This window comes from Hippopotamus amphibius, chromosome 9 (genome assembly GCF_030028045.1).
Source record: "Hippopotamus amphibius kiboko isolate mHipAmp2 chromosome 9, mHipAmp2.hap2, whole genome shotgun sequence".
In the NCBI taxonomy this organism is placed as follows: Eukaryota; Metazoa; Chordata; class Mammalia; order Artiodactyla; family Hippopotamidae; genus Hippopotamus; species Hippopotamus amphibius.
Genome location: NC_080194.1, coordinates 103853254 through 103923039, shown reverse-complemented (window position 1 = coordinate 103923039; position 69786 = coordinate 103853254). Strand labels below are relative to the sequence as shown.

Genomic DNA, 69786 nt, shown 5'->3' with positions numbered 1-69786 from the left:
GTAGTTTTCAACAGTGGGCTTAAATATTCAGTAAACCATGTTTAAACAGATGTGTTGTCATGCAGGCTTTGTTGTTCCATTTATAGAGCACAGGCAGAGTACATTTAGCCTATTTCTTAAGGGCCCTAGAATTTTTGGAATGGTAAATGAGCATTGGCTTCAACTTAAAGTCCCCAGATGCTTTAGCCCCTAACAAGAGAGTCAGCCTGTCCTTTGAAGCTTTGAAGCCAGGCATTGACTTCTCCTCTCTAGCTAAGAAAGTCCTAGATGGCATCTTCTTCCAATGGAAGGCTGTTTCGTCTACACTGCAAATCTGTTTAGTGTAACCATCTTCGTTCATTCTCTCAGCTAGATCTTCTGGATAACTTGCTGCAGCTTCTACATCAGCACTTGGTGCTTCCCCTTGCACTTTTATGTTATAGAGACAACTTTTTTCCATCAACCTCATGAACCAACCTCTGCTAGCTTCAAGTTTTTCTTCTGCAGCTTCCTCACCTCTCTCAGGCTTCACAAAATTGATGAGAGTTGGGCCTTGCTCTGAATTAGGCTTTGGCTTAAGGGAATGTTGTGGCTGGTTTGATCTTCTATGCAGATCATAGAAGTTTCTCCATATCAGCAATAAGGCTGTTTTGCTTTCTTATCATTTGTGTGCTCACTGAACTAGCACTTTTAATTTCCTTCAAGAACTTTTCCTTTGCATTTACAACCTGGCTAACTGTTTGATGCAAGAAGCTGAGCTTTTGGTCTATCTTGACCTTCAGCATGCCTTCCTTATTAAGCTTAATCATTTCTAGCTTTTGATTTAAAGTGAGAAACATGCGATTCTTCCTTTCCCTTGAACACTCAGAGGCCACTGTAAGGTTATTAATTGGCCTAATTTCAATATTGTTGTCGTAGGGAATAGAGGGGCCCAAAAAGAGGGAGAATGGTGGGGGAACGGCCAGTCAGTGAAGTCAGAACCCACACATTTATTGCTTAAGATTTTTGTCTTATATGAGTAGAGTTTGTGGTGCCCTAAAACAATTACAATAGTAACATCAAAGATCATAGATCACCATAACAAATAGAATAATAATGAAAAAGCTTGAAATATTGTGAGAATTACTAAACTGTGACATAGAGATATGAAGTGAGCAAATGCTGTTAGAAAAATGGTGCAGATAGACTTGCTCAATGCAGGGTTACCACAGACCTTCAATTTGTAAAATAATGCAATATCTGTGAAGTGCAGTAAAATGAGATACGCCTGTATACACCCAAAAGGATTGCAAACAGGTACTCAAATGAATGCTTGTACACAAATGTTTATAGCAGCACCATTCACAATAGCCAAAAGGTGGAAACAACCCAAATGTCCATCAGTGGCAATGGAAAAAGAAATTGTGGTACATACATACGATGGAATATTGTTCAGCCGTAAAAAGGAATGATGTGCCGCCACATGCTACAATGTAGAGGAATCTCAGGAACCCTATGCTAAGTAAAAGAATTCAGATACAAAAGGGCACAAGTTGTATGATTCCATTTATGTGAAATGTCTAGAATAAATAAATCCATAGAGACAGAAAGCATGTTGGTGGTTACCTGGATCTGGGGGAGAGGGGAATGGGGAGTGATTGCTTAAGGTCTATGAGGCTTTCTTGGGGATGGTGAAAATGCTTTAGAACTAGATAGACGCTGTGAGTGTACTAAATGCCCCTGAATTGTATACTTTTAATTAATTAATTTATTGGTTGCTGCTGGGTCTTCATTGCTGCACAGAAGCTTTCTCTAGTTGTGGTGAGCAGGGGCTACTCTTCGTTGCGGTGAGTGGGCGGTTGCTTCTCTGGTTATGGAGCAGGGGCTATAGAGCGCAGGCTCAGTAGTTGTGGCGCCTGGGCTTAGCTGCTCTGCGGCATGTGGGATCTTCCCTGACCAGGGATCAAACCAGTGTTCCCTACATTGGCAGGCAGATTCTTAACCACTATGCCACCAGGGAAGTCCCGTAAATTGTATACTTTATAATGGTTAGTTGTATATTATGTGAATTTCATCTCAATTAAAAAAAAGACATTAGACCACTAGATTCCCTTCCTATTTAGGGCCCACAGGTGGGTGACTGCCCCTTCTGCACCTGGAAAGAACACTGGACGTTTATTGCTAAAGAAGGTAAAACAGAAGGTTTCTGGACTGTGGGACACAAGCCCAGTTGAAGATGAGGGTACCTTATTGAAAATACAGGGATTTAAAGAAATCTAGTGCACCAAATGTTGAGATACCAAACCTACCCCCACCCCCGACCTCAGTTTCCAAAATACTGGTAGCAGCCCTTTATCCTCCTGGCAGAAGCTTAGAAGTATTTTCTGAAATATGACTGGGCCAAGAGAACGGACTTAAAGGCACTGCCTTTGGAGTTTCTCCATGGAAATGGCTGAGCTGGGTCACCGTACAGTGAACCCCACAGGAGAGAGCTCCACCCAGGCACAGAGCTGCCTATCACCTTTAGTACTCACTGTAGTGCCTTGCTAAGGATCGCCAGTATTTTTAAGGGAAACCTCTTGTACAAAAGGCATAGATACAAAAACAAAACCAAACAAAAAAACCAAAGCCCAAAACAAGATTAAGCAACTTGAAAGAAACAGATACAATGCAGAGAGAAGATTTTACCAAAAACCCCACCATAATTAATATCCTGAGAGAGATAAGATACTACTTTCAGGAAACAAAAACAGGATGCTTTTTAAAGAAGAACAAGAAAGAAATGTTGGAAATTAAAAATATGAAAAAATATGAAAAGAGAAAAGAATGGAGGAAAAAGTATAACTGCAAAAATTTAAGAAATTTCCCAGAATAGCAAGGCATGAGTTTCTAGATATAAAGGGCCTATCAAGTGTCCCAACACAATTAAGAAAAACCAAGAACCTTGCCAAAGCACATCTGTGTGAAATTTAAAATAGTGGAGATTAAATAATGTATTTAGTACATATATCTTTCCAAGGATACAAACAAATAGTCCAAATTAGGATTTATAATAGCAACTCTGGAAGCTAGAAGGCAAAGGAGCAATGCATTAAAAATTCTGTCAGAAAATAATTTCCAACCTGCAATTCCGTACACAGCTAACCTGCAATTATGAATTACTCTAGAATAAAGGCATTTTCATTAATTCAAGGTTCAGATGCAAGTGACAGAAAACGCAAAACAATAGTTACAATTTTCTTTCTTTCTCACATAAAAATCCAGGTCACTACAGTGGCTCTGTTCCCTGAAACTCTCAGCAACTCAGGTTCATTCCAGCCCTCACCCTGCCATGCCCAGGATGTGGGCTTCATCCTCATGGTCCTGGATGATAGCATCCAAGTCCCAGCCACTCAATGGAGGAAGGGATGATGAAGAAGGAGCAAGGGGCGTTCGCCAGCAATGTCTTTAGGAAGTTTCTCAGAAGCTGCTAAATAACACTTCTGCTTTCATCCCATTGGTTAGAATTTGGCCTCATCGCCACACATAGCTGCAAGGGAGGCCGGAAATGTAGAAATAAAGACTTGATTTTTGGATGATCTTGTGCCCAGCTAAAAACTTTATTACTATGGAAAAATAGGAGACAGACGTGTGGAAAAAGGAGCAGTCTCTGCTACACAGTCTTGAACATTTCCTGAGAACTATTTTTCAGAAGCTACTAGTATACAGTGGTACCTCAGTATCTGCAGGGGATTTATTCCAGAACCCTCCCTACCAAAAACCCACCATGCTCAAGTTGCTTACATAAAATGGCATAGTATAGGTAGCGCTCCGTGTCCGTGGGTTCTGTGGAGGGTCAACTGACCGAAGTGAAGGGCTGAAGCAAGAACGAGGAAGACTTGGGATCCATGAGTGAGGGTCCAACATCAGAAAGACAAAGGGACTCCCCTGGGTGTTGGTGAAAGGAGATTTCAAGATGACAGCTGAGCTACAGGCCTAGATGGCAGCCAGCCCAGAGTAGAGAAGGTCAGAAGTTTCTGGGAGGGGTTTCTTTAAGATGAAACGGACAGAAGGCCTCAAAATTTACCTTCACCTGGCAGGCACAGCAGCATACCTTTACACCTGCGACAGTCTACTCCATGTGTTTGAATATAATGAGAAGACATTTATATATCAGGGGCTCAATTAGGAATAAATACCTAGAAAACTAGGCAAACAAAAAGACGAGGCATTTATGAACTCCAAGGCAATTATTAACTTCAAGGAATACATGTGGGAAAGTAATAACATTATAACATATGGCTCAGTTATGAATAGCATTTGCATAACTATAAAATATAATCCTAAATATCTTTCTAAATAAAATCACAAACATGTATTTGGAGGATGGTGACATGGGGGTGTGTGTGTGTGTGACGAGGGGTGGGGCAGGGGAGAGAGAGAGAGAGACTGGGTGATGGAAAAGAGCTAGATCTCATTGTCCAATGTGGTAAATCAATAGATAATGGTTAAAACTGGAAAAAAAAAGAATTCAAAAGACAACCATATTATTTGGAAATATGGACATAAACACCAAGTACCAAAATAATCAGCTATAAGAACTGAAAAAGTGTTTGCTTCTGAAGAGCTGAAGGTGAAGAAGGATTGAAGAGATTCTTCTTTTTTCCCTCACAAGCCTTTGAAAGTATCTAACTCTTGAAATTATGTACACGCCAAACTTTATTAAACATAAAACATAAATTTGTAAAAAGAAAAGTTAATCAGATTCTCTTTCTTGGGCTCTTCAGGTGAGAAATGTGGCATCAGTGTCTACCACTAACAGGAGTGGTAGACAGTGGCTGAGCCATGCAAACAATCAGGGATAGAAGAAAACCCACACATTCCTACTCCCAGAGTTCTCCTGGATTCCACACATCCTTGGGTTTCAATTTACATGAAACCTGACCCCACTGGAGCCTCAGATCTAGGAGACTTGGTTTCTCTAATCAATCTGTTTCCCTTATTTAAGCTTTGTGAACTTTTGTTTCTTTCAGTGAAAAAAGCCCTGCTAAAGTAGAGATAAATATGCTGCTTCCAAGACTCCTTAGCAGTTGAAAGGGTATAAATGTAGCAATTTGTCCTTCATGTTCTCCCCCTCCCCTTCATTTTTTTTATTTTTTATTTTTTATTTTTTATTTTTTTATTTTTTTGGGGGTACACCAGGTTCAATCAACTGTTTTTATACACATATCCCCATATTCCCTCCCTTTCTTGACACCCCCCCCTTCCCCTTCATTTTGAAGGAGAAATTCCATCATACTTTGACCTCCTAAGAACTTCACTGATGTGGCAGGTCCTTTTGTTTCTGCAAAGTTTCCCTCTCACCCCTTACATTTATGTATTATCAAGAGAACAAAGATACTTGCTAATTGGGAATTCCCTCGTGGTCCAGTATTTAGGACTCCACACTTTCACTGCTGTGGGCACAGGTTCAATCCCTTCTGGGGGAATTAAGATCCCCGAAAGACACCTGGCCAAAAAAGAAAAAAAAAGATACTTGTTACTTTCCAATGTCCGTGGCAAATCAGCATGATATCATCAATGTAGCAGATTAAGGTGACATTCATGGAGGAGTAAATTAGCGTGACCCTGTTTGCCAGGGACCCAGGGGTTTCCTGGGATGCAGAACTTTCAGACAGTCCTGGGTAAACCCTGTAGTTGGTCATCCTTGGTAAAGTGGAATAGGTCCCTGTGAAGATACACTGTTCTACCTGCCAGTGGAAGAGGAATAGCTTCTGCCAGTATGGGTAAAGAGATCAGAAAAAAAAGGTTTTATCATAGATCAAATACCCACCTAATTGAGTTTGAGGTAACCCTCCATTATTTTTCAAGTCCTGTCAATCGTTGGTACCAACCAGCTTGGAGAATACAATGATGCTTTAGTAGCCTTCCTCCAAGGTTCCCAAGCTCCAGGTCAATAACTGACTCAGGGATGTTTATGGCCAGAGGGCATGTGACTGTATAGTGTGCTGGCATGAGATACATCTTTGTTCATTAAACTAAGGAATTATTTTGCTGTACAAATCAAGCAGAACCCAGACCTGCCCATCTATCCTGTTCCTGCCAACGCCTCAAGCAGAAGCCAAAACCTCAGCTCTGTGTTAGGCCATTTCTTGCACCAAAAGTACCACGCCTACTTGGCTTTTGCTTTTTTGTGGCCACAGCTAGGGGTGATATTCAAAATATTTAGCAGCTGGTTACCACACGGCCACTAGCCAATTAGAATAGACACTGACTTTAGTACAGACAGATTCCCAGAGGCCAAAAGCTGTGCTGGGTGTTAACCCTTTAGTTGCAGGAACAGAGGGAGGTCTTGTGGCCTGGAGGAAGGTAGATGGGGGTGGGGCATTAGAGGACTCTTAGGTGGCAATTTACCAACTGATAGGAAAGCATTTCAGTCCAAAAACCAGTGTGGCCCCAGGCAGAAGGTCAGCCTGGCCTCAGTAAAGAACAGAGACTGGTTGGTCCTTTGCTTTTTTTTTTTTTTAATAAATTTATTTATTTATTTTATTGGCTTTCTTTTTAGTTGCGGTGAGTAGGGGCTACTCTTCGCTGTGGTGCACAGGCTCTTCATTGCGGTGGCTTCTCTTGCTGCGGAGCACGGGCTCTAGGCGCGTGGGCTTCAGTAGTTGCAGCACTTGGGCTCAATAGTTGTGGCTCACGGGCTCTAAAGCGCAGGCTCAATAGTTGTAGCGCACGGGCTTAGTTGCTCCGCGACATGTGGGATCTTCCTGCAGCAGGGATCGAACCCATGTCCCCTGCATTGGCAGGTGGATTCTCAACCACTGCACCACCTAGGAAGCCTGGTCCACTCCCTTTTCTTTCAACACCTGCCTCCCTTTGAGTCTAACCATCTAGGATCCTTCTTTCCCAATGTTATCAGTGCTTTCATTTTGGTGAACCATTCTCCTTCCATGTTCCTGGCTGGGACAGCTCTTCTGGTGCCCCACCTTCTCCCTCCCCTACCCCTCCCCAACCCCCACCCCCCGCCACCCCCAACAAAGAGGGTGTACTAATTAGTGTTTCATCAGTGAAGAATTTTTCTGAAGAAGATAAGATACGTGTGTTGGGGTGGGGGAAGGTAGCCGTCAGCAGGTCATTGGTGACATACTGTCCTTCCTTCTCCTTCAGTCTTGGTACTTTTTTCATCTCAGACGACGTGCCAAGAGTCATCAGGCTCTTCAGTGTCAGCTTGACAAGCTATCATCAGCCAAACTGTGTGCAGGAAGAGAAGGAAAATGGGGGCGGGGTGGAGAGGAGAGAACAGAGACAGATAGAGACAGAGAAGAGTAGAGGGAGGAAGGAGGGAGGAAGGGAATGAAGTCATAGTCTAGCCTCTTTTATTTATTCCATCTTCCTTGATTATGAATCCATGGAATTCAAGTCCACACAGTCACTCCTGCAACAACACCCTAGAAAATTTCTGCAGTTTATTTTGCCTATAATTCCTCTTTTCCCTGCTTAGATTTTGCACACCATCCTTGGTTTCACAGTATTTCCAAACTCCTGTGACCAGATGTTCCTCATTACGAGGTGACTCATCACATTTGCTTGGCAATCGTGGTGAATGCAGTGGAAATTATTTGGAGGGTCCCAGGAGACTGGGGACTTCCATCCCCTCAAGATATTACTATTCCAACTGTCAGGATTCCAGTCTTTGATAATTGAGACCTTAACTGTAACCATAGAAACCCAGCACAGTTGTAAACTTAGCAAATGCTGTAATTTGGCAATTTACAATATCTTTTTTTATTATAAAATATTTGGCAAGAAAATTTCATGACAACATATTTGAAAATAAACAAAAAATACATAATACACATATTATCTATGATGTGTAAAAATAAATGAACGCCGGTCAACCTGCCACTCAAGTTGAAAAATCGAGTATGATAAATACTCACTTTAGGGAGAATATGATCAAAATTAACTGAAATTTAATTTTTAGTGGTTTCCAATAGTAAAATGGTTTCTTATTACAGGGCCACAGAGTAGCCTTGAATAGTGTTATCTGATTCTGTCCAGGTAGCCTGGGAGTGAAATTTGTTCCTTCCTGATTCAAATCACCTAATGCTGTGAAAAATGTCCCTACAGTGTTTATACTCCTTATTCTCTTAGAATGTCTCAAAGTTTGATGTACTTTAGGATCAATTCAGGAGGTCTGGAAAATCCTGATGCCCTGACCCTGTCTCGGAACAATTAAATCAGAATATCTGTGGGTACAGCCCCGGCACCCATGCTTCTTAAAGTACTTCAGGTGAAAAAAAAAAAAAAAAAAAAGTACTTCAGGTGAGCTAATGTGCTCTAAAGGAATGTCAGTAAAGTGCACCAAAGCTTTACTCTCAGTGGACATAATATCTGAATACCAAGACTTCAGTAACTAATTAATCCATGAACTTCTAACTTCCCTTTCAGGAATGTAGAAATCATCTCTGTCTCTTTCTCCACTGTAGTACTACAGAAGATTCCACCCCTCTTCTGAGATTCTGTTGCTTGCAACTCTACTCCTGGAATAAACTTCTATGTTTGTTCGGGCAGTTTGGTATTTTGTTTGCAAAAAAATAGGGCTAACTCTGAAAATTGTAGGGAAAAAAATTGTGTGGGTACACTGTGAGGATATAGGGGGGCTGGAACTGGAAATTTACCCAGAATCTGAGGTTGGGCTGGGGACAGGTTACTGTCTCTTTTGTCTCTCAATAGACCTGTAACAAGAGATAGAATTACAAAACAGAACAAACTGTACACTAAGAAAAGCCCAGGTCCCTATGTCCTCACTGGTGAATTCTACTAATATAGAAAAGTCTCTGACTAATACCAATTAGTCACAGACTTTTCAAAAAAAATAGAATAGGAAGGAATACTTTCCAAGTCATTCCATGAGACCAGTATTACCCTGATATTAAAACCAGGCAAAGACATCAAAGAAAAGAAAACTATAGACCACTATAAAAATGGACACAAAAATCATCAACAAAATATGAGCAAACTGAATCCAGAAACATATAAAAAGAATTATACAGCATGGCCAAGTGGGATTGATCTCTGGAATGCTAGATCAGTTTAACATCCAAAAACCAATTAATGTAATATGCCATATCAGTAGGATAAAAACCAAAAACCATATAATCATCCCAACGGATGCAGAAAAAGCATTTGATAAAATCCAATACTCTATGATAAAAACACTAAATGAAATAGGATTGAAGGGAACTTCTCCAATCTGATAGGGGAAATCTGCAAAAAAACCTAAGATCACACTTAATAGTAATAGACTGAATGCTTTCCCCATAAGATCAGGAGCAAGACAAAGACGTCCTGTCTCACCACTTCTATTAAACGTTATACTGGAGGTCTAGCCAGGGCAACTGGGCAGGAAAATGAAATAAAAGTAATCTATAATAGATTGGAAAGGAAGAAGTAAACCTATCTCTGTTCACAGGTGACATGATCTTGTATATAGACAATCCTTAGGAATTCACTAAAAAACTATTAGAACTATTAAATGAGTTCAGCAAGGTTGCAAGATACAAGACCAATAAACAAAAATCAATTGTGGGGGACTTCCTAGGTGGCGTAGTGTTTAAGAATTCTCCTGCCAACACAGAGAACATGGATTCAATCCCTGCTCCAGGAAGATCCCACATGCCACAGAGCAACTAAGCCCGTGCGCCACAACTACTGCGCCTGCGCTCTAGAGCCTGTGAGCAACAACTATTGAGCCCATGTGCCACAACTACTGAAGCCCACGCGCCTAGAGCCCTGCTCCACAACAAGAGAAGCCACAGCAACGAGGAGCCCGCGCACCACAACGAAGAGTAGACCTCCGCTCTCCGCAACTAGAGAAAGCCTGTGTGCAGCAATGAAAACCCAACACAGCCAATAAATAAATTAATTAATTAATTTAAAAAAATCAATTGTGGGCTTCCCTGGTGGCGCAGTGGTTAAGAATCCACCTGCTAATGCAGGGGACATGGGTTCGAGCTCTAGTCCGGGAAGATCCCACATGCCACGGAGCAACTAAGCCTGTGCGCCACAACTACTGAGCCTGTGCTCTAGAGCCTGCAAGCCACAACTACTGAGCCCACGTACCACAACTACTGAAGCCCGCACACCTAGAGCCCGTGCTCCTTAGCAAGAGAAGCCACCGCAATGAGAAGCCCGTGCACCACAACGAAGAGTAGCCCCCACTCACTGCAACTAGAGAAAGCTCACGCATGTGCAGCAACGAAGACCCAATGCAGCCAAAAAAAAAAAAAAAAAAAGAATTGAAAACATATGTTCACACAAAAACTTGAACAGGAATGTTCACAGCAGCATCATGAGTAACAGTGAAAAAGTGGAAGCGATCCAGATGTCCATCAAGTGGTGAATGGATAAACAAAATGTGGGCCGGCCATACAGTGAAATATTATTTGACAGTAAAAAGGAGTGAAATACTGATCCACGCTACAACACAGATGACCCTTGAAAACATTATGCTGAGTGAAAAGAGTCAGGCACAAAAAAGACCAAGTATTGCATCATTTCATCTATATGACATATCAGAATAGATAAGTCTATAGAGACGGAAAGTAAATAAGTGGTTATGCAGAACTGGGAGGGGTGGAGGCATTAAGGAGTGACAGATAAATGGTATGGGGTTTCTTTGGGGGATTATAAAAATGTTCTAAAACTGACTGTAGTGATGGTTGCACAACTTTGTGAATACACTGAAATGTATACCTACAAAAATAACTAGAGCAAGGCTGCTTTTCTTTAGCAGTTGGGAGCTGCGTAACTGGAAGGTATCATGAAGATGTATAGCCTGACCTAGACAAGAGGCCGAGATGGGGACGGCTGAGCTGAGGCAGTAGCAATGGACGTGCTATGGTCACGTGGTGATTTGATGCACGTGGGGACTGAGAAAAGGGAAAGGTCCAGTAAGGATCTCCTTCACTCTCCATGTTCAATTAGTTACCATGTCCTGCTGGCTTCTGAGAGATCTCCCTGTTGCCTCTCTCTCTCCCTGCAATAGACCGGATGTCATGTCCCCCCAGGACTCATACAGTGAAATCCTAACCCCAGTGGATAGTGCTTGGGGGCCTTTGGAAAGTGGGCCCTTTGGGCAGAACTCTCAGGAACATGATAGCTCCTTTATAAGAGAACTCCCTTGCCCCTTCTGCAGTGTGAGGACACAGTGAGAAGACAGCTGTCTACGAGCCAGGAAGCAGACCCTCACCTGACACTGAATCTGACAGGGCTTTCATCTTGGACTTTCAGTCTCCTGAAGTGTGAGAAATAAATTTCTGTAGTTTGTATGTTCCCCTAGTCTATGGGATTCCATTATAATATAAGGGACAGACTAAAACACCCCCCTCCCTCCCCCATTCAATCCATCTTCTAAACCAGAGTTTCCTTCCTAAAACTCAGATCTAATTGTAATACTTTTTCAAAATCTTTCAAATAATCTGTACCCAGTTTATCTCACACAGCTCTCCCACAACCTCCCCTCCCACATCGCGCACAAGCGTGTACGCACACACGTGTGCATACACACACACACACACCTTTCATTACAACCACAGGGAACCACGTGACTTCTTTGATGTTGCCACATCCCTCCTTCGCCCACCCTATTCCCTCAAAGGATGAATGTTCTTCTGCCTCCACATCTTCAACAAGGGTTGAAATTCTCTCCATTCTTTGAGGCCTGGTTATAATTACACCACCTTCATGTAACCTTTTTTTTTTTTTCTTTTTCTTTTTACTCCCTGCTCTTGGAGCACCCAATCTGGTAGAGGAGATAAAAGGCACAATTGAGTTCTACATTACCAGGCGATAAGACTCTGCTGTGTGCACAGTGTCCTAGGAGGACAGCGGAGGAGGGCAGAAACTGTTCAGCCAGTTGAAAGGCTGAAAATTCCAAACTCAGGTTGACTTCCCAGTCTAAGGGCTGAGAACTCGGTGAGGAGGCATGGACCTAATGCTAATGGATACCTTGCCACTAATCTGCTACTTTCTTAAGAGTAAGGCCTATTTTTTTTTTTCTTTCTTTCTTTTTTTATTGAAGTGTAGTTGATTTATAATGTTGTACCAATCTCTGCTGTACAGCAAAGTGACATAGTTATACACATACATACGTTCTTTTTTTAATATTCTTTTCCATTATGGTGTATCCCAGGAGACTGGATACAGTTCCTTGTGCTCTATAGTAGGACCTTGTTGTTTATCCATGCTGAATGTAACAGTTTGCATCTACCAACCCCAAACTCCCAGTCCATCCCTCCCCCTCCCCGGCTCCTTCTTGGCAACCACAAATCTGATCTCTGTGTCTGTGAGTCTGTTTCTGTTTCATAGATAAGTTCATTTGTGCCATGTTTTAGATTCCACAAATAAGTGATATCATATGGTGTTTGTCTTTCTCTTTATGACTTACTTCACTTAGTATGACAATCTCTATAAGAGCTATGTTTTTAATTTCTGTACCTACTGCGGGTCCTAGCCTAATGGTGATAATAAATGTTTACAGAAGGCTGAATGAATGAGAACAGTTGTCTAACTCACCTTGGAGAGGGGGCAGGAAGTACTTCCTAGAAGAGGTAACACATGAGTTGTATCCTGGAACGTGGGTGGAGACGAGCCCTGGAGGTTAGAGGAGGAAGTGGGGGTCCAAGTAGAGGAAACATGACAAGGCATGGAGGTATGAGAAACCCGGCCCCCTCAGGGAGTTGGAAGGAGGCCAGCAGCCCTGAACCAGAGGTAAACTGGCTTCGGATTATCTGAAAGATTTTGAGAAAGAAAGTGACACAATTAGATCTGAGTTTTAGGAAGAAAGCTATGGTGTTGGTTTAGAAGATGGATTGAATGGGAGGTGTCTTAGTCTGTTTGTGCTGTTATAACAGCATATCCTGCACTGGGGAGACTTATAAACAACAGACATTTATTTCTCACAGTTCTGAAGGAGAGGTTTTGGAAGAGAAGGCAGAGAGAGAGATAGAGAGAGAGGAGATAGCTGAAAAGGGCCAGATCACAAGGACTGTGGATGCCTTGTTGATGAATTTGAAATTGATGCCAAAAGCAGTGAGGAGCTGCTCAAGGATTTTATGAGAGAAGTTTGGATGCGTGTGAGTGACGTTAGGGAGATGGAATCTAAATCCATCGATGCCAACCTATTTGGATGACTCTCCCTTCTTAAAATTTCATTTCAATTTGGTTTTGCACAATAGGCAATATGGTCACATCATTCAAAATACAAAAGGTGCTGAGGGTATATTGTGAAAAATGTCCCTTCCTAGCCCTCATTTCCAGACTCTGTGATCTACAGCTCTGCCTCCAGCTTTCTTCTCTGGGGGAAACCCAGTGTACCAGACTCCCCAGTGCTGTTACGGGCATGTATACAACTTGTAGCCCACTGCTTTTGCAACATGTTTTTTCCAGTTAACAATACATCTTGGAGATCATTCCATATCCGTTCTGAAAGTAAGTCTTCTTTCTTTTTCATGGCTATCTAGTATTCCTTTGTATGGCTATTCCATAATTTATTTACATTTTTCACAGATACAAGTATAACTGTGGCAGCAATTTTAGGGATCTCTCTTTAATACCAAAAAGTTTAATGGATCCCCATGAAGATACCTGTTGATGGGAAAAAAATACATATTACCAAAGAATACTCTGAATTCAGGAATATTTTAAGGTAAATTTGTACTTTAACATGTTATATAAACTTGAAACTATGTGCAAATGAGACGTATCATTTATCCAGTCCATAGACAATACTCAGTGTACATATGGATCCAAACATCCCCCTGCATGAGCTGGGCGTTTCCCCCTGGGTCCCTGCTCCTCATTATAGGACTTAGCATCTGCGTGGTTTGTGGGGGAAAGCAGAGGTGGGGATGCAGGATGGCGCCCACGCTTCTGGTGTCCTTCACTGGAATGATGACACCAGGGGAGCAGCAGGTTTACGAAAGAGACAGGCACACGGTTTGGGCATGTTGACTTGCCTGTGTCTCTAGAACATGTATGTTATATTTTAAGCGCTACAGTGTTGTACTAATATCCCACCCTAAACCCTGAAATGTCCTAACCAAACCTGAGGGATTTGCTAGGAGAGCATTGAGGGCACGTGGAGGACACGTCAGACAGCCTGGACCACTCATCCAAGTTTCTTGAGTCTATTCTCAGAAGCCAGAGAAGGTCCAACTGCTCCGTCGTCAGGGTGATTACATTCTCTGATAGCCAAGCAATCGCTAAATATCTTTCGAGTGTCCCCTTGGTGCCAGGCCCTGTGTCTGAGTCCTGTTATGGAGGTGCCCACAGAGAAACATGTAATTAAATATTATGTACTGCAAAACGGTGGTGATGGTCCTAAAATATGTCCGCATGTTCTATGATGCTCCTCCCTCCAAAAAGTGGAATCTAATTCCCTTCTCCTTGAATGTTTGCTAGGCTTAGGGACTCACTTTCAACAGATAGAATGTGATGGAAAGACAGTGTGACTTCTGAGGCTGGGTAGTAAAAGACTGTGCTTCCACCTAGCTGTCTCTTGCATCACCCATTCTGGGGGAAGCCAGCTGCCCTATCCTGGGGGCCATCCAAGTAGCCTGAGGAGAGGCCTGCACAGGGAGGATATGAGACATCTGCCAGTAGCCAGCACCCACTAGCCTGCCATGCGCGTGACCCATCTGGGAAATGAATTCTCCAGCCTCGGTCAAGCCTGCAGGTGATTTCAGCCCTCCAGGCTTCTAGTCTTCCAGCTGAGGCCCCAAACACTGTGGGGTAGAGACAAGCCATGTCCTGAATTCCTGACCCACAGACACTGGGAGGTAATAAATTATAAGTGTTGTTTCAAGCCACTATGTTTTGGGCTAATTTGTTATGACACATACAATGATGGCAGGTGAACACAGAGCTCTAAGGGAACACAGAGAATGGGGAATTCGCTCAGTAAGAGATCAAGGAGGCTTTTGGAAGAAAAGGAAACTTGCACTGAGTCTTGGAGGGTGAGTAAGAATTGTCCAGAAAGATTGGAAGGGTATTCCAGGCATAGGGGGACAGGACAGGTAAAGGCCAGGGAGGCTTAAAAGGGCATGGAGTGTGGGAATGAGCTACATGTATAATTTACCCCCTTCAAATAGGGTCCCAAATGAATGGACTTGGTACCTAGTTCTGCTCTGGAATATTTGTTACACGTTTCCTATTGGCAAATACACTTAGCATACAATGGTGGGGTGTGGGGGGGTCTGATCTTTTTAATCTGTTGACCTGTCATAAAAAGAATTTCTGAAGTTCAAGAGTTTCAGACTACACATAGTTTGACATAATTTTTTTAAATCATTGGAATACTCCATTTTCTAAAAAGAGGTTTCTGAACCTAGATAAGCATCAGAGTCACATGGGAACTTAAAAAAAATCAGATTTCTGGGCCTCAACCCAGAGCTGCTAAATCTTATCTGGGTAAAGCTCAGGATTTAATCCAAACCTCTCACTTTACAGATAAGAACAAAAGACACAAGGGACAGCGTTGAGACTCAGACTCTGGCTTTTTTATTTGGTTGTGATCTTTTTGCCGTATTCCTCTGCTGCCACCAGACTTTCTTCCTTTCTTAGCATCATGGTCAGTCCCTGCTGTGTGATGGTTAAATATTGTGTGAGCATCAGAGGTTTAGCCCACAAGGTCCATTCGCCTCTCCATAACCCCTGACAAAAAGAGAATTTGAAATACTACTAAATTTTTATATCTCTTACTTTAATTTTCTTTGTCCCTGTAAGTGGTTAGGACTCTGTGCTCTCACTGCCTAGGACATGGGTTCAATCTCTGATCTAGGAACTAAGATCCCACAGGCCACAAAGAGCAGCCAGGAGGAAGAGAAATTGAGGTGTAATTCCTATACAAAAAATTCACCGTCTTGAAGTGTACAGTTCGATGGTTCCCAGTATATTCATATAAATGGACTCACACAATACATTCATCCGTGTTGTGTGTGTGAGTACTGTTTTTTTTTATGGCCAAATAATATTCCACTGTGTAGATAAACCACATTTTGTTTATCCACTCATCTGCTGATGAACATTTGAACTGTTTCCACTTTTCAGCTATTACGAATAATGCTGCGATGAACATTCACGTATATGTTTTGGCGTGGACATATGTTTATTTATTTTTATTTTTTATTGGCTTACGGGATCCTAGTTCCGTGACCAAGGATGGAACCCGGGCCCTCTGCAGTGAAAGTGTGGAGTCCTAACCACTGGATTGCCAGGGAATTGCCTGGACATTCTCTTGGGTATATACCTGGGAATGGTAACTCTGTTTAACTTTTTGAGGAACTGCTAAACTGTTTTTCATAATCACGTATATTTTTACACTAAGGAAACAACACTTTTTAAAAATTGAGATCCACTTACCCACAAGGGGAAAAGTAATCAGAAATTATATCACTCAGAAGTAACATAATTTAAAGACTAAGTATGGAGGAACACTACAGTTACTTCTTCCTCCTGAAACCCCACTGGAATGATAGGTTAAAATTTTCTTTTAAGATATCAACCCTCATGGGTAAAGAAGATGAAAAAGAGAAAATGATAGCAAAATGTTTTGGCGTTGAAAAGCAGATGGACCATGGCAAGTGACTCACAGCAGACCAAAGAAAGCTAGGACCTAAGCTAGCAATGGCGGAGCTCGGTAGAAAGCTGACTCAGTAGAAAGCTGACATGGGTTGCACAACAGTGTGAATGGACTTTTCGCGACTGAACTGTATGCTGGTTAAGATGGTTAAGATGATAAATTTTCTGTTAAGTGTATTTTAACACAATTAAAATACAGTTGATAAAGAAACAGATTCTTAGCTCCCCTTCCTCACCCTGAACAGGATGACGGTCCCACTGCCACTCCAGGCTGAAGATGTGATGCTGACTCTCTGGAGAGGTTGAGCAAGAGGAACTCTGGGCCAGAGGATGTAACATGGCTGAGGGCACAGGGCTTAACAGGGCAAGCGAGACCTCCAGCAGCCCCTTTCCCTTCATTCACATTTCTTAGTGCTGGAAGCTAAGATCATGGCCTCTGTTCCCACCACTACGGCCCCACTGATGATTGGTGGAGTCCTTTCTGGATTAACTGATGGCTCAAGAGAAAGACCTTCGGATACTGACAGGGAGAGCTGAAGTCACACCAGCCTTTGACCATAAAAGACAGAAACCAAAGCAACAAAGGGGAAAAAAAATAACCTTGGGAGAAACAGGAGCAGAAGAAAACCTTAGAGAAAAAATTAATATTGTTATTTGTTGGGTAGATAAGATTGATATTTCATCCTTGAAATAAATGCAAAAGACCATATAAAAGAAACATTCAGAGAACCAAAAAAAAAAAATTTTAACTATGGTACTAACAATGAAAAATTTAGCAGAAGGGTTGGAAAGTAAAGGTGAAAAAACCCTCCTGGAGAGTAGACAAAGACAAAGACACAAATGACAAAGACACAAAAAATAAGAAAATTCAATATGGCACAAATGAACCTATCTACAAGACAGAAACAGACTCAATAGACATAGAAATCAGACCTGTGGTTGCCAAGGGGGAAGGAGGGAGGAGAGGGATGGGCTGGGAGTTTGGGGTTGGTAGATGCAAAGTGTTATATTTAGCATGGGTCAACAATAAGGTCCTACTCCAAGGTCCTAGCACAGGGAACTGTATCCAGTCTCCTGGGATAAACCATAATGGAAAAAAATATTTAAAAAAGAATGTATATATGTGTGTAACTGAGTCACTTTGCTATATAGCGGAGATTGGCACAACATTGTAAATTGACTATACTTCAATTTATTTATTTTATTTTTTTACATGGGAAGAATTATCTACTTTTTTTTTCCTTTTCAAGTTTTTATTTTTATACATTTTTTTGTATTAAAAAGAAAAGCATAATTACCACAAATTACAAATGACTAAAGCAGGACTAGAATAATGAATGAATCACTTCAGCCTGGAAAGCAAATACTCTCAATAATATTAATGTTATAATACAAGCTCATTCAAGTATTTTACATTTTTTTGTCCTTTTAAATGTGATATCCTAGCACATGGTAAAGATAATGTACTATGAGCATAAGGTGGAACCTTCTCCGCAAAGCCAGATGACAAGTTTTCCTCTCCAGTCGGAAATGGGCTGTATGTTCTCATCTTCTCTGCCTCTGCCATCAACACGGCTGGGGCAAATCCAGGGAAGAATTATCTACTTTAAAAATGACAAACACTCAGGTAAACATACCTGGAAATCACTTGCAATGAGAAAATTCCAATCCATGAACTTTTTTTTTTATCATTTTCTTTGTGTGTGGCAGTACAGTTCTAATGAATAGAAATATAAGAGAACATCAAGTAAGAGAGTGAATCATATATAAATTCAGTAATTGCTAAATTAATTGGTAACTTTCACTTAGGGATTGGTTCAAAGAGGATATCTGAGAGAATAAATAAAATAATCTTAATGGAATTTGCCTTGGACCAGAAGGCCACATTTCATAGACAATAAATAAAAGAAGAAATAAGGGAGCAGGAGATAGGAAAAAAATTCCATGGACTGAAAAATTTGAACAAGTTAGAAGAGAAGAAAGAAGAACTGAGATGGTAATAATTCAAACTTTGTGGTTTGAAAACTAGCTCGACTATACTTCAATTTAAAAAAAAGAAAAAAAGAAAAAGAAAATTCAATGAGCCACTTAGGAGACTGAGCCAACATCAAAAAACTCGACAGGAAGAAATTATCAAAATAAAATAAAACAAGCCTCTAGAAAAATCACCAGAATTGAAGAAACTAGATTTCTAAGTGGGGAGGCCCCATGTGTGGTTTAATACATTGAATGAAAATAAACCCTTATGAAGACAGATAATCTTGAAATCTCAGAATGCAGAAGCCAAAGCAAAGATCCTGCAAGTTTATAGAAAGAAAGAACAGGAAATCAGAATGACTTCAGTCTTTTCAACAACATTATTGAAAACTAGCAGGTAATAAAGCAATGCCTTCACAATTCTGAGGAAATATGCTTATAGCAAATCCTTATATTGTACACCTAAAACTAATACAATGTTATATGTCAATTACAGCATAATTTTTACAAAAGCAAGCCCACCATGGAAAAGCACGGTATTAGTTTTATTACAGTTTTGTTGGAAAACTATTATTGAAAGAGACTGATAATGAAGTTTAAAAAAAATTCTGAGGAAAGGTGATTGCAAACCTAGAATTCCTTACCAAGCTATCAGTCCAGTTAGGGTAAAAGACATTTTCAGGTATGTGAAGTCCCCCCAAAAAATGATCTCCCTGGCACACTTTCCCAGGAAGCTTTTGGAAGAGAGGCTCCAATAAGATGAAGGAATAATCCAAGAAAGAGGAAACACGGGACTCAGGAACAGCAGTAGGGGAAAGAGGTGAAAATGGTCCCAGGGCGACAGCTGTGTTGCAGCCTACAGCAAACCACCTAGAGCCACCTAACAGGGGATGAAGGGCTACAGGACAAGTGTCTCCAAGAAGATTAGGCTAATTGATCACCCTTGTGATAGGTACCTGGAAAACTAGACAAACAAAAACTTGTTAATTTGATAATTAACTCCAGGGAAAGAAAACTCCAAGGAAGAAAATAAGAATATAGTCTGTCACATGGTTCAGCTGTAAATAATATTTATATAATAATAATGTTATAAACACTGAACTCTGTCTGACCAAAAATTAGTGTATACTTTTTTTTAGGGAGGATGAGGGAAGGGGAAGATTTGTGTATGTGTGTGGATTGAGGTGTCAGAGTTAAGTTCTCATTTTGTGTTTTAAGAAATCACATGTAAAACTGAACAAAATAGAGAAATAGCAGCACAAGCATGCTGTTTAGAAACAGGGAGGTACATACTAGAAGGAACAGCTGGAAGACTTGAAAATGATTGAATCTGAGAAGCAGGTGAAGAGTTAATGAGGTGAGGTTGCCTTTATTTATTTATTTACTTTTGGCTGTGTCACTCGGCTTGTGGGATCTTAGTTTCCCGACCAGGGATTGAACCCAGGCCCTCCGCAGTAAAAGAGCAGAGTCCTAACCACTGGACTGCCAGCGAATTCCTTGGAGTTTTTTCCTTCAGGATTAGTCTTCGAGTATTTGACTTTTAAAATGATGTACGTGTCTAACGATAAAAATCAAAACAAATTAATTAAATCAAAGGCCAGGGGAAGGAGCAATGAAATGAAAGAGATTTAGGTGGAGTCATGGAACATTCTGTCCCTTTGCGTTTTAAATTAGGGGCAGGGCATATCCAACTATTTAATATGAGCAACGCATAATAAAAGATATACTTAGGATTTATATGGGACCAATTATAGAGCAAAGATGGGGAGAGAGAGATGATAAGAGAGAGCGACTGATAGAGAAATAAGGAAAGGAACGAAAGGGAGGGAAAGAGAGAAACAAATGCTAAGATGCAGAAAGAAAGAGACACAGAAAGATATACTCAGATGCACATACACAAGTGCGCTACTGGAGTGTATACCCTGTGTGTGCACACACAACCAAGTAAGGACAGAAACCCAAGTTTTCATAGGTAGCATCTCAAACTTTTGTTAATGGCACGTAATTAAATTATTACCACTAAATATCACTTCCACCACCACCATGAAACCAACACTCCTCTGTTTTCAAGACTCGGCTGAAGACTCTCCTTGGGAGGCTTCCTGGCCACACCAGTCTGGAGCCACTGATCTGTCTCCTCAAATTCTAGAGAAAGAATGTCTTGTCTTATCACTCATTTGGGGGAAAAATCATAGATGGCCTTGTGACATTCTAACACAGCTATGTTAAGCTGTTGCTATTTAGCTTTCCAGTGGTCATATGTTGCTCTTCAACTTGGTTATAAGCATACGGCAGACAGAGGAACAAAACCTTACTCACTGAAGAATCTGCTACAGGCCCAGCTCCAAGGGAGGCTTTGAATTTGAAATCCTTCTCTGCCATTCAATTGCTGTGTTACTTTGGGCAAGTCACTTGACTTCTCTGTGCGTCAGGGTCCTAATCTGTATAGTAAAGCTATATGGGGTTGAATTATATGAAAGTGCCAATATTGTACCATGTTTGACCAACAAAAATGGCAATTTCATGTGGTTCAACCCAATAAAACCGTGGCTTCTCAGGTGGTATGTGGATTAAATGCAGTGTCTGTTGAATTGTAAGCAATTTCATCCCGCTGCATGAAAAGTGGACCTGGTAGCAAGCCACTCAGACCTTATGGAACAAAAGCAACACCTTGGAATGCTGAGCAACCAAGTAAAAAGAGCAAGAGGCTGGCCGCGCTTACCCCAGAGCCTCCAGATCTGCTATGGACTGCTTACGTCTAGAAATAACCCATTTAGGTTAAACCATTGTGTTTGGGTCTGTTTTGAAGCAGTTATATTGATATCCTAATGAATAAAGAGAAAGTGTGTGAGAGAAAGGATGCAAGTATCTCTGCCTTGGGATACTGGATGTGATGCTGTTAAGCTGGGCAGCCTAAGACACGGCAAGTGGTTTAGGGGGAAGATAACAAGGGCAGGAAACTGACCTGTTCTCTTGGAGCCCAGGAGAAAGGTTAGAAATACTAGTTTGGGAATCACACGTGTGTATATGATTATTGTAACCTTCAAAAAGGTGCCATCATTCTGGGAAGACATGTAGGTACAGAAAAAAAGGACTCTATCAGCCAAACGTATCATGAAACGGTGAGGACGCCAGTGGTCACGGTTATTCTGACCACTGCTGAAGCACCTCGCCACGAGCCAGGCAGGCTCTGAGCTAAATGCGTCAAGTGTGTCAGTTTAATCCTTAGGATAACCCCTTTGGTGGAGATCATTAATCCGATTTTACTGACGAGAAAAACAAGCTTAGTGGGTGGCAGAGCTGGGATTTGAACGGAGTTCTGATCCACTTTAAAGTCCACATTTCTAATCTTTACTCCATAAATCTAAACACAGTTTTGTTTTTCTTTTTTAAACTTGTGAATGCAGGCATATAGAGTTGTCCAAACTCATCAAACTATAGACTGGAAATGGGTACATTTTATTATACGTAAATTATACCTCGATAAAACTGATCTAGAAAAATAGAAATGTGATTTCAGAGCTTTCATTGTGTGTGCCCCGGGGGCGGGGGGGGGGGGGCAGGTCAATAACCAGTTGTTAACAGGACATAATATAAACAAAGTGTTAGCAAGTGACAAAGGTTAGAACTGAAGGAAGATTTTGTGTAATTCCCCACCCCACCCCAACTGAGTTAGAAAGTCTTACTGGCACACTCAAAAACATACAAAAACTGGTGGATGGAATAAAGTCATTAGGTTTTACCACCGGAATCTCAAAGTACCATATTCTAAAGGTTAAGATCCTCTAACTCAGGGCTTTTTAACCACAAGACGCAAGGTTTCTTGACCTCAACGCTATTGACATTTCAGACCAGAAACTTCTTTCAGAAAAGGTGCTGGTGTGGGGGCTGTGCTGTGCATTGTCGGATTTTTAGGCAGCGCCTCTGGCCTCTGCCTGCTAGATGCCAGGAGCAACTTCATTCTCAGTTGTGACAACCAATAATATTGCCAGATGTCCCCGGGGGGGGGGGGGCAAAATCGCCCAGTTGAGAACCATGCAATTAGCACATCACCTGGGTGGTAGCGTCACCGCTTGGGCTGCAGTACCACTAGGGTTAGGGACTCTTGTGCACTGGGCCCACCCAGGGTGCCGAGTGTCCCTAGGTCACTTTCTGGCCACTTGAGCTCATCCCATTCACGCTTCTGGGAGGGAGAGCTGTTGCTTGCCTCCTTGGCAGAATGCCTCTACTGCTGCATCCTGTCCATCCCCTTCCTGCACCAATCTGGTGGTTCGATGCTGCTCCTTCATCTGCACCTCTAGGAGCGATGGCTGTCCTCTCTGCTGTCCTCGTGTACCCTCCGCCACTGCACACACCATAAAGCCCAAGTGGTTTCCCCTTCCAAGGTGTAAAGAGCAGTGGCCTGTTGGTGAACAGAGGCAATGCCCCTTCTTCCAAAGAGCCCCCTCCCCCCGCCCACAGAATGGCAACCAAAGGGCAATCCTCCATCCATCACGGAAAGGGTACGCTTGGGGAAGGCCTCCTTCAACGCAATGTTTGAGGGCAGCAAGGTTAGGTGGGCAGCTTTCTACCCTCCTCTTGGGGGCGGGAGGTAGATAATCCCCACCCCCGCCGTAGGAGGGAATTCTAGAAGCTGTCTCTCCTCAGGTCTGTTCTGTGGTCAGGGGCCCTTCCCACCCAACGTGTATGGCTTTGCCTCTGTTAGAAATTCCTAGTAGGAGCTGTCTTCTTTCTCTTGCCTTAGGACCTGCTAGGTGGGAAAAGAAGAAAGAAAAACAAAGGACAGGAGGGGGACTTTTCCCCATAGACTTTTCCACTCACCCAGCCCCAACCTCCAAATGGAGGGTGGAGGTGTCCTCCATTTTTTAGATTTCCTTATCTCTACATAGACCAACCATGACAGTTTTATGACCCAATTGCAAGGATGCATTTTATGTTACTAAATGAGCAAAGTGACTTCAGATCTGAATGGGCAGTGAAATAAGTAATATATATATTTTAAAATTTCCCTCTGGTTTCTACAATAACTTTTCCAGAAAGTGTCCCCTCATGACTCTGAAATTTCTGGAATGTGTACATCTCACTGTTCCACCCATCCCTGGGCTTTAAGGCAGGAATGCCAAACACAATCAGCATAAGGTCACCACATGGTCAGTGGAAATTTTTTGAAATGGTGGTGACACCACCTCTGGTGCTTCCAGCCTGCAGTTTCTGGCTTCCAGCCACTTTTGGTGGCAAAAGATTGCCCTGGGGTGGTGGCAGAGGCCAGTGAGTGGCCTGGATGTGTCCCCAGCAAACATTCTCCTCACTTCATCCTAGGGGCAGTTTGGAGGTGGCAGAGGAGCGAGCAGTGGAAGCTGGACCCTCAAAACAGGCTGCCCCTCTGAAGGTACATCTATTGGGGGCACCTGAGTCTGAATAGCAACAGGCTCTAACTCTTTGTGCCTATAAACCATAGAGGTACCTTGAGGAAACTACCAAGCATGGGCAGGGAGTGTGAGTTATGGAAACAAAGGAAGCAAAGATAATGTGTTAAACTGGAAGAGACAAAGAAACATAACCACCAGTTGGAATGCCTGGTTCTGGGTAGAATCTTGGTCTGAAAATCATATGTTGAAGCCCTAACCTCCAATGCGATAGCATTTGGGAGTGAGATCTTTGAGAGATGATTAGATTTAGATGAGGTCATGGGGGTAGGGCCCTAATTCTGAAAAGGATTAGTGTCTCTTAAGAGAAAGAGAGACTAGAGCAACTCTCCCTCCACCATGTGAAGACACAGTAAGAAGGTGGCTGGCTGGCTGCAAACCAGGAAGAGGCCTCTCACTAGGAATGGAATTGGCCGGCACCTTGATCTTGGACTTCCCAGCCTCCAAAACTGTGAGAAATAAATGTCTGTTGTTTAAATGGTGCAGATGAATTTATTGGCAAAGCAGAAATAGAGTCACAGATGTAGAGAACAAACTTATGGTTACCAAAGGGGGAAGGGAAGGGTGGGATGAATTGGGAGATAGGGATTGACATATATACACTACTATGTATAAAATAGATAACTAATGAGAACCTATTGTTTAGCACAGGGAACTCTGCTTAATGATCTTTGGTGACCTGAATGGGAAGGAACTCTATAAAAGAGTGGATATATGTATACATGTATAACTGATGAATATATATATATGTATATATATGTGTGTGTGTGTATATATATATATCTGATTCATTCTACTATACAGCAGAAAGTAACAGAACATTGTAAAGCAACTATAATAAAAATTACTTGTAAAAAATGTCTGTTGTGTAAGCCACCCAGTCTATGGTATTTTGTTATGGCAGTCCATGCTGACTAAGACACTGGAACCCTTTGGGACACAATTAGGGAAATGTATATATAGCTTGGATATTAGATAAGATGAAAATCTATTGACATGAGGAAGTGGAGACCATTAACGGAGAAGAGCAGCTTTCAAAACAGCATGTGCAAGATAATCTCATCTTGTTTAAAAACATATATATGCATAGGAAAAGTCCTGTAATGTTATACCATAAGCTGTGAAATGGTAACCTCTGAGTGGTGGAAATATGGTGTTTATTTCTTCTTTTCAGTATTTGATAACTTTCTACAATGCATATATATTGCTTCGTAAAAATAAAAGGTTATTTTTAATAAGAGAGAGAGTGTGATCTGGGAGGGGCTTCCTAGCTTGTTTGCTCCCAACCCTCTTTTTTTTTCAAAGGAGGAGAATTTTGGACTCATCACACTGACTTTTAAAAAAACAGCAACACTTTTTATTGTGGAAAATTTCAAACAGACCTAAGCATAGACAAAACACTCTACCGGCCTCAACAATGATCAACTCATGGCCATTCTGTTTCATCTCCCCCCACCCCTGTGCACTTTCTCCCTTTCCTTTTCACTTTGAAGCAAATTCCAGGCCTCACATAATTTATCCTATTAGTATTTCAGTACTATCTCTTTAAGGACTCCAAAACACACAACCACAATGCATTATCATGCCTAAAAAAATTAATAATAATTCCTTAATATAATCAAATATCCAGCCAGTGGTCATAATCCCAATTATCTCACAAATGCAAGAAATCAGGTTTTTTTTTAAGTTTACTTGGTTGAATCAGGATCTAAATAATGTCCACAAGTCGCAATGGATGCTATGTCTTTTTCAAACTCTTTTAATCTACGGGTTCTTGCTCCTCTCTTTATTTCCCCTGGTGATATATTTGTGGAGGAATCCAGGTGGTTTGCCCTGAGGTTTTTCTCACAGTCCCACTTTTGCTGATTGCATTCCCTGGTGTTCAAGGCGTTCCCCTCTCCTCTGTATTTCCTGTAATTGGTAGTAGCACCTAGAGGCTTGATCATATTCCTAGGCTCGATTCTGGGGGGCAGGAACACTTCACAGGTGGTGGTGCATTCTTCTATCAGGTTGTCTTTTATAATGTGATATGTGATTGTTAGCTGCTGTCGGAACTCAGTATCTGGATCTATTCCTTCAGAGTGATGCCCCAATTCTAAAATTCTATCTCCATTCATTAGCTGGAATAGTTCTATAAAGAAAAATTTCCCTTCACTGGTGATCTGATAAAGGCAGATAGATGCTTGATTTTTCCCTTTACTTACGAGTTTTCAAAATAATGAAGTGATTCTCTGGCATCCTCTAAAGATGAGCGATTTTTTGGCCATTATGAACTCATGAATTTAACCATATTCGTCTCTCAGTCGATTGCAGTTCTTACCCTTCTTGATGCTCCAATTGTCCCATCCTTTGGCCACTGGGAGCCTCTTCAGGTTTGCTCCTGAGTCTTTTTGATGTGATCCTAGTAATCTTTGCTAGAAATCTCTCATCAGAGCTGAAATATGATCTCAATGGGTAAAATGGGCCATGAAAGGTAAGGCAGTGTATTATTTCCGGGGTCTTTTTTTTCCTCTCTCCTTTGATTTGAAAAGCATTCCCTCCCCAGTGAAGGTCTCCCCCACCCAGCTCTTGTCTCCTTCTTGACTTGAATATTCCAGGGCCCTCTCACCTCTGGCTGCACTGCCCTAGAGTTCCCTGCTTTGCTGGGTTTTCAGAAAGTGGAAAGTCAGCGTTGGAAGAGACTTGGTGACCCCAGGAAGAGATATGGAGTCCCAGGTGAGTTTTACCAGGTGTCAGGCAAGCAGGGCTGGGTCCAGGCTGACTTCCCAGGAGATGCTTATCCCTCCAGCCACTGTGTAAGGTTTATAATTCCAGCACACCCTGTTCTTTCAACTTCTAACTATTCACAGGCCTTTGATCTTGTACACCTGGCACAAGGGCTGCGTCTCCCTGACTCATGGCAGCCTCAACTGCCTGCCTTTGCCAGAGCCCCTCCTACCCTGACTCCTCTGTCCACTCCTGCCTCTCACTCCAGCCTTGCTGAGGTTCTGGTCTCTTTCTCATCTCTCCCATCTCTGTCTCTATCCCTACCGTCTCTCTTCAGTCTCAAAGGAGGTACTGAGCTATCTTATTCAATCTCTTCAGCAACCCTCTAATCATTCCCATTTTATAGATAAGGAAAGTGAGAAACTTAGCTGTTGGTGCTGATCTGGGATTTGAACCCACACATGCTAGCTCCACAGTCTCTGATACCTCATGCCTGCCTCTGCTTCTTGTCACTGAGCACTGCTAATTTTCTTTTTTTTTAAATATCTATTTTCTGATTTCAGAATGAAGACATACACATAAAAATTCAAGCAATATACAGTTTACTATTTTTTAAAAATAAAATTAAGTCCCCTCTCTTCTCAGACCTGAAAATCATCACCATCAACTATTTGGTGTATTTCCTTCCAGACCTACGTAAGCATTTATGAATAAATAATTGTTCTAAAAATGTGCTTTCTCTGTATGTACGTTTCTGCACATTGCTTTATGCACTTATTAATTTATAGGGAATTGCTTCTTGTGTTTAGAACATCTATATTTCCTGCATTCTATCTAAGAGTTTTAGTTTTCCATTGTTACTATCAATTATTTAGTCAGTGCCATACTGGTGAACTTTGGGGTTCTTTCCAATTTTTCATTATTTCAAACAATGCTGCAATTAGCACCCTTGTGCATTTAGCCTGCACACCTGTGTAACTATTTCCGTAGGATAAATTCCTGGAAATGGAATTTCTGAGTCAAAACCATGCACATTTAAGACTTTCATAAATATTTTTAAACTGACCTCCAGAGAGACTGTATTAATTTACATTTACACAATAAACGCCTGTTTTCTGCACATACTTGCCAGACTGATGTTACCAATTTTTTTCAGTTTTGTCTGATAGGTGAAAAGTGTTTTTATTATTTTTATTTTGCATTACTTATTGTTACGGTTGAACACATTTGTTGGTAATTTCTCTTTCTTTGGTGAATTGCCTGTTCACGTCCTTTGTTCACGTTTGTTGGGATTGTTTTTTCTTTTTCTTATCAACTCACAAATCTTTCTTATATATTGTATCAATCTTTTTCATATGTATTAGAAATGGTTTCCTAGTTTAATGTTTGTAGTTTGACTTTGCCATAAGGAAGTTTTACCTGTGAATGAGATCAAACTTAAAAGACTTTTGGTTTACTTGTTACTTTAAGAAAAATTTTTAGTGGACTATAGTTGATTTACATGTTCCTAGTTTTCATGTCCCTCCCAAGGTTATAAGAATGTTCACCCACTTTTCTCTTTTAACGTTTTCTTTTTACATTTAAATGAATGAAACAGAAATCCAGCTTTCCACACTCTCCCTTGACTAGCTAATTGTATAAGAAACAATTATCGAATAATCTTTTCCCCATCATCCAAGTGCCACCTTTATCACATACATGCTAAATTCCCATGTGCATTTGCTGCTGTTTCTGGACTCTGTTCTGATAGATTGTGCCAATCCCAGCTCACTGTGCTTTCAATATTTGATAGGCCAGGTCCTCCCATTACTCATCTGTTTCAGAATGCTCTGGTTTTTCTCATTATCATTCTGGATGAACTTTTGAATTGTTTTGTCAAGTTTCCTAAATGATCCTTTTGAGATTTAGAGACTGCATTGAATTTACTGGTTTAGGGAGAACTTACCTCTTTTTACATTTTGGTCTTCTTATCTAAGAACTAGTTATTACTCTGCTTATTCAAGTCTTCCTTGGTTGAGTAACTCAAAGAACTTAAGTTTTATTGATTAATAGAATAGAGGTCCTGTACATTTCTTCTTAAAGTCACTCTTAGATATTTTATGATTCTCGTTGCTCTTATAAATGAGATATTTCCTTCCATTCATTTCCTAACTAATTATTAAAAGGCTATTGGAAATCCTGCCATTTTCGACAACATGGATGGACCTTGAAAACATGATGCTAAGTGAAATGTCAGACAAAGGCAAATACTGTGTGATCTCACTTATATGTAGAATCTGAGAAAAAAGAAAAGAAAACCAAACTTATAGATACAGAGAACAGATTGGTGGTTTCCAGAGGTGGTGGGGTGGGAGGCGAGGGAAAATGGGTGAAGGAAGTCAAAAGGTACAAACTTTCAGTTATAAGATAAGTCCTGGGGAGGTCATGTATGGCATGGTAACTGTAGTTAACAATACTATATTCTGTTTGAAAGTTGCTAAGAGAGTAGATCTTAAAAGTTCTCATCACAAGAAAAAAGATTGTAACTATTTGTGGTGTTGGAGGTCAACTAAACTTATCAGGGTGATCATTTTACAATATATACATATATCCAATCATTATGTTGTATACCTACCATGTTATATGCCCATTATATCTCAATGAAAAAAACATAAATAATTTAAAAGCTATGATTTGTTCTTAATTCTTATCTCTGTCTACAGCCTCTCTGTGGAGCTCAGTCTTGGCCTTGAGTACCATCTTTACGTCGATGACTCCTAATGTCCAGTCTTGTCTGCTCTCCCAAACCATCATTATCTCATCTCTAACCTGGTGTTTCCTAAATTTCAGAAGTTCACATACCACTGCCATAATTTTTCATATTTTGTATTCTACCTGTACTACTATTTATTTGCTTACTATTTTTCTTTAAATCAACTCATTACAAATAACTTTTGCCTTATCTTGTGCTGTGACTGCTGTGAAATAACAAATAGTATTCTGATATGCTGATTATAATTTCTCTAATATGCATGAAAATAAATACAAAACTATTAAAGCTTTTACAAAACGTTCTTCATACCACGTAAAGACATCTCTGGTATCGTCCATTACATTTTTGAATCTCTGGTCTAGCTGGTAACAAACCTGAATGTTCACCATTGCTACAGAGTCAGTGTTCTGCCCTCAAAGTCCCTCTCAACCCCACTCTCCATGCTTTGTCAAGCTGATCATTTCCTCAATCACCTGAGCGCCAAACTTGGGCTTCGTGGATGCCCCCGCTTCGGCTCCTTCAACCTCATCCTGAGGATGTTTTCTTTCAGCTGCATCTTGCAAACTGTCCCTTGCCCTTCAGTCTCCCAGACACTCTTTGTACCCTGCTCCCTGGATTCCTTCTTGAGCTCCCTCTTTCTGCACCAGCTTCATTGAGGTTGACTCACTGCCCTTTGCATTGTTTAAACACAGTTGCTGCCCTCTCCCCATCCCCGCAGATAATCATGCTGTGAGCTCGGGACTTTTCCCTGCTCATCCAAACCTTACCTGTACTTTTAGGCTCACTGTCCAGGAAGCCTTGTTGGAGGAGTCCAGCCCTCTCCCTCTCTTACTCCTGGAGCACTGTCTAATGTCGGCTCAGGAATCTCATCTCCCTGAATAGACTACAAGCTGCTTGAGGACAGGCTTCAGTCTGAACGTTCCTTCTGCATTGGCATGTGGCCAGCACACATCAGATGCTCAGTTATTGCTTGCTGAATCACTGCACGGTGCATTCCCAAAGACTTACCTCCAACTCCACCTCTCCCTCTCACTTGCCATAGTAACCCTTCCCTGCACAATCTCCAACTCCCACCAACCAGGGGCAAGAGGGAAAATGAAACGGGTGTAAGAAAGGCAGAGTGCACCGAAATATAAGAAGCCAGTTCTAGGATCGTTAGTCTTTTAATATATTATTCTGAAAAGAAAGGAATTAAAAAAAAGTTCCTGACATCTCTTCTGGGTTTGTTTGTTTTAATTTAAATAAATACCCTGCCCACCCCCCCCCCACCCACAAAAACTTCCCTCCTTCCCCATCATCCCACCCATCCCTGGTGCTAGACCCTCACCCCAGAGCTAAATAAGATGCCTGTTTCAGAGCAGGCCAAGCTCACTACCAAATACTGGTGACTTGTAAATACTGTAAATGAGCCCTCTGGCCCCCCAGCTCCCCAGAGCCCCTCCCTTCTGCTCCACTTCCCACTCCAGATCTGTCCCTAGCTTTGGGCATGGATGGATGGCGCGGCCTTTAGGCATTGGGGAGAGTGCCAACTTGGTTCTCTTTACTTGCCTACGATTCTCCCTCCCTGTTCAGGAGTAGGTCAGAAGGGCCCAGAACTGCCCTCCAGACCGAAATAAATAACAAAATAAATACCACCTCCCCCATTCCCCACTGTCTAAAAGAGCCCCTCTACCTCTCACTCTCGAGTGCCTGTCCCTCGCTGACCCGCCCCCCTTCTTCCTCCCTGACCCTTCCCTCCTCCCCCATGCTGACCTCAGCTTGCCCTTCGCCCTCTCAAGAGGATGGGTCTGCTTCGCTCAGTGGGGAGAGCAGCGGAGGGCCTCCCTCCCAACCTCAAGCAAACCCTCCCCCAGGTTTCTGAGGGGTGCTGCTTGGCGCCACAAGCCCGATGGGCCCGGCCGACTCCCCGTCTCGGGGAGGGGGCGGTTAGGGTGGAGGGCAGGGGTTCTCCCCGGCTCTCTCTCACCTGGTCCTTCAAGCGTCCCTCTATTCGAGGCCAGTCTCCCGGAGAGCCGGGCACCCCCCCGCCCCGCTCCCCGGTCCCGGCGCCCCCGGCCTCCCGCCCTCCTCAGATGGCAGTGTCCCAGAGGACGGTGTGCTGCCGGCGGCAGGGCGGGGTGCCGGACTTGCGGGGCTCAGGCCCGCGCCGCCAGCTGGGGAGGATGGGCATGCTCTCCTGCTTGCAGAGGCCGCGGTCGGGCCGGTGGCGCGCCTTGATTTCCTTGCACACGCAGCGCTTGCGCTCGATCACCTCCAGCAGCTTGCCGTCGCGCTCGCGGGCGGGCTGGGGCGGCAGGGGCGGCAGGGGCAGCGGCAGCGCAGGCGGGGTCTGTGCCCCTTCCTCCCGCCGCCGGCCCCGCCGGGGGGGTTGGGGGGGGAGGAAGGAAGGAATAAGGGAGTTAAGGACCTCGGAGTCACCCGGCCCTGTCTGCACCGCCGGGACCAATGCGTGGCCCCAAAACCCGTCCCCTTTTGCCCCCAAGGCCTTTGTCCTCCTCCCCTGCGCCCTGGTGCCAGGCGGGGCGTGTCTCACTCCAGGAAGGGGCGCCTTTTAAAAACTGTCTTCCCAGGAGGCTGCGTTCTTCCATCCAGAAAGTATCTCCTTCCGAACGTGATGCACAAAGGCGCACGTCGACCAGCGGCGGCCCTGCCTGGCTACCCAGCATCTCCCCCACCCCCTCGCTCTCCAGCCGTCCCCTTTCGTCTGCGCCAGGCCCCAGCCTGAAGTCTTGCCTTTCTTCCCACACGCGAGCCTTCTTCCCTACCTGTTCCTTCACAAATAAAAAGCCCAGCCCCCTCTCCCTCCTCACCTGGCTCGGGGCATCCCTGGGCTGGCTGCAGGGCCGGGGGCTGTGGAGCGCGGCCTGCCGGACTCCTGAGGTGGAGGCGGAGCGCCCCAGGCGGTAGCCTCCTGTGAAGTCTGAGGCAGAAGATTGAGGGGTGAGGAGGGAAAGGGCCTCCAAGTTCCCCTCCCCCAGTTCCCTGAGGAAAGCCCCTGCCAGGCTGTCCCTGCCCCGCCCCCCCCCCCCCCCCCCATTAGAGGAGGAAAGGGGTTGGAGATGTCCTGTTAGGATGTAGGGCCCAGGATGAGGACGCTGGGAGTGGGTACATGCAGGCAGTGTCACCTCCATTGCGGTGGCAGGCGGGGAAGGTCTGGCAGGGTATGGGCAGTGCCGTGCGGCTTCCTCCTCGGTCCCCTCCATGGTGGACCCTGGCCAGCAGCGCCTCTGCCCCCTGGCTCCTCACTGGGATCCCAGATGCCACAGAGCCTCTGTCCTCACGCTCCACCTTGCCTGGACCCTCAGCACTGCCATTCCAGGCCCGGCCACCGTCCTCAACCTCTGCTGGGTGACAAGGAAAGCTCAGAGACTGTACAATGGGAAGGGTCTTGCTGTCCCCCCAGCTAAACACACAGTGGCCTGGGCGGACCAGAAGTAACTGACCGGTTGCAGGTCACAGCTGGGAAGGGAGGGCCCCTGCTTCACACCCCCCAACACATACACACACAGGAGGGACGCCAGTGCTGGCACCCACCCTGAGCTGAGAATCATAGATGTTTACTGCTGCCAAACCCTTTTCCCTGTTCAGAGGGGTCTCCCCTACCCCAGCTTTAACTTTAGAGCCCCTCCAGCCCCAGACAGGGCCAGGAGGAACATCCTCTGAAACAGAGCCAAGGGGGGCTGTTCCCTAGGAGCGGGAGAATCCCAAATCCTCAGCCGGGAAGTGTGAAGGGGGGCACTGGGGGAAGGGCTGCATGTGAACTAAGCTCATCTCTGAGAGTAGGCCTGGCAGAGCATTGCGTTGCCAAGCAACGGTAGGGGCCTCCCTCTCCTCTCCCTCCTGTCTGGATGGGTTGCCATGGTAACAGCTGGGAGGCAGCTGTGTTTAGCTCCTAGTGTGCGCACACTCACAAACACACACCCCTGCAGCCTAGCGAAGGGCGGGGCAGGGAGTGGAGTGGGACAGGGCAGGAGAAGGAGACCAGATTCTACCCCCTCCCCATCCCAGGTCTTCCTGCCCCTCCAGTGCACACACGAGGACCCCATCCCTTCAGTCTGCTGCATGCCCCCATCTCTCTGGTCTCCCAGAAAAGTTCCCAGTTTAAGACAATGGGCTGTGGCTTCCAAGTAACCCCTTCAACACCTCCCCCAAATCATCATGGACATCCCCAGTACCCCACCCCACCCTGCTCCCCCCTCCTCACTCACTGTCCAGCTCTTTTGCCTTCCTCCCTCCATATAGGACCTTCCTCTGCAGAGCCCAGCCTGCCCCAAATGTCGAGGCGCCCATCTCCTCTTCTTCCTCCTCTGGTGTCCCTGCACTGGTGATGACGTGGGCACAGGAGATGCTGGCAAAGGCCCCCCCATCGGTCCCTTGCTCCTGCAGCTGGATCTTTACCATGGGGGATGGAGTGCCCATTCCACAGCCCTTATTCAGCACCCCCCCAGCCTTGAGGCTCTCATAGGCAGGGGGTCTCTTGAGCCCAGCTGCTGCAGCTGGGTAGGTCCAGAGTGGGGTCAGGGGGCCTGCAGTTGGGTCCGGAAGGCTGTGTGGGGAGGCCAGGCAGGCGCGGTGGTGGAGAACCCCAGCTGCTGCACCCATAGCCCCACTGTGAGGGCTGGACTTCCCAGGCACGGGGGGCCTCGAGCTGGTGCACAGCATCCCGTGGAGGACTGCGATCTCTTTCTCCGTCTTTGGCTCCCCAGCACCCAGGGGCGGACCGGCTGGCAGGACGGAGTGCGTGGTCACCTTGACTGCTGAGTACACCATGGTGTAAGACACGGCCTTGTCCTTGGGAGGGCCGGGGAGCAAGGCAGCCGGAGCAAGAGGGGCTGCCGGCGCCCCTGCCGCCCTGGGGCAGATCATGCTGTGGGAATTGGGGAGCTCCCGCTCCCCCCGGGGCTGGCCAGAGCCCTGGGGTGGCAACGGTGTTGAGTGGCTCCGGGCTCGGCCAGAGGGTCCCAGCAGCAGCAGGTTGGCAGCGGGAGGCGGAGGCGGTGGGGGAGGCGTCTCCCGCTCCCGGGCAGGCACTTGGGGAGCTGGGGTGGAGCCCGCTGGCTCCTTGGTGTGGCAGAGGACCGGTAGCCTCGAGACCCCATCGCCAGGGGTTCGGGAAGCAGACTTGGCTTGGGGGAAGGCCAGGAGCGGAGGACGGTGCTGGAGGAGGTTGGGGAAGGGCGGGGGGATTTCACAAAGAGTGGTCTTGGTGGGCGTCCCATCCCTCCGGCTTGGGAGGGCTGAAGCTGGACGGCGCTGGGTGTGGGGCTGAAGGGCGTGAGGCTGGTGTGGCGTGGAGGTTGCCGCCAATGGAGGGGCCCCATTGGACCGGCCTTCCCCGGCCTCCTCGGGCAGCGGGTACTTCATCTCCTCATATATGGCCTCGCTCTCTTCCGAGTCCGAGTCGGCGCCAGCTGGAGGGGTCGGGCCCCCACCCCCAAGAGCGGGCCCAGTCAGGGCCCCTCCACTCCGCCCTCCTCCCCTGAAGACATCCCCCACCATCTCGATGTACACAGGCTCCTCTTCCTGGGCACCCACCTCAGGGTCCCCGGCTACGCAGGACCCCCTACTGAGGCGCTGAAGGGGCAGGTTCCCCCCTCGAGGAGAGGGGGCTGGGGGACAGGACTCATCGAAGGAGACGGAGAGCTGGGTGTTGGGGCTTCGCCGGGGCTTCTGTGGGGGAATCTTCCGGCTGGACTCACGGCCCTCGGGGGCTGGCTTCTGTGAGCCTGGGCAGGATGGGAAAGAGAAAAAGAAGCCGGGCTCTTAGTCGGGGAAGGAAATGGGAAGACCCATGGTGACCTCCTGACTCACCTGCAAGGACATTTCTGCCTCTTCATTTTCCCAGCATCCCTCAACTTACCGCCCCAGTGGGTTCTCTTCCTACCAGTCAGTCTTCGGTCCTTCTAATGAACCCTCCAGAATCTGCAGCTCCCACCCTCAGTTCTCCCCCACCCCCAAGGCCCTCCAAGGCCACCCCTTTCCCAAGAATGAACTTTTCAGGGAGCTTCCCCTGCCCTTGGATGGTTCATCTCAGGCCCTTCCAAAAAGGACCCCCCCCCCACGCCCTCTGAAAATGGAACCTTCCACTTCCTTGGTTCCTCCCTGAATGAACCCTCCCGGCAGGCCTCCCCTGGCCTGGAATGGATCCTCCCAGCTCCGCCTGGGGAGGGGTGCGGGTGTCTCACCTGCTTTCTTGCTGGGGGGCGTCTCTGCCCCCGACCCCGCCATGCTGAGCTTGGTGCTGGGGTGTCTCCGGGGCTTGGCCGGGGGTCTTCGGGTGCTGCCGTCCTCTGTGAGGCCCCCCCCGCCCCCCCCAGGCCCGCCCCCCACACTGTCCATGCTGCCCACCGAGTGGCAGGAGAGGGAGCGTGGGGCCATGGCGCTGCGGCAGGGGTGGGGGGTGTGCTCCTGGGAGGCGGGCATCGTCATGAAGCCCATCCTGAGGGAGCGGCGCAGCGAGGCGATGTCCCGCACGCGGACCCCGGGCCCCGGGCCAGCCCCGGGCCCCGCCGGGCCTGCGGGAGCCACCTCCTTACTGGAGCTGGGGAGAGAAGGCCCAGATGGAGCAGAGGCTGGGCCTCAGGGCTGGGCTTCCCTCTCCGCCACCCCAAGAGAGGTGTGCAGCCCTGTGGCCTCCCGGGGAGGAGGATGGGGGCCGGGGTGGGGACCGGGGGAGCCTGAAGGTCCAAAGCACTAAAGTAGAAGCTTTGGGCTGAATTTCTCGGCCTTAAAACAGGCAAGGAAATTGAGGGCAGGGATGAGAGAAGGTGTGAGCCTGCGTGCAGGGGAGCATCCCTGGAGTTGGCCGATCCCAGCCTGTGCATCTCCGGCACACGCACACACGTGGACAACTTTGTACATAGAGATGCAAACCCAGGCAGCACAGCCCCGCCTGGTACATGCACCTGCCACCCTAAGCTCTGCCCCTCACTCTCACATGGCCTACACCTGGCCTCTGGCCTCCCCTCGTGTCCGGCTGCTGCGGCCTCAGCTCCCACACCACACCGCGCCTCCTCTCCCAGACCCAGGCTGTACCGCCGCATCATCAGAGCAGCCTCCCCTGGCTGATCCTTTTTCCTCCCTGCCTCTTTCCCTTTCTTCCTTTCCCTCTCTCTCTCTCCCTCTCTCTCCCTCAGCGCTGTCCTCTCCCTGTCACCCTCCCAGGCTCACCCCCCATTCCCTTTCACTGTCCCTGAGCTTCTGTGTGAGTGAAGGGGGAGGCTGGCAGGGAAGAGGGGAGAGCTGCTATGGGGTGGGCTCTCATTAAGGCCCTGTCTACTAACCCTTCATTAGGGAGAGATCACTGCAGTGATAGCTCTGATTAATCTAATTAACAACAAGAATTAAACTCCACAGTTTCGAGGAGGGAGAAGGGAGCAGGGAGGTGGCTCTGATTCAGGCTCCAAGAGGCTGTGCCGTTAATGGGAGTGAAGAAGAGAACGGAGCAAGACGGGAGAGGCCAGGCGCCCATTCCCCGAGAGGGAAGGAGAGGGGGCAAGCAGTGTTAGGGGGAGTGTCATTCCCAGCTCTGCCTCTTCTGCGGGGCCAGCCTGCATGTCCCCCCCCACCCCCCCCACACACTCACTCACACACTCACACTCACAGACACACACTCACACAGCCCTGTCACTGGGAGATGGCCAAATGGGTCGTCTCTGGAGCCCCTCAAATGACCCCATCCCTGGACCATGAGGGCAGCAGGGCCTGCCCCTTCCAAGGTCAGGTGACAGGGGAACCACAGGCCAGGTCCACGTTGACAGAGAGGTGGAGATCACAGGCCAGAGGTGAGTCAGGAAGGCGTGACTTGGGCCTCTGGGGATGGGGAAGAGCCAACAGGGTGCCCCTGAGCTGGGAGCTCCCTAAGTGGCCAGGGCAGGGGCTGCAGCCTGGAGCCAGGAGCAGGGCAGGGACAGGGCGTGTGCAATTCCAGCAATTCTGTACTGAGCACAGACTCTGAGATCAGACTGATGACCAGGCTGTTGGACTCGGAAGGGCAGAGGGATGTGGCCCAGCCAGGGGGGAAGCAGAGGTGGGACAGGTGAGGGGCAATCGGGGACTGCAGCCTTACCTCCTCTTGGCCTCCTCTTCCTTGTGCTGCCTCCACTCCAGCTTGGTTTTTCGGTAGAGGAGGTTCATGTCGTGGGGCAGGAGGCGGGGGCTGGGGGGCCCTGCTCAGCGCCACCAGGCCCGGGGGGCGACCCTCCCTGGGTCCCGGATCCACTTGGGGTGGGGGGGGGATGGAAAGAAAAAAAAAAGAGATGTGGGGTGGGTCGGGACCAGGAGTGAATGAGAGAGAGAGAGAGACAGAGAGAGAGAGAGAAAGGAGCAGAGATGTGACTTGGGTCTTCAGAGGGAGGAAAACAGATGGAAGCACAGAAAACCCAACACCGCCTCCAGGACCCACAGACAGACAGACATAGACAGACATATATACACAGAGTCACATCCCCTGACAAAGGTGTTCAGAGTCACAGATACACACTCTGGAGAGATCAGACTGACACAGAATCCCATTCTGTAAATACATCCTGATCCACCACACAGACAGGCCCCACAAACCTACAGCAACCCCGCAGCCACAGAAACACACATTCAGACACACAAACCACCAGGCCACAGGCCCATATCTACAAACAGAGGACAAGACGCACAAATTGGCATAGGTAAACACAACCTAGAACAGCCAGACACACAGACATAAACACTCCGACACACCCACAGCACACACAGACCTCCAGACACACACAAATCAACTGCACTGGGCTGGACGTACCTATAGACAGGGAGTTATGCCAGGGCCTACTTGCCTATCCTGCACCCCGCTGGGGAAGGGGGAGACAGTTAGACTCCCCACCCCCTCTTGGGGCCTGAGGCTGGGGGGTATCATGAGGGCAGGGCAGGTTGCTGGAGAAAGGGTGGGGGCACCCTGAGTTGGGCAGCTACAAGACCACCCATCCATTTCTCTCCATTCCCTGCCCACCCCCTCGCCAGCCCTTTGCCTGGGCCCGGGCTTCTGTCCACCCCTATTCCTGCACCCTGGCCCCTCAGCGATGGTCTCCGCCTCTCTCACTGAAGGCCCAAATCACCTTCCTCCTCCGGGACCTGGGAGGCTCCCGGCTTCCCTCTCCCAGTCCCCGCCCCTACATCCCACCCGGGGGTCTCCAGTGTGGCCTCAGAGCTACCTTCTGAGCTACGGCCTCCATACCTGCTCTGGTTTCCCTTCCCCCAAACACACTCTCCTTTGCGCCTTCAGCCTCACCTCTCCTCCTAGGCGCCCCTCCTCACTGCCGTCCTCTCCCTTCCCTGTTTGTTCCAAACCTGGCCGGCTTCATCCCCTTCTCCATCCAAAGGCCCCAGGTTCCCGGGCACCCCTCCCCGTCCCCTTGTCCCGCTACCCTGGGCTTCTCCTTCTCTCGCCCCGCCAATCCTCCCTACCCCTTGTCCCCCCATCCCACCTCCCCGCACCAAGCCTCCCCAATTTCTACATCACCGTACCTGGCCTGCCGGGCGCCGGCCCCCCCATGCCGGGCTCCGCCCGGAGCAGGAGGAGGGAGGAGGAGAGACAGAGAGAGACCGGGGGGAGCCGAACAGGGCCCTGCCGCAGAGACAGCCCCGCCTCCGGGTCCGCCCCCAGACCCGCCCCCGGCCCCAAACCCACCCTTCCACACCCTCCAAGGACGGAGCGGGAGCGGCCTCGCGGCGCTACGCCGCTAGGCTGGGGTAGGGGGGGCCCGCAGCTAGCGGAGCCAGCGGGGGCACTCGGAGAAAAGTCGTGGGGTGCGGGGGACCCGGCGCCAGCCCGCCCCCGCTTTGGGGCATCCGTTCCTTGCCGCCCCTCGCCCCTGCCCGGCCGGGCCGTGCTGGGTTCGGTGTCCAAGGCCCCGGAGGAGCGAAGCGGGGCGCAGCGCGCAGCGGCGCCCCCCAGCGGCGGCCAGGGGCCTGCACCCACGCGCGTACCCCGTGCGCCGGGCGCTCCCCGGGTGCGCACCCGGCGTCCGGCCGGGGCGAGGCTGCGGCTGCGGGGCCCGGAGTGCAGTGAGACGGCGAGGCCGGCAGGGGGGGCCGGTTTCCGGGCGGAGGGGCTCTGAGAGCCGGGAGCCGGACCATCCGCGTCTTTGTCCAGCAGGGGGCGTGCTCCCTTGGCCGCGCCCGGTCTTCCAGCCGCCCCGCAGGTACAGGGAGGGCGCGGGAGCTGGTTCGCTTGGTGCTCATCGCCCATCCCTGCAGTTTCCCAGGGGCCCAGACCTTGTGTCACCGCCTGGGCCCAAAATCTTTTGCCCGTCGGCCCCCGCGGCCCAAGTCATTCTCCCAGTAACCTTTGACTCCGCAAGGTAATGAATACAAAGAACTTTATAAGTCGTATATGGCCCCATATATTAAAAGGCTATTATAAACGCCCCAGGGGGAGTTAGCACATTAAAATACATAACTGTCCTTCACACGTACACCTTAGTGTGAGTAAACTTTTATTTATTCATTCAACAAACATTTCCTCAGAGACCAACAATGTTCCTGGTACTGTAGACACAGAGGAGTCCAAGTTGATGTTGAGTGTCTGAGTTGGTGGGAAGGGGAGGATCCAAAGATAAGTTTGAATAGTTTGTAGCGAGTCATCGCCGAAGGGAGGAGGATCTGGGGGCGGAGCAGCGGGGCTGTGTTGTGAATATTGTCAGAGGAGAGAGAGTGTGGGGGGAGGGGAGGAGGTGTGTGGGAGGCTGCTTCCTGGACCTCACCACTTGGGAGGCCTCAGAATCTGGCTATGGTAGCCATTGTTACCAAGAAGGGAGAGAGACAGGAGTGCAGATGCATTTTAACGGATAAGGAAGAAATACATAAACTGGGGGTTTTGCATTATTTTGTTTTGCCTAACCCTAAAGGGTGGTTAAAAATTTCCGTGAGCTGGTGGCTCAGTGGTTAAGAATCCGCCTGCTAGTGCAGGGGACACGGGTTGGATCCCTGGTCCAGGAAGATCCCACATGCCCCGGAGCAACTAAGCCCATGGGCCACAACTACCCAGCCTGCGCTCTAGAGCCCACGTGCTGCAACTACTGAAGCCCGTGTGCCTAGAGCCGGGGCTCCACAAGAGAAGCCACTGCAATGAGAAGATTGCGTATGGCAATGAAGAGTAGCCGCTGCTTGACCTAACTAGAGAAAGCTCGTGCTCAGCCACGAATACCCAGCGCAGCCAATAAATAAATAAATAAAATTATAAAAAGAATTTCCACGAGCTAAAGCTGAGGAAGGAAGGATGTGTCAGATAGCCTGGAGCTAGTCTCAATGCCATCAAGTGCAAGCCCTGAGGCCTTGGTCAAGTAACCCAAGCCTCAATTTCCCTAGCAGGGACACTGGAGCTCAAAACCCACCCCATTTCACCCAGGGCTGTTTTGAGAATCCGTGAGATAATTATGTGGAGTGGAGAAATATGAGGAATTTTATATGCTTGAAAAAGAGTTACATATGACCCAAATTAATTAGAATCCATTTCCTTCTGAACCTGGGAGTGAAGGCAGATGTGGTCCTTAAATGCTGCTTTTGCTAAAATATTTCCTCTCATGTCGTTTGGCGGGGGGCCAAAAAAGAGAAAATGGCGGTTGGAGGTTTATGCTTTCATGCCAAGCACTTAGTAGGCCCTTTATGAGTGTGTGTGGATTCTCCATAGAGAGCAGGGGTTGGGAAGGGTGAGCGGTGGCGGTGGGGGGAGGGGTCCAGGCTGGTGGCCAGCAGGGTTCATCCTCCGGCAGGCACATCTGTGTGGGTGTCTGTGTGTGATCAGCGGTTGGAGAGAAAATGCAAGTCAGCACCTTCCTGAGCCTTGTCTTCATCATTTCTCTAGCTATATCTAGGGAGCCAGACAAGGACACACCTGAGAGGGGGACATGTCCCTGCTCTATCACTGACAGCCTTTCTGAACCTCCAGGGTCTCAATTTCCACATCTAACAAGATGAATAGTGCAGTGTTTGGGGTCTGATTCTAATACTCCAGCGTGACACAGCACAAGATATTGGGGGTATAGACGAAACAAGTTTGGCTGTGAGTTGACAATTGTTGAAACTGCATGCTGGGTCCCTAGGAGTTCATTTTACCATTCTCTCTACTTTGGGGCACGTTTGAACATTGTCATGAGGGTCCACTTCAAAAAATAAGGACAGGGGAGAAAAACAGTGTCTTCCTCGTACAGTCACTGTGAAAACCAGCGAAGATATGACAGTAACAGCTACAGCGGCACCATAACCATTTACTGGGCGCTTCTGGGGTGGCAGGCACCCAGCAGGATCCTGGTAAGTTCCTCCCCACTCTTCCGCGCGTCTGTAGGCCAATAGCAGCAAGTGCCTACAAGTAAGGGAATCCCTGGCCTGCCCACAAACTCCTCCCCTTTCTCTCCGCCCTCGACGGCCCCTCCTTCCGAGGCAGAGCTGGGCTGGGGCCCAGCAGGTGTGGGGTTAAGGCGGCCGGTCCCGGGGCCCCTGGAACAGGAGCGGCAACTGCACCAGCAGTGGCGGTGGCAGACCTGGCCCCGGGCCAGCTGGCCGGGAGCCCCAGGAGCGAGAGAGGGCGGAGGAAGGGGAGGAAGAGGGGAAGGAGGAGGAGGAGGAGTAGAGGAGCAGGCAGCAGGCCCGAGGAGGCAGGACTTCCTGGTGTGGGGGTTGTCAACAGCCCAGAAAGAGAAAGACCGAGAGGAGCGGAGGAGCGGCGAGAGACCCAGCGGTGCCACGCGGGAGGAGGCTTGGGAGAGCTGCTCGCGGCGACCACAGAGCCGGCTCCACCTGCAGGATCGGCGGGCTGAGCCGCCCCTCCCGTATCAGTCCGCAGACCCTTGGGGCTTCAGAGGCTGCGCCTGGGCTCCGCCAAGGAGGCGGGGGTTCCTTCTTTTCCGGACAGCAAACTTTCCGCGGAGGTGCCTTGCGGGGCGAGGTGCGGCCCCCGAAGAGGACTGGACAGCCTGTGATCGCCGCCTGCGCCCCCCGACCTGCTGGGGCCGGGAGGCCCCAGGGAAAGGGCAGCCCAACATCTTAGGCGGCCGAGACCCCCGGCCCAGCTCCGTGGCCGCGGCCGAGAGGTAGGGCTCTGGGCTGGGTGGGGCGGCGGGGCAGCGCCTGCCCCAGCGATGGGGGAGCTAGGGGGTGGGGGGCTTGGAGGCCCAGTACAGGCCTCCTGGAGGCCTGGCCGGGCTGAGCAGCGGCTTCACCCCTGTTCACGCAGGCCTTGGAGCCCTTGCTCCTGGGACGGTTTGAGTCCTGTGAGTTTGAATCCCAAAGAGGAATGCCCAACTTCGGGTCTGGGCCACCTCTTCCTGCTCTCTGAGCCCGCCCGGATCTGTCCCCTCTGCTCTGGTCTCCGTCATTTCTGTCTCTTTGTCTCTGGGTCTCTGGCGGTTTCCCCTTCCTCTCCCATTCTGCACCCCAGAGAGGAAGCCCCGGAGGTAGCCTGCCCACTGTTTTCTCACACATACACACACACTCTCTCTCTCTCTCTCTCTTCCAGTTTGCAAACTCAGCTCTGGAGTTCGGCAGCGACAGCAGCAGGAAAAACCTGCCCCTGCCCCCCCACTCCCGCTGCCTCCCCTCCCCTGTTCTCCCTTCACCAACCAGGCACCCCCAGTTCCTGCAAGGTCCTCCTGCCATGTCGGACCCAGACGTCCCCAGGGGCCCTGATGTCCCCGCCATGTGGCCCCCCTGTTCCAGGGGTGCTTGAGCTCCTCAGAGTCACCACCGCCCCCGCCCACCTTGGCCCAGTCCTGAGCCCCAGGGACCATGAGTGGGGGCAAGAAGAAAAGTAGTTTCCAAATCACCAGCGTCACCACGGACTACGAGGGTCCAGGGAGCCCAGGGGGTTCAGATTCCCCTGCCCTGCCGGCCCCCCCTGGGCCCCTACCCCGCCTGCCCAATGGGGAGCCCAACCCGGAGCCAGGGGGCAAGGGCACCCCCCGGAACGGCTCCCCGCCGCCTGGGGCCCCCGCCTCCCGTTTCCGGGTGGTGAAGCTGCCCCAAGGCCTGGGAGAGCCTTATCGCCGAGGCCGTTGGACGTGTGTGGATGTTTACGAGAGAGACCTGGAGCCCCCTAGCTTCGGCCGGCTCCTGGAGGGAATTCGAGGGGCCTCAGGGGGCAACGGGGGCCGATCTTTGGATTCCAGGTTGGAGCTGGCCAGCTTGGGCCTGGGTGCCCCTACCCCACAGCCAGGCCTGTCTCAGGGCCCCACCTCCTGGCTCCGCCCGCCCCCCACCTCCCCTGGACCTCAGGCCCGCTCTTTAACCGGGGGGCTGGGCCAGCTGGCAGTGCCCGGTAGGGCCAAGGTGGAGACACCCCCCCTGTCAGCCTCCCCATCCCAGCAGCGCCCCCCAGAGCCTGGGACAGGGGATGGCGCAGGCACTTCCCGGGCGGCCACGCCTCTGCCCTCCTTGAGGGTAGAAGTGGAGCCAGGGAGCTCAACAGCGGCGACCCCTCCACTGTCCCATGCGAAGGATGGAGCCCTGCGGCTGAGGATGGAGTTGGTTGCTCCAGAGGAGATGGGACAGGTAAGAGCTGCATTCCAGGGTTGGGGGAGACACCTGAGTGGCAGTGTTTGTCCATCTTGACCTTGGACCCCACTTCCATACTGACCTCTCCCCCCTCCATTGTCACCTGTCTGTCAGATCAGACAGCCCATCTTTTTTCTTCCTGCCATCTCACTTGGAGGTCTATTCCTGCTCCTCACATGGCCCTTGTTTTCTCTTTTAGGCTCCCTCTTCCCCATATTTTGCACTTTCTTTCTCTTTGGCCTTTCATTTGCTGCCTTTGGCCTGAGTCTCCATCTCCAGGTAGCTCAGTCCTGTTTCTTTCTCCATCATGCAGATGTGATCTCCTCACTTTGGCCTTCATCTTCTGTCTCTGTCTCACTTCTTCAGGCACTGAGGATGGAGGCCCCAGGCAGGGCTGGGGTGGTTGGGCCTCTGGGAGGGGGTGCTGCTGGGGTTGTGGGGGAAGGGCAAAAAGTAGGCATTCCACCATAAATCTCTCCTTTGCAGTCCCATCTCCAGTTGGGGGGGTGGGGCCTTCTTTCTTTCCACTAGCCACCCTCCCAGCCCCATCTCCAGGTTTATCCCAAGCCAAACTTCTCCAAGCCATTGAAGTATTGAGTGGGGGTGAGGGAACCCATTACAAGAATGGGGGTTTGGCTGGTTCATCCTTTCCACCCCCAGTTGTCTGTCTCGGTTCCCTGTGTCGGGTCTCTCCAGGATCAATCACTGGAGGTGGTCACCGTGGGGTGGGAGAGAGGTGGGAAGCAGCAGAGAAAGAGTTAAATCCTTTGCTCATTCTGCTTCCTGCCTCCAAAAGAGGAACAAGTCTGGGTTGGGGGGCAGGATGCCTGGGTCCTTGGGGTGGGGGGTGGGCAGCCAGGGATGTTGGATGTGTTTGTCCTGAAGGAGAAAATAACACCTTGGACGCGGGAGGGAAGGCAGGGAGTGTGAGGATGAGAACTTTTCCCCTTCCTGGCCTTGGGCACAAACCACAGTATAAAAATAACCTGAGACTGTGTGTCTGGGCCTTGTCAGGACTGGTCAGGACCGGCTCCCCCCACCCCCTCTTGGCCTCAAACTCACATTTCTTGCCACCCCCCACTTTTCTTGAGTTCTTTCATTCAGTTGCTACCCCAGGGGAGAAGATGGGTTTCCTTTACCAGTCCCTCTCCCCACGCTCTTCCAAATCAAGCCCCTTTGCCCCCAGCATTGGCTCTCTCTATTCTTAAGCCCTGCCTGAGCTTCCTTTGGGCCCACAAACCCTGCGCCTCTCCCCTCTGTGCCCCCAGCTCCCTTTCCTCCCCCCACGTCCTGATCTCCTCTTGGGTGCACGCATCTGTGCTGCTGTTCCCCTGCCCCAAAGTCTGTCTTCCTTCTACACTCCCCCACGCCTCTTCTCCCTGGGTTGCCTCTAACAGGGACCTGGGCCCCCTTCCTCTGTTCTGTCCCACCAACCACCCTGGACTCTCTGTTCTTGGCTTTTCCGAGAAGCCGGGGCCTCCTGGGGCCTCACAGAGGCGTCTTGTTCCTGTGGCCCCCGCCCTTTTGCAGCCACCCCCAGCGCCTGTTGGGCTGTGTGGGTCTACGCCCAGACTGCACCTCCCCCCATCCCCCCAACCCCCATTGAGCCAAGCTCAGGAGCAGAACTTCACCTGAGTCCCTAGAAGTTTGAGGGGAGAGGCTAGACTGGGTAGAGGAGGGGGGAAGGGGGAGGAGGTGGAGGACCAGTTTCTGAGGATTCATTCATTCTACAAATAGCTGTTGAACAAACTATAAGCTCTGCCCTCTGGAGCTTAACCTTCCAGCAGCAGAGAGGCAGAAATACTTTTAATTTCAGATAATATGAAAGGCTATAAAAAAAAATAGAACAGTTAAGTGGAATTCACAAGTCAAAGGATGGAGAAATGCCTCTCTGAGGAAGTGACATTTGAATCGCCTTAAGAAGTCAGGTGACAGAAGGCAACTGTCTGACTAGCCTCTGATTAGGAGTCCTGGTTCAGGTGCTGGAAGGGTACTGGAGTGCAGACCAGAGCCCCTCTGTGATACTCCATGAGCCACTTGTTGGAAGCTGTTTCTCTTGCCTTTAGTACCTGCCCTATGCCTTCCCCAGAGCCTGGGGAAAGAGGCTCTGTGGGGCAGGACACCTGGGTCCCTGGTCCTCAGAAGACAGAGGGGGGTATGTGGGAAGAGCCGGGGAAGGAGGAGGACTACTAGGCAAGTTTGTAAGGTGGTTGGATCCTTTCTCTTGTTCAATGTGACGGTTTCTACCTGTCTGTCTCCAGGTGCCTCCACTAGACTCTCGCCCCAGCTCCCCAGCCCTCTACTTCTTCCCTGATGCCGGTCTGGTTCACAAGTCTCCAGACCCCTTTGGAACAGCGGCTGCCCAGAGCCTCAGCTTGGCCCGCTCCATGCTGGCCATCAGTGGCCACCTGGACAGCGATGATGATAGGTAGGTGGGCTCTGGCTCCCCATCCAGCACCTGAGATAGCTGCGAGAAGCTGCCTGGTGGGTGTTCTTCCCCCAACTTGAACTTGAAGAGGACCTCTTAAACAGAGAAGCCTGGCCTGGGCATAGTACACTGGGCAAAGCTGATCTGAGACCTCCTCCCTCTCCGTGGAGAGAGCTGGGTGGGACTGCCTGGCTTAGGGCTGTCAAATCGTAGACTTTTTTAGAGTTTGAAGGGAGTCATTGTTGTCAAATTCCAGAGCTCTTGCAGATTTAGCGATCATCTGGCCAACCCTAAGAATTTACTGGCAAATGTGCAGGAGACCAGAATAGGGAGTCGGTCTTCCGGTTCTCCCTCTCCCTACCGAGGCGAATGGGACTCCTGCCTGTAGAGGTAACATCCTTAGGACCCATCCTTAGACTGCTTTAGGATCCTGGGACCTCTGGTACCAAGAAAGCATGTCCCTAAGGTTCTGTCCTCTGTGCTAGCATCACCACGGGGGCTGAGCCCTCCCTGGGGGCCAAGGCCAAGCTGAAGCCATGGAGAGGCCGGCTGTCGGTCATAGGGAAGGTATAGGAGAGCGGGATCTGCTGGGGTTTGCCTTTCAGGGGAGAACATCCCACTCGTGGCACGGTGGGCTGAACTTCCTCTTTTGAGGGCCAGTTTTCAACATAGGAATGTCAGCAGGCTGAAAGGGGAGGAACAAAATCACCAGTCAGATGGCCAAGCTGCTGCCTTCTGGTTGTGCACTGATAGCAACCCAGGAGAGGGGCCAGGGAGTCGCCACTTTTATTTTGGAGGGAGGAGTGGGACTTCCTGTTTGAGGTCCTGGGGGGAGGGACTTCCTGTTTGGAAGGCACTAAGGGGTGGGGATTAGTGGCTGCTGGGGGACTTATTCCAGTGGGGACTTTCGGCTTCCTGCCTTTCACTCACGTGGCGCCCTTCCTTCTCGAATCGGGGACTAAGTCCCTGGTGGGGCCAGAGAGGAAAGAGGAGGGGTGATAGGGGCCAGTGGGATAGAGGGCGAGGTGCCTGGTGGAGTCACTTGGAGGATGAGGGACAGAGAAGGGCTGGGCAGGGCCGCATCTGGGCTCCTTGCTTCAAAGAATGTGTGATGTGTGAGGTTGGCCAGGGCCGGGAGAGTCACCTGCCCCCAGCGCTGCTATTCTCAGCGTTTCCCACCCGCTCCCCCTCCCACTTGGGAGGTTCCCTGGCACTGAGGGCTCCCTGTCCCTCCCCCACCCCTGTTGATTTCAGAGGCCAGCCTCCTGCTTTCTCTTAGAGCGTTCTGCCTCCAGAAGCCTCCTCAGCTCTATTCTTTTGGCTTGTCCCCTCCCTCCCTTCCTCCCTCTGTCCCACCCCCTCAAACACCCCAGTCTGCCTCCCAGCCTCCACTTTACCCTGCTGAGCTCCAAGTCTCTTGGGCTCCAGCCCAGCCCCGCCCCTCAAGTTCCACCCTGCTGGGCCAGCGGGTTTGGGTTGGGCCACCTCCTTGGCCCCCTGGAATGGGGTGTGTAGCCCCCACCCCACCTCTCTGGTGTGCCTGGAGCTGGCAGCACAGGGTCTGAGTGGCATGGGACTCATGGGACCCATGGCATGGGACCTCCCTTTTGAGAGGGGAGGTGGGCTAGGGTATTTAGTGCCTGGATCCCAGATGGGGAGTTGGGGGTGCCTGACCAATTCTAGAATCTGGAGATGGAAAATAGAGGGTGCATGGTGAATTCAAACTGTTCGCCTGCTCCTGGGTCGCAAGAACCTTCGTGTCCCCAACAGGGCCTGGCAGTTGGGAGGTACTTAAATAAGTAGATGGATGGATGGATGGATGGATGGATGGATGGATGGATGGATGGATGGATGGGTAAGGGGATGAGTGGATGGGTGGATGAATGGGTAGATGGCCAGCATGGGGGATCCAGGCATTACAGGGAATGAATTCTAGGAACTCAGGAAAGGAAAGGTACATTTGTTTATTCAGTGTTTCCTTGGGGTCAGATGCTACCTTTTATCTCATATAATCCTAAGAGCAGCCCCATGATACCCACTTTCCAGATGAAGAAACTGAGACTCAGAGGAGGAAGGTTTTAGAAACTTGCCCAAGGTCACCCAGCTAGCAAGTGGCAGGACTGCTGTTGCAGCCTGTGTCGGACCCCAGAGCCACTTTCTCTCCGCTTTCCTACTGGGATGCCGGTGTCCCAGTAGAAGAGGAGGACGCAGCCATCTCTGGGATGCCCTTTCTCTCCAGGACAGAGGCAGGGACAGCTCTCCCAATCCGGGCAAGGAGCCATCCTCCCCACCTCCCTGGCCTGGCCCTGCCCCAGAGGCACCACAGATCCGGGAGGGAATGTAGACGAGGCAGCCGGATGCCACTTTGTTGGCCTCGGGCCCAGCCCCTGGGGGCTCCTCAAAACACGGTGAGGGAGCAGGGCTGGCCTTTGTCCCCAGGATCAGAGCCTCCCCACCTCTCCCAGACGTCCTGTTTCTTCAGCTGACCCTCATTTTGAGGCAGTGCATTTGACCTTCAGAAAGGAAGACCAGCCTCTACAGCTGTCCTTGCCCTAGGACCTAAGAGTCCTGCAGGGCCAGAGTCCCCAGTTGTGTACGTCATGCACTGCACAACTCCAGGGGGCGCCACTCACATTTGAAGTCACTGTTAACACTTGAAGTCATGAAAGTTTTTGAGAAAATGGCAATAAGTGTCTTGAAAAGTTTTACGCTAATTCACGCAAAGTTGCTTTGGGGGCTTGTGGTGAAGGCTGATCCCATGCAGTCCACCCCAAGCGACCTCCTGACCCTGCTCAGGGATTCCAGCACAGTGCCGGGCGATCCCTCACTCAGGGGTTCTCAAAGGGAGGGCTTGGATTGCCAGAGTCCTGGTCCCTTGAAGTGTTAACGTTAGAATGTGCCAGTGGAAAGTGCTGTAAAACCTCCCCAGTGCCAGACAAACAGGAGAGAATCATCTCTCAGCCAACAAATGTTTATTGTTGTATCATTCCTTTATTGCTGGCAAGAAGGAGCAACTTACTTGGCATCTTTACTGAGTGTCCGTCAAGCAAGGCCAGTGTTCCTGTTCCTGTGAATCTGCCCCTCTTTGGTCTCTGTGTCTGTGTGTACTGGATGGGGGAGGGGGGGTTCTGTGGTGGCCCAGTCTCCACCCAGGTTTCTCAGTTTGAAATAGCTTGAAAACTGCTTTGGTGCCCCAGCTGGCTGGCCCTCCCTCTGCTCTTAAACTTGTCCTCTTCCCCCAAACCTGAGGAGTCCCAGGTGTCCTTCCCCCACCCCATCCTGCCCTGCTCTCTTAGGCCTGGTCACCCTCTTGGTTACTCCACCTTGTCCGTGCCTTCTGCACCCGAGCTTGGATGGGAAATGGAAAATTCCCAGCACCCTTGTGCTCCCTTCCTGGTTGCAGGGCCTCATCCAAGGGTCACCTTGGATTGAGTGCTAATTCCCCCCACAGGGAAGCAAGTTGGAGCTGACAACCAGGAGAGAGGGCTTGACAGGGGAGTACAAGGGCAAGGGAGGCAGCATGTTGGAGCCACCTTCCCTGAGACGCGCGAAGGTGGGGGCTGGAGGTCAGGATTGGTGATCCTGCAGTACTGGGGGCCACAGGTGGAGAGCTGGTTCCCGGGGCTGAGGCAGAAGCTGGATAGGGTTGGGTGGTGAGCCGTGGGGTGAAGCAGGAACCTGGGGCCTAAATGGTGGGGAGAGGGAGCCTTGGGGAAGAGGACAGGGTGCAAAGGACAGTGCAGGCCCTGGGCCATGGAGAGACTGGCTTGAGGCAGAGCCAGGTTCTGGGACCCAGTCTGGCCCTGGGGACTGTTGAGCCAGGCCTGAGTCGACCTCTGGTGGCCACTTAGTAAACTGCAGCCAGATGTGCTCTCCCTTCCTGGTCAACCAAGTCTTCAAAGCGCCTGCTCCTATTCCCAGTATCCCACCTCCAGCCTCACCTTCCCACCTCTCCTTAAGCCTTCGCTCCCTCCAAGATCCTAGACACCAGGCTCGGGTCCCAGGTCCATAGGCTGGTAGTACTTGTCTTTCAGGCTCTGTTTCTGTTGCCATGGTAACCTTCCCCATTCCTCCTCACTGTCACCATGGGAGGTGGGGGACCCTCTGGCTAGGCCCCAGGGGTCATCCCTGATGTGGGCTTTGTGTTTCGGGGAGGTGCTTATAGTCCAGGGAAGACCATAAGCAAATCAGAAACACCCCACCCCCTCACCTTCACTCTCTTACCTCCCAGATGAGAGCAGCTGAGGCCTTGAGGGAGGCCAGTATTCGCCCAGAGGGTGCAGGATGGGGTCAGTGGTGGGAAGAGGCCTCCCAGGGCCAGGCTTTCCCTCACCCTTCACACCCTTCCCTGACCCAGGTCTCTGGCCCTGCAGCCCCTCCCCCGACTCAGCCCACCAGCTGACTGTCCTCAGCTGGCCCCCTCCCCTCCACTCTGGGATTGGTGCCAGGGTGAGAAGGGGACACTGGCACTGACCGCGTCTGGGAATTCCCGCCCACCATGGAGCCAGCGGGAGGGGGTCCCCGTGTCCCTGAGGAGCCAATAGCAGCCAGGCTTTGCCCTGGGGGGCGGTGTATATCTTTCAGGCCAGCACCCCCTAGGCACTGTCTCCTTTCTGCCTGCCTGGCACCAGCGAGACTCTGCTTTGCCCGGGGGGCTTTGAGCCCCCCCAGGCAGTTTTTCTGATACAGCCCTCTCCCTCTGGGGGGGCCCGAGGACCCTTTCCCCTTGGGGATGGCCCAGCCAGGGGTCTCTGTCAAGTCCCTGGTGTCCTCGTATGAGACCCGAGTGGTGGGGACGGCTCCGGGGCCTCCCTGGAAAAGGGGCTGTGTCTCCTCTCCTTGCTCCCCTCGGGGAGCATCCCCCATCCGAGGGGCATCTGGACCTCCACCCCACCGGGGCCTGGGGGGGCCTGGGCAGCGGCCCTCACCCCGCCGGGGGATGGACAAAACCCTCCTCTCCCTGATTCTCTGCTGTCACAGGTACAGGCAGGGGCGTGGGTGGGAGGCTGCAGTGAACGGGGCTTGTGGAGGCGGCCAGAGTCTGCTCCGAGAAGCACCTGGAAGGCAGTCGGCTGGGGTGTCCAGACACCTGGCTTGGCACCTGCTCCTCCTCCTCATCTCTCATCTCCCTGTGTCTCTCCAGTGGTTCCGGAAGCCTGGTTGGCATTGACAACAAGATTGAACAAGCCATGGTAAGAGAAGCCATCTTGGTCCTAGCAGGTCCCGGTTCATGTGCTGATGCTCAGGCCCCTGCCTCTGCTGGCCGACCCAGTGTTCCATCCCTGCTGTCCTTGTTATTAGGGAACACTGACTCCCAGCTCCTTGACCTGCTCTCAGCTGGGTTCCCTTGGGTCCTCCGTCCCCACCTGTCTCCACCTGAACCCTTGATATATCTTGGCTCCTAGCCTGCTCCTGGCCCCCATCTCTGTCTTTGAGCCCCGACCTTGCCTCTGTCCGGCATCCTTACCCATCCCCATCCCCCACCCCCTGCCCCTTCCCTGTCTGCCTTCTTCCCCAGTGGTCCCCTGTCATCTGGGAGCAGGAAGATCTCCCACACCCAGCTCCTCAAGGCACTGGGCAGGGGATGAGGTTGAGGTGGCCTGGGACCCCTGACGCTTTGCCTATCCCTGGACCCCCAGGACTTGGTGAAGTCCCACCTCATGTTTGCGGTCCGGGAGGAGGTGGAGGTGCTGAAGGAGCAGATCCGGGACCTGGCCGAGCGGAACGCCGCGCTGGAGCAGGAGAATGGACTGCTGCGTGCCTTGGCCAGCCCCGAGCAGCTGGCCCAGCTGCCTTCCTCGGGGGTCCCGCGGCTTGGGCCCCCAGCGCCCAATGGGCCCTCAGTCTGAGCCTCCCTTTCCTCACAATGTGCCTTTGGGGGCCGCCACAGCTGCTAGGCCTTGCGCCAGCTGCCTGCCCCCTCTTCCTATGCAGCTTTAATGCCCCCTGATCCCTAGGGATGGGAGTTGAAGGCTCAGGAGTGGCCTGTCCCCCGCCCTTCCTTGATCTATCCATAGTGCCCTGGTACTGGGCTGGGGCATCCCTAGACATTGACGGAGGAGGGAGGGCATCAGGATGGGGTGTTAGATGGAGAGCCCCTCCTCCCTCCCTAAGGGTCAGTGTTCTGGGAACCCCGGCGACAGATGGCTTGGGGGAGTTGGAGGCTCCCTGGCACACATCCCCTCCTTGTTCCCCAGAGTGCCCCCCTCTCCTCTGCCCAGGGGAGGGAGTATGGACAGTATCTGGAAGTTCTGGGATTCAGGTTGTTATTAAAGTAATAATTATAATTAAAAAATCCGAAGAAACTTGAATCTGGAGGTTGCCATCTCGTTGCTTGTGTCCAGATAGGGGACCTCACCAACAGTTTCCACTTGTGGGAGAAAAGCTTGAGGCTGTGGGCCCCCCTGGAGATCTCGTCCAGCCTTGGGAGGTTTCCTGTGGCTCCTAGTGGAGATGCGGGAGGAAAAGGCAGACAGTGGGCTGGGTCCTGGGAAGGGGCAGGCAAGGCGAGGCAGAGGGAGGGGGGGCGGGGAGGGAGGGTGTCCGCCCACGTGCTGGTGGGGGACAGGGGAACAATGGGGCCTTTGGTGATTGTGCGGGATCCACCCCCAGCTTCCCAGCGTGTCCCCTCTGCGGGCTGGATCCGGGTGGCTGCTTGGGGGCAGGACGGGGGGCCCTGAATGGGCCCCTTGTCTCAACGCTGGGTGTGGGCCAGGCTCCCCGGGCACACGGTGCCCTCGCCAGGCCTGGCCAGCCTCCGTGGCCTCCACCCCCAGCTGGCTGAGGATGGGGCCCTGTGGGTGAGCAGGCCCCTCCCCGACAGCCTCGGCTCTGGCCCAGGCAGAAGAGGCAGGTAGGGAGAAGGACCCCGTCTAGTGGGGGAGGGGGGAAACAGCAGCCTACACTTCAGGAGAACCCTGGCCCCGACTAGGGGGGGACCTGCGGAGAGCGGGCTCCTGGAGGCAGACCTGGTTTGGACTCCCCACCCTGTAGCTCCCTAGATTTACGACTTGGGCAGGTTCTTTGATTTTTCTGAATCTCAGCTTCTTCCTGCGTAAAATGGCACCGGCAATAATAGCTACCTGAAGGGCAACGGGGAGGGTTACATGACATCATACATGGGAAATGCCCAGGGAGTACCGGGTGCTCAATCAATGTTAGTTTACCTTCCTTGGATTTGGGGGAAGGAGGGCCAAGGGTGCAAGGATTGGTTCCGGGGGTCCTGGAAGGACCTTGGGGTTTGGGGTCAGGGCCAGGCAGGCTCTCACAATGGACTAGAACTCTCCCTCCCCCTGGGTTCTCATCCACTTTGATTCCTCTCCCTGCCCCAGGGAGGGGAGGAAGGGCCTAGGATGAGTCACCGGTGGGGGGGGGGATCTTTCCTCCTGGATTCTCTATTTCTTTCCTCACTGCTGCGCTTGAAGCTCCCCAGAGACCCCTTAGGTGGCAGCCACTGGCCTGCAGCCTGTTGCCTTCCCCCTCCCCACTGATCTAAATGCTGGTTCTGCCCCCTACTTGGGGCTCGTCTATCGGGAGAAATGGCTGTGGTCTTGAGGTTCTTCCGATGGATTTGGCGCAAGATTAGTCGCTGGGTGAGTTTCAGAGACCGCCCCCGCCTCTTGACAAGCTGGGGTGGGAGATGCTGCTCAATGACCTCTAGGTCACAGAAACCCCCTACTCCCTTACCTGGCCTCCCTCCTCTCCTGGCCTCCTGTGGCCAAGCAAGACGAGGAGGGAGGAGGTGAGGGCCAGGACATCTGGGGAGAAGGCTGCCCCTTCTCCTCTGGGCCTTCCCTTCTCCTGACTGCTGTCTCTTGCTCTGCCCCCCTCTTCTGTCTCTCCTCTCCCTGTCTCGGTTCTTAGGTTTTCTTCTGGAAACACAAAGCGAAGTCAACTATCGTGGAAGGCACTGACTCCAAGAAAAATGAGTTGAAGGTGGAGAAGACTTCCAAGATGTCTGAGACTTTCAAGTCAGTTGAGTCCCCCAAGGAGGCTAAGGTCTCCAAGATGGATGTGTCCCCCAAGGTGGCTGACTCCTGTGTGTTGGCCAAGACCACCACGGATGGGGCTGCGGTGGAGGCGGGCCGTGGGCGGAGATCACTGTTGCAGCTGCCCCGGACTGCTGTCAAATCTATCTCCACGCTCATGGTCTCTGCCCTGCAGTCTGGCTGGCAGATGTGCAGCTGGAAGGTCAGCACCATGTCCCCCTTGTCCCCAGCAGAGCCCTGACCCTGCCCAGTCCCCCATGACTCATTCATGCCGGTGGGAATGTAAAATGTTGTGGCTGCTCTGGAAAAACAGTTCTGTCAGTTCTTCTGAAACTAAACGTGCAGTTATCATATGGCCCAGGGATTGTACTCATGGGCATTTATTCCAGATAAGTGAAATCTTATGTTCACACAAAAACCTGTACGTGAGTGTTCATAGCAGCTTTACTCACGATAGCCCAAACCAACCCAGATGTCCTTCAGTGGGTGAGCGGTTAAACTGTGATGCACCCACACCATGGCACGCTGCTCAGCCACGTAAAGGAACAAACTACTGATACATGCGACAGCTCGGATGGATCTCCAGGGAATTATGCCGAGTAAAAACAACCAATCCCAGAAGGTCATATATCGTAGGATTCCATTTATACTATAGACCATTCCAGAAATAACGAAATTAGAGAAGTGGAGATCTGATTAGTGGTTTCGTGGTTGCCAGGTGCTGCTCAGGGAGGGAGAGAGAGGGCAGGTGGGTTGGTTATAGAAGGGCAGCGTGAGGAAACCTTGTGATGATGGAAATCTCCTGTATCTTGACTATAGTAGTTGGGTACATGAACCTCCACATATGATATAAAATTGGGCAGAATTCCACACACACACACACACACACACACACACACACACACACACACGAGTACAAGTAAAACTGGAGAAATATGAATATGAGATCAGTGGATTGTGTTGATGTCAATATCCTATGATACTGTACTAGAGTTTTGTTTTTTTTTTTTGGCACACGGGCTTAGTTGCTCCGTGGCACGTGGGATCTTCCTGGAGCCGGGATCGAACCCGTGACCTCTGCATTGTCAGGCAGATTCTTAACCACTGCGCCACCTAGGAAGCCCCTGTACTAGAGTTTTGAAAGATTTTACTGTTGGGGGAAAATCGGTAAAGAGTATAAGGAAATCTGTTATTTCTTACAAGTGCATGTGAACCTACAATTATCTCAAAGTCAAAATTTTAATTTAAAAAGAGAAACGTCTAGATCACCACCAGATCAATTTATTTTAGTTTTGAATTAGGTATTACTGCACTAATTGTTAAAAGTTCATCTGGGGACTTCCCTGGCGGCCCAGTAACCTCGCTGTCACTGCCGAGGCCCAGGTTCAGTCACTGGTCAGGGAACTAAGATTGTGCAAGCCTCCCTGTCCTATGGAGGGAGGTCAGAAGGGGCCAAGAGGAGAGAGGCAGGAAGATCCACAGGAGCTGTTGCAGTCTAGACCAAGAGGGAAGAATGCCCTGGATGGGGAGAGGGGCATCAGGTGGAACGAGTTAATGGATTGGGTTGATATTTAAGAGGTAGAATTGTTGTGCCTGGTGGTTGATTGCATGAGGGTGAGGGGAGAGGGAGAGACAAACGTGAAAGCAGGCTGGAGTCATTCGCTGGGAGCAGAGCAGACTTAGTGGAGAAAGTGACGAACTTAGGGTGTTGGGACAGGATGAGTTGAAGTGTCAGAGGGACATCTGCAGAGAGACATCTACGAGGCAGTGGGATATTCAGGCCTGGAGGTCAGGAGAGAGCTTTGGGTTGGAGACAGAGGTCGGGTGTCATTCTGTCCTTCATTTTAATGTGCTTTCCGTGGAACCCTATTGGGGACTCAAAAGTGGGTCAGACATGGTCTCCCTGTCTTCCAGGAACTTGCACGCTGGTACTGAAAACAGATGAGTCCATAGAACAAACTGTATGAAACATGGTATGACAGGGCAAACACAAGAGAGACAGCCGGAGAAGGCTACCTGGAGGAGGCAGTGCCCAAGCTGAGGCCTGACAGAGGTGGAATTCCACAAGCCTTTGCTGTTTATCTGCAGGTCGTTCAACCAGCGGTTTCCCCCTAGACCATGCTGTTCACCTGTGCTCATTTTCTCTCTTTCACAGTCATCTGTGAGTTCTACTTCAGTTGCCTCCCAGATGAAGACTGGGTCCCCTTTGCAGTCGCGAGAGGCTGAGATGCTGCGGGAAGTGTACCTGGTGCTGTGGGCCATTCGGAAACAACTGCGGCAGCTGGCCCGCAGGCAGGAGAGGAGGCGCCGGCGCCACATCCGGGCCCATACCTGCCCCCAGCCTGACCCAGTTCAGGGCCTGAAACAGGATGCTCGGAGTCCCCTCTAGGGGGGAAGCCCACATCCTCAGAAAGCCCCCACCTCACTCTTAGGTAAGGGTGATTGGACAGGTTAGGTCAGCAGGCCAGGAGTTGTGGGTGAGGAGAAGTTTTCATACTGTGATGTCTCATCGGGACCCCAAGTCCTGGCCTGGGGTCCCACACACTCCCCTTCATTCCATTATCAAAATGTTGGGGAATAAATATCAGATATTTCTGAGTAGATATAGAGTGTGTTTGTGGATGGCCAGAGGCACTGAGGGGAACTTGGGTGGAATAGGAAGGGGCACCTGAGGCGCCAGCCGAAATATGTGTGGGAGTAAACTGGGGGGGGGGGGGGGGGGGGGTGCCCACACACAATTCTAGGAGCTGAATTGCCTCTGGCAACTCTACCCAGCCGGTAACGATAGCATCGTTGGCACCCGTTCGTTGAGGACTCGCTGGGTACCAGCTGCCGAGCCCGGGCTCTCCCTGGAGACCTACGAGACAGACTGTTGCAGACGTTATAGGACTCGTACAGGGCCCTCCGTGTAGAACGAGACCTGGCTGGAAACTCCGCCTCCGCAGCCAGCCCGTCGTCCTGCCTCTCTGGCGCTCTCGGGCCCGGCCATGGCGAGGGTCGGGGTCCTGCACTTGGCGGCCGCGCACGCGCATCAGGCCCCCGCCGAGAAGACCGAAAACTACATCTCCCAGGGTGCCCGGTGGCGAGGCGGAGCCGCGGGGGGCAGCGGGCTTGGCGGTCTGAGAGCGCGGGAGGGTGCCGGCCTGGCGCCGCGGGAGCCGTGGCGGGACAGCGTGGCGATCTGGCGGGAGGTTGGGGGGCGGGGGCAACACGAGGGGAGACCGTCGATGGAACCGCAAGTCCCCTCTCCGCCTTAGCCGGCCCTCTTGCCCGGCCACGCGAGGGCGCAGAGGTGGCTCCCCAAGGAAAAGCAGGGATATTTCGCAAGACGGCAAAATTCGGGGATGGCAGAGTTCACAGGGCTGGGAGGTGGGGGAAGGAGCCGGAGCCTGGGGGGCAGCAGAGGCCCCGGGAACGGGGGAGGGCCAGCTGCGCTGCTCGCTCTTGCTCACCGAGAGGTTAGATGTTTGTAGGAGGCGGTGGGCGTAAGCAAAGCTGGGAGCCGGTGAGGAGCACAAGGGATGGTTTGCTGGAAACACCCAGTTTACTAGGAAAGTCAGCAAACTCTCCCCCGACTTCCCCCGCAGCTCTGGCAAAGTTTGGCCCCATTGCTGGGAATCCGAGTGGCTTTTCCCAAAAGTCGGCAGCATCCCCCTCGGCTGCCCTGCCCTATGCCCTGCAGCTCTGCTACCCTGAGCCTGTTAGCTTGCACCGCACCCCAACATTTACAGCCCTGGTAATACCACCCAGCATTTTATTAAACACCTACTGTGACTATTTTTGTCTTGTTCTCAGTACTGTAATTCTCACGATGGCTTTATAATGAAGTATTATCACATTTTTTAGAGAGGAAAACTGAGGGACAGAAAGGTCATGCTTAAGACTGCAGCTTGCATTCATCCAATGAGTCTAGCTCACACAGGACATGTTACACACACATACATGTTACATAGCAGGTATTCCATACATGAATGCAGTGGCTTCAGCAGGAATCAGTCCTGAGTTTAGCCTGAAGCCAGGCAGGACCTCAAAACATTCTGGGGCCTTCAATCACCCGTCATTCACCACATCTCCATTATGTGCCTGGAACTGTTCTGGGGCCAAACAGGCTATGGTGGGTCTGTGTCCCAGGTAGCCTGGAGGTTTAACGGGTCCCAGGGATTTGGAGTACGGTAGTACCTCACTGTCTAAGGTCTGGAATCAGCCCCTCCAAATCCTTAGAGATGTGCACCTCTTCCTATTGGAGACCTAAGCTTTCCGTGAGAAGAGGGTAGGAAGACTGGGCACCCCTGAGGGTAACTGGTAAATAGCCTTGCAAGTAGCTACAGGCCCAGGAGCCAATGGGCTTGAGGCTGTGGGCTTGTGGGAAGGAATACTGCTCCCATTCTTCTCTGGCTTCTTCAGCGTCTTCAGAATGTGAGGGGAGGAAAGGAAGAAGGTGAGTTCAGCCAGCAGCCAAGGGAGCTGCTGGCAGCTCCCACTGTCTCTCCCTCCCCAGAGGTGATGGAGTCCTGTCTAGGCTTGGCCAAGCAGGGGCAGGAGACGTGTGGAGAGAAAGGGGTGGGATGGAGGAGGAAAGTCCATAGAACCTGCTTTTCCTAGATGTCTCAGTGCACCCAGGTGGCCTCCTTCCTCCCCATCCTAAGTAATCCAGTCCAGAGCCCTGGAGAAGGCCTGTGTTGGGATGTGAGGGAGAAATCCCCAACTGGGGGGAAAGCATATAGGATCTCTTGGGGTGGAGATTTGTTTGGGGGGTGGGATTCTTACCCATCCAGTCCTTTCCTGGTAGAGAGCAGTGGACAACAGTGTGACTCCTGGGGAAGTCTGCCTCCGGATGAGAGTCTTGAGCAAAAATCCCACCTTGGAGGGGAGGGGGGCGGGGTGGGGGGGTTAAACCACTGGCAGTCCAGTGGTTAAAACTTCGCGTTTCCATTGCAGGGGGCGCAGCGTCGATCCCTGGTTGGAGAACTAAGATCCTACACGTCACATGGCACGGCCAAAAGAAAAATAAAAACAGAAAAAATTATCGCCTTGGACACCTTGCCCTCCCATCCCCATCAGACCCCGAGCACTTCCCCTCCCCCAAGGCTGCTGGACTCCAGGAGGCAGAATTGGTAGGGCTATGGATGGACCCTGCTGGGACCAGGGGTCTGTATTTTCCAACCCTATCCCTCCTGTTGGAGGGGGCCCTGAAAGTATGGGGAGCAAAGGAGAGAGTTGGTCCCAGATGCCCCTGCTCTATTCTCAGTCCTGCCCCATCTCCCCTCTACCCCTTCATCATCAGATTTCCTGAAAATGTCAGATATCTTCTTTTTCCCTGGGATGCCCCTACAATCTATTCATCACACAGCAAGACATGTCACTGCCCTGCTTAAACCTTCCAAAGGCTTTCCACTGCCCTTGGGGGGATAAAAAACCAAACTGTCCCCTTTGTTTAAAATGCCCTTCTCTCAGATCTTGGCATAGTGGGCTCCTTGCCCCTGTGGATTCTGTACAGATGTTGCTACATTTTTGTGGACTCTTTCCCTGACCACCTGACCTTGAGATCAGGAGAGAGCCACTGTCAAGTTCATCCTCTGTCTCTCACCATGCTTAATTTTTTCACAGTACTTAACAGTAACTGACATTATCATATTGATTTGTTTACCAGTATACTTGGGTGGCAGCAGTGGAATGCAGTAGTTAAGAGCATGGGAAGTGGTTTAGGTGAACACTTCCTGGATGTGTAACCTTGGGTAAATTGGTTAACCTCTCTGAACCTCGGTTTCCTCCTTTGTAAAGTGGGGTGTGGCAGGTGTACCAGTGTCATAGGTCTGTTATGGGGGTCAAGGAGATGATGACTGGCACACCATAAGGGCTCAATAAATGTTACCTATTATGATGCTAATGGTTATGATACATGGTTTATGATCATAGATTATCATACGAGCTCCATGACCTACAACAGTGCTGAATGAACCAGAAAGTAAACACGGTGCCTCCAACTCCCTCAGCTCTGCTTCCTAACAGTTCAAAGCTGCCACAGAGAGAGTTGACTCGGGTGAAATATTCTTGGTTTAAGTCTTTGAACCCAGAGATAAAGTCCCAGTCCTGGACACAGGATCATCTTTCTAGTCATCCTTCCCTCCCCTTCAGCCTTATCTACATTCACCATATTTGAGAGACAGCCCTGCCTGAGCCCCACTGTGGGCTGGGCAAAGGCAAGAAGGCCTTGGCACGAAGGCATGGAGGCCACACGCATGTGCCTGTGTGTACTTGTGGTCTCTGTAGTTATATTTTAACTTGTTCCCGTTTTCCTCTCAGGAGTGGCAGGATTGAGATTAGAGGATGTTGTAGGATGGCAGGGATGGCATTCTCTACCCTCTACCTGGGGGAAGAAGTCACCTGTCAAATGAGATGTTAGTTTCTAGGACTATTGTGGGGCTTGCTTCCCTTGTCTGCCCCCTCCCCCTCAAAATATGGGCGTGGCCCACCAGGACTTGAGGGAGGAGGGGAGCACCTTTGGGATTCAGAGGCCTGGAGCTTTTCCAAGTGGCCAGCAGGGTTGCAGGCCTGGGAGCAGGTGTTTCTGGTGGTGGCCTCATGCTGAGTCCTTTGTCCCCTGGGTCATTGCTGCCCGATTTGCCAGCACTGTCCATTCCTTACTGGAGCTGCCCATCTGCTCACTGGGTTAGTCTGGGGGGCTGGGTAGATGGCTGGTAAGATCTCCAAGGGGGAGATGCACTAAGGGAGACGCTCTCCTCTGCCCTTCGCAGTCCTCTTTGTTTCAAAAACTGAGCCCACCTGCCCTACACCTGTCTCCAGCTCACCTGGGATGCTGTGTCTGTCTCCCTGCTAAAACTGAGGCATGGCCTTCTGCCTGCCTCCCTTTCCCTCAGTGCCTCCTGGAGCGGTTGGCTGCAGAGGGGCAGCTTTTGGAAGGCGGGGCTTGGCCTTTTTGTGTTGAAGGAGGAGACTCTGCCTTATGTAATGAGGTCTGGCATGGGCTGGGCTTGCCCAAGCGGGAGCAGATGAGGCTCTTCAGGAGATTGGTTCCAGGAGTGCGGGGAGGTCTGCATCACCCTTCTCTGGATTTCTCTCCTCACCTCTAAGTTTAAGACCTGATTGTTTTTCCTTTACTGTTTATATGCTCTAACAATTTTTCTACTGGGTTGTGGGTCTTTTCTAGAGACCAACAGAGTTTAAGAGTTTGCATTCTGGAGCCAGACTGCTGGGTTTTAAATCCTGGCTCTACCACTAACTAGCTCTGTAGCCTTGGGCAAGTTGCTTAACTTCTCTGTGCCTTAGTCACCTCACCTATAAAATGGAGAGGACATGGGAATGATGTGAGAATTTAATGACTTAATGCATCGGAAAAACTTAGAACAGTACTTGCTACATATTATGTGCTGTATACATATTTGGTTTTGTTATTATTTCTTTGTCTAGAAACTATATGTGAGGGACTGCAGCCCTTTATGATATGGGTTGCAAATATTTTAACAGTCCTCTGTTTTTTTAAACTTTTTATTTTGAAATAACATGGATTCATATGCGATCATCAAAAATAATAGAGCTCTGGGGACTTCCCTGGTGGTCCAGTGGGTAAGACTCCATGCTCCCAGTTCAGGGGGCCCAGGTTTGATCCCTGGTCAGGGAACTAGATCCCACATGCATGCTGCAACTGAGTTCACATGCCACAACTCAGGAGCCTGCCTTCCACAACTAAGGAGGTGGCACAACCAAAAAAATAAACTTAAAAAAAATAATAGAGCTCTTGTATATCCTTCATCCAGATGTTACCTAGTGGTAACCTCTTGCGTAACTGTAGTACAATATCACCACTGGGAAATTGACATTAATGCAATCCACTGACCTTATTCAGATTGCACCCATTTTACATGTACTTTTATTTGTGTGTGTGTGTGTGTGTGTGTGTATTTAGTTCTTTGTAATTTTGTGACATGTAGATTCCTGTGACCACCTCCACAGTCAGGATGCAGAATAGTTCCATCAAAGGGATATCTCGTGCTACCCTTTTATAGCCTTAGCCATCTCTTTCCCTCTCCCCTCCCTAACCTCTGGCAGCTACTAATCTGTTCTCCCTCTCTATAATTTTGTCATTTCAAGAACATTATATAAATGGAATCCTATAGTAGATAGCCTTTTGGGGTTGGCTTTTTTTTCATGCAACATAATTCCCGTGAGATTCATCCCAGTTGTATACGTATCAATAGTTCCTTTTTATTGCTGACTAGTATTCCACAGTATGGATGTTCCACAGTTCGTTTAACCAGCCATTGAAAGACATTTGGGTTTTTCCATTTGGGGGCTCTTACAAAAAAAGCTTCTGTGAACACTTGTATGCAGATTTTTGTGTACGTTTTCATTTCATGCACAAGAGCGCCATTGTTGGGTCATAAGTTAAGTGCATGTTTCATTTTGTAAGAAACTGCTGTACTCTTTTCCAGAGGGGCTGTACCATTTTACTTCCCACCAACAATGTGTGTTATCCAGTTACTCCATATCCTCACGAGCATTTGCTCTTATCACTATTTTTTAATTAATTTTTAAAATTTTATTTATTTATTTTTGGCTGCATTGCATCTTCATTCCTGTGTGCGGGGTTTCTCTAGTTGCGGAGAGCGGGGGCTACTCTTCATTTCGGTGCACAGGCTTCTCATTGCGGTGGCTTCTCTTGTTGTGGAGCACGGGCTCTAGGCACGCGGGCTTCAGTGGTTGCAGCACATGGACTCAGCAGATGTGGCGCACGGGCTTAGTTGCTTCTTGGCATGTGGGAATCTTCCAGGCCCAGGGATCGTAGGTGTCCCCTGCATTGGCAGGTGGATTCTTAACCACCGCACCACCAGGGAAGTCCCTTTATCACTATTTTTAATTTTAGCCGTTCTGACAGGTGTGTAGTGATATCTCTTTTTGGTTTTAATTTGCATTTTCCTAGTGGCTAATACTGTTGAACATCTTATTTATTTGTTTGTTTTTTTGGCTGCGCCACACGGCATGCAGGATCTTAGTTCCCCGACTAGGGGTCAGAACTCGTGTCTCCTGGAGTGGAAGCTTAGAGTCCTAACCACTGGACCATCAGGGAATTCCCTGTTGAACATCTTTTCATTTATGTTCATATAATTGCCATCTGTATAGCCTCTTTAGTGAAATGTCTGTTCATGTGTTTTGCCCATTTTCTAATTGGTTTGTTGGGTTTTTTTTAGAGCTTTGAGAGTTAAAAAAATATATTCTTTATATATAGTTGGAGATGTCATTTGCAAATATATTCTCCCAGTCTGTAGCTGTCATTTCATCCTCTTAGCAGGGTCTATCACAAAGTAAAAAATTTTAATTTTGATAAGGTCCAATTTATCAAGTTTTCCTTTTATGGACTGTGTCTTTATTGTCAAGTCTAAGAACTCTTCCCCTAGCCCTAGGTTCTGAAGATTTTCATCTATTTTCCCCCCATATTTGATAGTTGAAGTCTCATACATTTTGAGTTAATTTTTGTATAAGGTGTGAGGTTTAGGGCAAGGTTCATTTTTTTTACTTATGGCTGTGCAATTGCTCCAGCACCATTTGTTGAAAAGATCATCCTTTCTCCACTGAAACCCTTTCACACTTTTGTCAAAAATCAGTTGGGCGTATTCGTGTTCCCTATTCTGTTCCATTGATCTATGTGTCTGTCCCTCGCCAATACCACACTGTCTTGATTATGGAAGTGAGACCTAAAATTGGGTAGAGTGATTCCTCCCACTTTTTATTCTTCTTTTCAAACATCGTTTTAACTGTTATTTTATTTTTCAAATATTATTAACTATAGGCACTGTGCTGTACATTATATCCCCAGGACTTATTTATTTCATAACTGGAAGTTTGTCGGCCTTTTGACCACCTTCACTCATTTTGCCCACCCCCACCCCTCTGTGTCTGGTGACCACCAATCTATTCTCTGTATCTATGAGTTTGGTTTTTTTCTTTTTCAATTCCACGTATAGGTGAGATCATACAGTATTTGTCTTTCTCTTTCTGACATTTCACTTAGCATAGTGCCCTCACGGTCCATCCATGTTGTCACAAATGTCAGGATTTCCTTCTTTTTTTAATGACTGAATATTTCATTTTATATATATATATATGTATACATATATATATATGTATACACATATTTTCTTTATCCATTCATCCATCAGTGGACATGCTTAGGTTGCTTCCATGTCTTGGCTATTGTAAATAATGCTGCAGTATTCTTGGGGGTGCAGATATCTTTTTGAGCTAGTGTTTTCATTTCTTTCAGGCAAATCCCCAGAAGTGGGATTGTTGGATCATATGGTAGTTCCATTTTAATTTTAATTTTAATTCATTTTAATTTTATTTTTTGGCCAGGCCACACATCTTGTGGGATCTTAGTTCCCCAACCAGGGATCGAACCCTGGGCCCATGGCAGTGAAAGCGACAGGTCTTAACTACCTAATTCCCTGCATTGCCAGGGAATTCCCTGGTAGTTCTATTTTTAATTTTTTGAGGAATCTCCATGCTGTTTTCTGTAGTGGCTGCACCAATTTACGTTCCCATCAGCAGTGCACAAGGGTTCCCTTTTCTCCACATCCTTGCCAATGCTTGTTATTTCTTGTCTTTTTGATGATAGCCATTCCAACAGGTTATTTTATGTTATTTTTTTAACCATGCAGATATATTTTTGAAATTTTTTATGGAGTTAGAGATTTTAGTGTAACTTGGAGCATGTCATCTCTCCATTTAAGATCTTTTCAGGATATCCTGCAGCATTTAGGATGAAATCCAATCTCCTTGCCTCAGAGCCTGGCTGTGGCTCCTGCCCACCTGCCTGGTATCCCTTTGCAGCCACTTCCGCTGTTCATGGCTAGTCTCAGTTCATTTCCTCTTGCACATGCTGACTGTTTGGTTTTGAAAGTGGTTCCCCCACATTTTTCACCTGGCTTGCTCTCATTCCTCCTTCAGATTAACTCTCTACCTCAGAGAGAGGTACCTTCCCTGAAAGCCCTGTCCCCTGGGCTTTGTTCAGGGCTGTGTCCCAGGGCTCACCTCAGCGCAGTGCCTGGCATGCACAGGGCAATCGGGTTTGGGGTAGGGAAGGATGACTCAGGTAGGAAGGATATACCCCTGGGTCCTAGCCTGCCCACCCGATGGGTTCAGACTCCCTCCCTTTGGGGTCCTGTCTCTGGCTCCCCAACTGTGCTCCCTTTCCAGGCTGTGCTCCCCTCCCCAGGGGAACCTTTAAGACCCAGGAGCCAGTGAGGAGAGGCAGAAAGCTGGGGGCTGCGAGGAAGAGGCAGAGGAGAATGAGCGCTGTCCTGAGGGGCTGCTGACCCCCTGTCTCAGGCCCACCCCATAAAAGTGGGGGTTAGGTGGGTGACAAGGGAGAAACCCGGATCTGAAGTAGACAGGAAGTGACAAGGGAGAAGCCCGGATCTGAAGTAGACAGGAGTAGGAAGTCACAGGTGGGACGCCTCATCCCTGACAACCCACCTAGACTTGTTATTTCCTTACCACACTGTCCTTCACCTGAGGGCCCCACTGAGATGTGCTGCTCAACTCTCTACCCCGTCAGCAACTGTGGCTTGACCTGTGTGTCCTGCCCCCAAGCACAGGCATCCCCTGGGGCTTGTCTGGGCAAAACCTCCAAGCAGCACTGCAAGGTGCGGGGGCACCTGTGAGGCACTACCTCTCCTTTCTCCTCTAGGGACCCCGTGGTCTTGCCTCCCTCCTGCTCTTCCTACAGCATCCAAGTGTCCTTCCTTCTCCTAGCCCCCAGTGATCCATCCAGGAGACTCTGGAGCCAATCAGAGAGAAGTCAGGGGACCTTCCACTCCAACGTGAGTGGGAGCAAAGGAACAAGGGTTCAGGACCACGTGAGGAATAGGCTTCTCTGTCCTCTCTTCATGAACCCTCTGGGCAGAAAAACTGGTACCCAGCAAAGCCAGTCCCCTGAACCTGAGGAAATGTGGGAGGGGGTCTTCAAAGCCCCATCCTGCACTTCCCAGGCTTCAGGACTTCTAGAGACAAGCCAACTAGCAGGGAGGGGATAACTAGCAGTGCACAGGAGCCTGAGCCAGCCCAGCCTTTGGATTCAGAAAGACCTGGTTCAAATCCTGTCCTTCCTGACTGTGTGACCTTGAGCAAGTGAGTTACCTTGTCTGAGTCTCACTTTCCTTATCCGGAAAATATGGTAAGTATTTATTTCACACAGCTGTATGAATGTGAAGTGCCTTGTACAGTGCTTGGTACTCAGTGAACTGACAACAGGTGAAAACTCCTCTCCAAAATGTATCATTAAAGAAGTGGTTCTCCGAGTGTGGTCCTGGACCAGCAACATCAGCATCCCTGGAGCCAGGTAGCAATGCAAACTCTCAGACCCCACACCTCCTGAATCAGAAATTCTGAGGGTGGGCCCCAGCAACCTGTTTTAACAAGCCCGCTGAAATTTGAGACCCGCTGCCACTCTGAATGCGACTGTGGATAATCAGATTCTAAAGTCTAGGAGATATCAGAACCAGTTGGAAGCTTGTTAAAAATACAGATTCCTGGTCTCAAAGCCAGGGATTGAGGTGGGATCTGGGAATCTATATTTTAACCTGCAATGAGTTTGACGGAGGATCCTGCACCCAGATGCTGCCCTGGGGGAAGGTCACGCAAGGCGCTTAGCGTCGTAGAAAGCTCCAGCCTGGGGAGCTGAGGGCTTCCCATGGGTGGAGAAGGGGATTTCAAGCTGGAGAATGAAGGAATTTGGACTTTACCCCAAAGTCACTGTGGAATGGGGAGGAGGAGTGGCCAGTGAAGGAAGGGCGTGCCCCACGTGGACACCTGCCCAACCCCGTGACTTCACCCCACGAGCCGGGACCCCTCGCGCTCCGTTCGAAGGGGCGTGGCCTCTGGGAAGCCGGGTTTCTCCCGCCTCCGCCCTCGGTCTAGTCAGACCGCCCACCACGTCACGTGGGTGCGGGTGGGGCGAGGCCTGGCTGGAGGGCACCGAGCGCTGGGCGGGACCCGTGGTGGGGGGCGGGGGGCCAGCGAGGATGCCGCCGAGCCTGGGCACCTGGAAGGCCGGGCGCCTCGCGGCCCTGAGCGCCAGGGGGCGCTGCGGTGCGCCGACGCCGTTACTCCCGCCGCGCCGCCGTCGCCGTCTGGCCGCGCCTCCTTGGGCCTGGGGTTTGGGAGCTCGCGGCCGCCTGGCGGGGACGGCGGCGGAGGGGCGGGGGGCCTCGTGGCGGTGTCCGCGAACAGAGGGGCGTACTTCCTTGAGCTCCTGAGCCCAGATCGACGGGCCGGGCTCTCCCCGAAGCCAAGATGGAGGATTAGCCGATGGAGGATTAGCCGATGGAGGATTATGGGGGAGCCCCTTCCCTGTACCTTTAAACAGTCAGGGTCACCCGTGGTGACACGGGCCATTGGCGACACTGTTTCCGCGGGACAGTTAGTCTCTAGTTAAAACAACTCCTCAACAAGCTAGTGAAACCATGTCCGCTGGCCTGGAACAGCCGGCCTCATTCTCTCTCTTTCCCTCTCTCTGTTAGCAATCTCTGTCCTGCTCTTGTTGCCAAATCCACCACCATCGGGGCACTTACTTCATGTCGAGCGAGCTTTGCATCAACTTCTCATTTAATCCTAAGAGCAGGGCATCCCTTAGGCCCTAAAGGCATCACCCCCTTTATCCAAATCAGTAAATTGTGGCTTAGAGGGGTTCAGTAACTCCTGCAAGTTTCCAGTTAGTGATATTACAGTGGAAACAGGTCTGCCAGGCCTGTGCCCTTGTCACCGACCACTGCTTTTCTCACCTCCCTGATTGGACCCACAGGTTCCCCCCCCCCCCCCGAGCCCCCTCCTCCATCCCAGGTGGCCACCCCTTGCTATTGTGCAGGTTGTGCACTGCACAACTCCACAGTCACATGTATAGAAGCACTAGGGCAGTTTTCCATGAGATGGCAGTAAAGAGCTTTGAGGAAGGGGTACAATTTTCTCATTGCACAGAGTAGCCTTTCTGGGCTGCCCTGCTCTCCTTGCAGCCATCTCCACATGTTTCTTCTTCCTCTCCCTGGCACAGAACTTGTTCCTGGCAGGGGATCTGACCTCTTCCACCCCTTCAACTCTCATTGCACCCACTTTATGCTTCTAGGGTTTTCTCTCCTGCCAAGGAACAGCTGATGTTCGGCAGCCAGCATCCCCCAAACCCGCCAGTTCTGAGCTGTATCAGGAGACCTGCTGCTTCCTGCTGTGTCTGGTAGGCCTGGCTGTTGTGGGCATGCTCTCTCTACCCAGTCATCCTGAGCTACTGCTGCTGCTGGGAGTGAGGCTAGTGGGGGCTGGATGGAGAGGCTGCCTTGGCCTCCCCATCCAGCTGGAGTTCTGGGGAGAAGTGGGAGCCCTGGGTAGGAAAGAGGAAGGGGCTTGCTGCAGGAGATGCCAAGAAGAGGGGGCTAGCCCCTGGTGATGGCAAAGGACTGAAGTAAGTGTGTGTGTGTGTGTGTGTGTGTGTGTGTGTGTGTGTGTGGTGTTGGGGAAAGGGATGTATTGTCTGGAATAGAAGCTGCAGAGATCAACTAGTATAGCCTCCCTCCCCACCTCCCATTTTACAGATAAGGAGACTGAGGCCCAAAGAGGAAGAAGTTTGTGTTGCTGGGGAGGGGGGATCCTCTGATTTCTGGCCCCAGGCCTGGTCCTTTATAGGATGTGAATCCCTCCTACTCCTCTCCCTGTCCCCCAGGAGCTGACTTTAGACCTGGGACTGCAGATCTGGTCTCAGTGCTGTGGTCACAGCACACTGCTGATTGGTGTCAAAAGGCCTCTTTCTCCACCAAGTTCACTTCCTGCTGGACTACCCAGTCCCTGCCTGCAGCCTCCTCCATCCCTCTAGCCCAGAACCAACCCTACCTCAATCCTTTGTTGCCAGAGTAACAGCCATTTTTTGGCCTGGGATGCCAGCAGGAAATGTACTGGGCATTTGGGGGTTTTCTCAGGTTGAAGGACTGACACTGTGTGGGGGGAATAACTTGCAGGGAGGGAGCTGGGTCCTGATTCCTAGGGCTCTGCTAGCAGCCTACATTTCCTAAAACTCAGTGTCTAAGGCCTCAGTGTCTTGAGTACCATTCCTGGTTACCATGGCAACATGACACTTGCTGAACATGATTGGTGACCAGCTGGGTGGCCACTGCCAGAAGCTTAAGATCTTGGGGGCCTCTGGAGGGGCATGGCTGGATGTAGACTTTCCCCCTCAACTTCTCCACACAACAGGCTTCCCCAGGGCCACCCCACCCACCCCTGCCCCTGTGCTGTCATGGCATCGGTTTCCTTCTTCCCACATAGAGGAACCCACAGGGGGCCAGTCATTCCTCTGTAATCCCAACACCAGGCTCCCCTCCCCAGTGCCTCCAACACTCCACCTGTCTCCCA

General features: G+C 49.9%; 3 protein-coding genes across 6 annotated transcripts; 2 read left to right on the top strand and 1 right to left on the bottom strand.

Moving 5' to 3' along the window:
* Nucleotides 1-30734: 30734 nt before the first annotated feature.
* Nucleotides 30735-39435, bottom strand: NYAP1 (neuronal tyrosine phosphorylated phosphoinositide-3-kinase adaptor 1). Of its 4 annotated transcripts, XM_057695970.1 has the most exons (7): nt 38941-39435; nt 37514-37665; nt 35631-35986; nt 33654-35171; nt 32571-32786; nt 32256-32365; nt 30735-31774 (listed from the first exon to the last, which is right to left on the bottom strand). In XM_057695970.1, exons 2-7 carry the CDS (start codon nt 37579-37581, stop codon nt 31514-31516), a joined length of 2529 nt encoding a protein of 842 aa, XP_057551953.1. In that variant the 5' UTR covers nt 37582-37665; nt 38941-39435; the 3' UTR covers nt 30735-31513. The 4 variants fall into 4 exon arrangements, with proteins under 4 accessions (XP_057551953.1, XP_057551950.1, XP_057551952.1 ...); XM_057695967.1 differs by having other exon boundaries at nt 31765-32365; nt 32571-32789; XM_057695969.1 differs by having other exon boundaries at nt 31765-32365.
* A 2444-nt stretch (nt 39436-41879) lies between these two features.
* On the top strand, nt 41880-52701 carry TSC22D4 (TSC22 domain family member 4). Its single transcript, XM_057749808.1, has 5 exons — nt 41880-42503; nt 42929-43959; nt 46224-46390; nt 51534-51582; nt 52030-52701. The coding sequence occupies exons 2-5, from the start codon at nt 43198-43200 to the stop codon at nt 52237-52239; spliced, it is 1188 nt and encodes a 395-aa protein (XP_057605791.1). The 5' UTR covers nt 41880-42503; nt 42929-43197; the 3' UTR covers nt 52240-52701.
* A 227-nt stretch (nt 52702-52928) lies between these two features.
* On the top strand, nt 52929-56979 carry SPACDR (sperm acrosome developmental regulator). The gene is made up of 3 exons (XM_057749810.1): nt 52929-53982; nt 54254-54580; nt 56534-56979. The coding sequence occupies exons 1-3, from the start codon at nt 53929-53931 to the stop codon at nt 56765-56767; spliced, it is 615 nt and encodes a 204-aa protein (XP_057605793.1). The 5' UTR covers nt 52929-53928; the 3' UTR covers nt 56768-56979.
* Nucleotides 56980-69786: the final 12807 nt, after the last annotated feature.

Coding starts and splice junctions, on each gene's coding strand:
- TSC22D4 (XM_057749808.1), top strand. CDS start 43,198: ATGAGTGGGGGCAAGAAGAAAAGTAGTTTCCAAATCACCAGCGTCACC. Junction 43,960..46,223: donor CTCCAGAGGAGATGGGACAG/GTAAGAGCTGCA, acceptor GTCTGTCTCCAG/GTGCCTCCACTAGACTCTCG. Junction 46,391..51,533: donor CTGGACAGCGATGATGATAG/GTAGGTGGGCTC, acceptor GTGTCTCTCCAG/TGGTTCCGGAAGCCTGGTTG.
- SPACDR (XM_057749810.1), top strand. CDS start 53,929: ATGGCTGTGGTCTTGAGGTTCTTCCGATGGATTTGGCGCAAGATTAGT. Junction 53,983..54,253: donor GGCGCAAGATTAGTCGCTGG/GTGAGTTTCAGA, acceptor CTCGGTTCTTAG/GTTTTCTTCTGGAAACACAA. Junction 54,581..56,533: donor GGCAGATGTGCAGCTGGAAG/GTCAGCACCATG, acceptor TCTCTTTCACAG/TCATCTGTGAGTTCTACTTC.
- NYAP1 (XM_057695967.1), bottom strand. CDS start 37,581: ATGAACCTCCTCTACCGAAAAACCAAGCTGGAGTGGAGGCAGCACAAG. Junction 35,987..37,513: donor GAAGAGGAGGCCAAGAGGAG/GTAAGGCTGCAG, acceptor TTCTCTCCCCAG/CTCCAGTAAGGAGGTGGCTC. Junction 32,790..33,653: donor GAAGGCAAAAGAGCTGGACA/GTGAGTGAGGAG, acceptor CTTGTCACCCAG/CAGAGGTTGAGGACGGTGGC.